Below are 71938 nucleotides of genomic sequence, written 5' to 3' on the forward strand. Positions count from 1 at the left end.
GGCATGTCTTTTATAAATTGGTCAGTGACCCTAATATTAAAAAGGGAGGGTTTTTTTTTTGCATATTGATGTTCATGGAACCCCAATGTAAATTTAGACAGCTATACAAGTGTCTTTGCTTTCTTTCTCGTCATTATTTTAATACCAGTATTGATTAGTTCTACATGGGGAAATGTCTGTTTAGGATGACACAACCCCAAAAGTAGATTGTTTGATGCAAGGAGCAATGACGCACACGTACAAAGCCCCATCCAGTCGGACAACGCGAAGGCTTGTCTCCACAGACTGACTGACTCTTTACTGGAGAAGTCATATTTATTACAAATATTTTTAGTAGAGAGGGGAAGAAATAGAATATTTAACATATTTTTTTCCGTATTCCTTTTAAGCCCTAAATTATGCAGGTAAAAACAATTTGAATATGCAATAACCTAAATGGTTCTTTAAGGGGCAGTATTGATTTACCTTCTACCACACCAACGTCCTCGTATGGCAGACGATCATGTGTTGAGCGTGAGGTTGGAGTCACTGTGCAGGTTGGTTGTCTTTTGGTCACAAATATTAAGAACACCTACAAACACCTTAAGACTTCTCCAATCGACTGAAGGCTGCACAGAGTCGCTTCTTTATCTGGTTATTATTCCCTGCAGACATACTGCTGCTGTCTTCGTTGCCCCCCCCACCACCCCCCACCCCACCAAGCAACACAAAATATTTGCAAATGATACAAACTTCAGAAGTGGCGAAATTCAAAATCTGAAATTGACTTTTCAATAAGCTAATTCTTCTGAATAAAATGTATAAGCGTTAATCTTAAAAGAAAAGTGAAGTAAAAGTGAAGTGACATTAATTCTTACCACTGCAGTCTTTTTCTCTCAGGCTGTTTGGTGCAACTTTCCTCAAATTTGCTGCAATCGAATAATCTTTTGTTCCTTTGGTTTGGTTGCAGTGTTTCTTACTGAATGGCCTGTGCTTCAATAACTACAGTATGTTGTTAGGATTATGTCCTGCTGTGAAAATGCATGGCTTGTTGCTGCAGCTGGATCTCTGTTTCTAGAGCCACAGCTTTTCTTTGTAGGGTTTACCGAGTGATTCCGATCCTCCACAAACAGACCATCACATTAATGTTGTGTGTGTGTGCTTGTGTGTGTCTGTGTGTGTGATTCCCACTGCCCATCAGTCATGTCTGTAGTGTTGTTATTATTAGTGCCTTAGTAGCCCATATAGTGTCTGGTCTGCTTGAGAGACAGCTTCACCTCAATTGTTACTAGAAGGTACTGCACAATGTGAGACAGAATGTTCCTGTCGGCGTCCTCTAAAGTGCTTAATCAACTGAATCCCTCTATTTGTCTTTGATGCTCACATGTAAGGCCTTTTGGGGTTGACAGGCGAACTGTCTGCCAGTCCAAAAAATGTGTTAGTTTAAAATCTATCATCAGTATATATAAGTATGTATGTTATATATGAACACATTTTTGTACTGCATTCCATGGGCATGCACCACAGTGCTTCTAATCTATAGCAGACTGGAGGTTGAGGTTGGTCAACTGCTTTATTGTATGCTATGAAGTCACAGAACATTTTATGGATGTACTTTTTTTTTTTCTTGTGCTTTAAAAAACTCTACGAAACCTAAATGTGATGACATTTCATAACATTTCTATATAACTGTCACCATTAAGATGTCGTGATGCATTTCAATGTGGAGTAAATTGAAGTTTTCCTTTTTCTTTTTCTCCCTTAACAGAAATGAAATTCAGAAGTTAGAACAATAAAGACATGTGACAACATATGACAGAAAAGATATTTATCTGGCCTCAAAAGTATTTTTTGTATTCACTGAAAATAAAGCATTTCATTGTAAATTTGTGTGAGTTTTGCTTTTGTTATTTGTGAAGCAAAGACAATATGTGTACAATGATTTTAAATCTGCCTTCATCTCCTCACTTTATGGTATCATGATCTATATTTGGCAAAAGGTTTGGTTGAAACCTTAAATTAAGGACTACTGATACTTAACTGTTGTTAGCTCTCAAAGCCCCCCCCCAAAAAAAACCCCGTAGTACAAAACTGCTTCTGACATATGTTCATACAACTTTCATTAGGGTAGTGAAATTCACAGAAAGTCATATTCGGGCAAGTGAATAAATGAGGTTAAACCATCTTTCTCTTTGTGTGTTACATTCTCACATTGTTTGAGTAGCAGCTCTGACAGGATACAGAACTACTCGGGTTGTATAGTTCCAATGAATAAAAGGCAAGCAAACACCTGTTTAAACATCTGTGCCAGTTTGGTGTTCGGACACAATGGTATTCCTGAGTCAGCACTGAACCTGACGCTGTACTGAGTCCATGCTACGAACTGCAACCTATGCTAAATTTGTCCGGCACTAAAATTTGAGGCGTCAAGGTCAGAGTTAGAGTCACGGGTGCGCCGAGCACTTTTTTCTTCCACATTCCCCTGAGGTTCATTCTTTAAACTACAGAAAAGTACACCTTTCATGATTGCTTGTTATTTATTGTCTTTTGGACACTTTCCAGTGTATACTGAATCTGACCTGCAATAAGTGGTTTTCTTATACAAGCCTGGCTGCGGGTGGAGAAGACCAGCACCATGGTAAAAGGCAGATGACATTGAATTTAATGTGGACAAGCAGCTGACGAATGTAGGTGAGCAATAATAGCTCGAGTGAGAGAGGGAGGTAAATCTTTTCTCAGTAGCAACACCAGTTTGAACATTAAAAATGAAATCACTCTCATACTTACATTCTTGTGTGGGAGCTGCTCACCCAACAGCTTTAATGCATCTGTGATGAACCTTTCAACACTTCCCATTACAGTTTGTATTAAATGAGTTTTTACTACCAATTAAAACAGCCAGTTAAATATAGAAGATACCACTACGCTGAGCTTCAGGAACAAATCAGTAATGCACACATAACCATAAACAGTTATTTTGTCATCTTTATCTTTTTGAAATAAAAAAATATATATCAAAGGAAATTTGGTTTAACGATTTATCCATCTGAGAAATAAAACACATTTCCCCAACATTTACTAAAGCCTGGAAATAATCAGTTAAAATCCTTGTTTACCATATTCTTGTTTAATCATAGGACGATATTATAACAATCACATTTTAGCCGCAAGTGGAAGTATCACAAATAACTGACTAGTGTTGATGAAAATGTTTCGACCTCTGACTCAAAACTCTAATGCTTAATCTGACTAAATCCTTAACCGTGGCCACGTCTCTCGGGCCACCAAGGTGTGAGGGTGACATGGGTTGCGGCATGAGCCGCTCTGATCTTTGGATATGACCGGCATGACTGACGGGCTACTTGAGAGTGCACTCAGCACATGGTGGATGACAACATAGTGACAGCTGACTGCCTTAAAAAAAGCTCCACCGGGAGGATATTGTGCGAGGCGACCAAAGGGGTAGAAAAAAATAGGAGTCAAATTCACAGAATAGTGATTCATTGTTTTCTGTCTTCTACGGTTCAAACCAAGAAGCAAATACACATTTGCTACTGGTAGATGTTAGTCCAGCTCTGTGTATGATCAATGCTGTGATTATTTGAAATAAATAAATAATGAGGAGGTTTTGGAGTTACTTTTCATTCACACAGTTTGTTGTTTCTGCCTCCTTCCCATGATGGGAAATGAATCTAAAAGCCCTTTTCTAAAAGACTCAGTGAGTGGCTCTGGAGGCCTTGGACAGAATCAAGCAGGTGTTCCCAAAAATATGCCCTCAACAAAACAGAAATAGGGGGGGGGGGGGGGGGGACGACGACACACGACACTAAAGACTAAATGCTCCTGATAATGCCAAAATAGTGCCAGTATGGGCTGAGATGCTTTATGGACAACAAGAGACTTAATCCATTGTAATTTCACTCAACTTGCATTTTGCAAAATCTCATCGAGTGTCGTGGCCAGAAAGGTGGGATCACTCAACCAGTCCTGAGCACAGGTGATGCGTGCCGGGGGGGGGGGGGGGGGCTTTTAATTTGCCACCACTTTTGAATCTTCCACTACACACATCACAACTGTCAGGCATTTATTAACTGAGAACAATTGGATGGGCTGCATGATATAACGCTACGCTCAGGCAGCAAAGGCTGTCTGACAGCCGCTCGAATGTTGAAACAGGTTGAGTGAGAGATGAACCCTGAAAGGCAAACAAGTCATACTGGCTAATATGACACCCGACAGATGGAGGAACCCTGACAGGGGAGATCCAGTCAGATGGAATTGCTTTTACATTTACATTTAACACCAGTTGTTTAGTTGTTTTAAGTGCATGAAGAGCATCTTACATCATTTATTTTGACACAAACAGATAAGAAAAGCATCAAATGGCTGGTGGTTAAATTATTACCATTGGATTATCTTCTAATAATTACCGGAAGATCAATATTATCATTGCGTTCTGCCAAATACCCCCCCCCCTCGGAAGAACTGCTACTTCTTGACACTTCCTGCATGTCACTCTGAGGCCGTTTGAAACTGGAGAAGACCTCTTATGAAGAGTGTTGCCCCCCCCCAAGGTTTCCGTCCCCCATGCATAGTAAAAGAAGTGGTCAAATGTCACGGAACAGCGATTGGCCCTGTGCTGGCAAAGCAGCTGCATTTGTTTTTCCGTTAACTGCCCTGCCAAAGCACAGCTTTGACTCTGCAGCTTGACGCTCAGTGTGGTTTGGACGCTCCGGGCCTTTCATTCTTCAGCTTCGTTTGTTTTTGCTTTTCGCGGACACCCAGACACGAAGCAACCATGGATGCCATCAAGAAGAAGATGCAGATGCTCAAGCTCGACAAGGAGAATGGCATGGACAGAGCTGAGCAGGCCGAGTCAGACAAGAAAGCAGCTGAGGACAGAAGCAAACAGGTCGGCGTCCATGGAGCGCGCGCGCTCGCTTACGCCAGGCGCACGGTGCCATTGTGCGCATCGTGCGCCTGGAGCACAATAAGTGTGATTCTCGACTAACATATCTAGAATTAAACTGACTAAAAACTACTACTACTCGTATTATTTAATTTCTTTTAATTGAGGGCTGCATGAAGTTTCCAATCAAGTTTTACATTCATTATTATTTAAATGCAATGACTGTAAATAAACATTTTCTAATAGCCTAGAATAATTCCGTTTTTAGATGGCTGATATATGGTATATGATATATTTATTTATCATGCTTATAGCTTTGTTATCACACACTAAAGATGTGAATCTGATGTACGTTAGCAAATTTCTGCTCATTTCTTTGTGTCTAAGCTTGAGGATGACCTGGCAGCACTCCAGAAGAAGTTGAAATCAACTGAGGATGAGTTGGAGAAATACTCTGAAGCCCTGAAGGATGCCCAGGAGAAACTGGAGCTTGCTGAGAAGAAAGCCACAGATGTGAGTCCCGGCTGACATCGCCATAGGCTGGTGGAGAAGCCCCAGCATGGCTCCCATGATTTAATGGTGAAACCAGTAAACCCCTATAAACCGTCACACCCTCAGGGAACTAAATGAAATCAACTCCACAGATTTACTATAATATTATGCAATAAGAAAGTATGAAGGTCTATGGAATGTACAAGATGAAATATGGATAGGTATATTTAGCGCATGTGCTGTATGATGACAGCTTCCTGGCTTACCAGCACATTCCATAGCCATTTGAACAAATCTGAGAGCCGTGTAGAGTTTCATTTTATTTTACGAGCATATTTATCCTTGACAGATTTGTGGTTGTTCTTTTTTTTTCTTGCATGTTAAAATTACCAGTTTGTTACACCTTTATTACCTAAAATTAATTTCATCACAATTTGAAAAACACTACATACTCCGGCAACAACACCACGGTATTATTAATATAACATTAAATAACTGAAAATAAACTTAACTTGTTCTTCAAAATATCATTATTGATTGTCTATTGATTGTGATTTGTTAATTAATTGAAAAGAAAACTGAAATATAGCTACAAAGACATTTGCTCACAGCAGATAAGTTACATTAAAACTACAACTACATACACTGTATGTGTTGCAAAAAAATACAATATAGCGCTATAGGCTATAACTGACACACTATACACAAACAGTAAACACACAAATGTCTTGTTGAATCTCAAATGTTGAATAAAATTATTGCACTTGAAGCAAGAACATAAATGCGCAAGGGCTACTCAGGACAAACTAGGATAGTACAAGGCTCAACATCCAACTATCGGGTGGTACATGATTAATCTGAGGATTACCAAATTGGTCAATGATACTATCCCCCTCAATGTTAAAATAAATAAATAGATAAAAAATATTACATAAAACACAGACAAATTCATTTTAAATATAACTCATGACAGAGGTAATAATAATAAATAATAATAAATAATAATAAAAATAACAACAATAATCATCATAATAATAATAATAACAACAATAATCGCTCATTGGTCAGATTGTGTACACACGTGACTTGTGAATGAGCGTCGATGACGTTCCGTGCCTGGAGCTGTGATTCTGATTGGGTGAGCTCAATGTACCAGCAGGGGATGCACTCAAATCAGCCCCTTAAATTAAATAGTTGTGTAGCTGATAATAGGTACAAAAGAAAATCACCTGAAATAATTTATATATCAATCAAAACGCCCAAAATTCACATGTTGTTCATTTATTTTAAAGCGTTCGTTATTATTTGCGTACAGACTCGGTACTTCCGGGATTGATGGCACGTCCCAATCCCCATCAGCAGTTGATTAAGGGCGGTGTGGGCAGGGATCAAACGCGACGCATCTTCAGCTGCGTGGAGGAGGCCCCGCACAGCGCAGAGGAAACATAGCTTAGCTGACAAACAAAAAGAAATAGATTTAAAAAAAAATGGCCGTTAGCTCCCTGGAAGCTGTGAAGAAGAAAATCAAGTCGCTGCAGGAGCAGGCCGACACGGCGGAGAACCAGGCGGCGCTACTACAGCAGGATCTGAAACGGGAGCGACGGGCGAAGGAAACAGTAAGCCGCTAATAATCTAATGCAATTAGTCCTCGGTCCGTAAATCTGGTCAAAAAAGCTTGGCTTCGAGGCCCAGATAGGGACGCGGTTTACCCGCCAATGCGGGCAAGGTAGCAGACAACGACCAGGCATCTCCGAGGAGAGGGAGGTCGGCGTGGCCGGAGAGGAGTCAGACCCCGCCCGAACAAAAGTGACTAACCCAAAATGTTACTAGTTAGCTTGGGATGGGTTTGGGTAGTTTAGCATCTCAAGGTGTACAAACACACCTGCTTCGATGACACGGCTGCGGTGTTGTGCTCCCCCAGGCTGAGGGGGATGTCGCGTCCCTGAACAGGCGCATCCAGCTGGTTGAGGAAGAGTTGGACCGGGCTCAGGAGCGTCTGGCCACGGCTCTGACCAAGCTGGAGGAGGCTGAGAAGGCTGCGGATGAGAGTGAGAGGTGGGTGCATCTGAGCAAAGCAATCCATCTATAACCACCCTTACCTTTCTTAATGAGAAAAGCCACGGTTGCACTTCCTTAATGTACGGACCTCACATTTTGTGACATTTTTTTAATTGTTCATGATATTTGTTTCTCTAAGAATGATGGAATTCCAACAGCATATTGAGATCTGAGAGAATCTATTCCTCAATTGTTCCGCATGCCGTCACTTTGAGTCGCGCGTGTTTGACAGAAAGTCAAAGACCACACCTGATGGCTGCCGGTGCCGCTTCTGCCAATGATGGCTGGACGTCATATTGATCAAAATACTTTTCTCAAGTGATTTGTTGCTTAATAGTATGATTGAAATAGTTATTGTAGTTGGGCTCATTTCTCACATGCAAGTTTCTTTACGAGCGCAGTGTAGCTCCGGATCAATATTGAAACTGGACGCCATAAATGTTCGCTAATGTAGTTCAGCGTTCGCATTATGACATGCGAGGACATTCGCTCTGTGTCTGTCCATACGTGGCTGGCCATCCACAGTGTATCCAGACATGCTGTTTAGACAGTAATCTAATGAATGTGAACGTTTATAGTTTTGCTCCATGAGAATGGGGGAATCTACTGGTCTAATCTCCATCCATCCATCTTCATCCGCTTATCTGGGGCCGGGTCGCGGGGGCAGCAGCCTATCTCTGAGGGAGAGCCCAGCCACCCCGCTTGTACCCGCGGCTGAATCTCAATCTGTCTAAAGGGAATTGCAGGGGGGGCATTTAACATTGCATTTGGGCCTGTAGTGCTGATGACTGTCCTGTCATACTCCCCCCCCCCCCAGGGGCATGAAGGTCATTGAGAACAGGGCGATGAAGGATGAGGAGAAGATGGAGCTGCAGGAGGTCCAGTTGAAAGAGGCCAAACACATTGCAGAGGAGGCCGATCGCAAATATGAGGAGGCAGGTTTCTGATTCTGTCGTGCCCCTGAGCGAGGTGTAGCGTCTCCTGCGCTGAACCGCTGAGGTCATTGTTGTCCTCGGAGGTCAAGCTTACCTGGTGGCTCAACGTTTGCGTGTCGCGTCTCCAGGTGGCTCGTAAGCTGGTGATCATTGAGAGTGACTTGGAACGTACAGAAGAGCGTGCGGAGCTTTCTGAAGGGTAAAAACTCATCTCCCTTTCTCTATTCGAGTCACTTCAGATGGATTTTTATTATGTATTTTTTATTTTTTTTGGCTCTTGGGCATCTTTCTACACTTTCAACCAAACTGTTTAATTGTATAGCAAATGCTCCGAGCTTGAAGAGGAGCTGAAAACCGTGCAGAACAACCTGAAGTCTCTGGAGGCCCAAGCAGAGAAGGTAATATCACACCACAAATATTCAAATGTTGATGTTTAGCATTGTTTCAACTGTATTGTACTTTCTTTGTATATTTACTGAACTCTGGCCTTTTGTGTTCAACCACAGTATTCACAGAAGGAGGACAAGTATGAGGAGGAGATCAAGGTTCTCACCGACAGGCTGAAGGAGGTGGGCTCAATAAAAGTTTAGCATAAACCGCTAGCAAGTCGTTTAGTGGCTCGGACATCAACCGACTTGCCACAGAGAGAGCGCGTTCGTGATTGTTCTTCCCACAATTCACTCTGAGACCAGTTTTCCCAGTTGATTGATGTTATCTGGCTTCTTTAACGGTTTGACCTTGAATTTTGATTCATACTTTACGTATGACCAGTTAGCAACGTAAGCTTTTTAACATGACTCTAATGCTTCACTGTGCGCCTCCGCTCAGGCTGAGACCCGTGCCGAGTTTGCTGAGAGATCTGTCGCCAAGCTGGAGAAGAGCATCGATGACCTGGAGGGTATGGATCTTTCCCACCTGACTTTTTTTTTTAGACACTTGTAAATGTTTAGAGTAAGTACACACTCTCCGGTACAAGGCACTTGATATTCTGCAAAACGGCACAAAAATAGGTTCTATGTAATCTGCCGTCGGAAGGTGAACACTTGGCCGTTTAAAAAAAGAAAACGTTGGCGCGTTGTCGGAGGAAATTAAGTAGATTCCAGTGGCGTAATCTGTATCATCATTTGTCTATTGGCGGGGGTGGAAACCATGCGGTGATCCTCAGAGCCCGGTGTGACATTTCTGGCCACGGTGTTGTTCAAGGGCAGCTCGGTACCGAGCCCTCCTCCCACTGTCGTGGAACATCTGAGACGGTCTCTCTGTGACTCCTCGGGAATGTGACACATCAGCTGCCGCTCCTCGTGCACTCCCTATTCTTGTCCTGCCTTTTATTTCAGTTTCTCTATTTGCATTTTCTTTTAGACTTCTGTTCTCTGACTATTTTTCTGTTGTCCTCTTTATTTTATTCCAAATCCTTCATCTACCGCCTCATTTTAATTACCACACGATAGACGAGCTGTATGCCCAGAAACTGAAGTACAAGGCCATCAGCGAGGAGCTGGACCACGCCCTCAACGACATGACTTCCATGTAATTCGCCATTTGCTTGTTTCTGCTCTGTGCCTTAGATCTCAATGCCCCTAAGGCTGTTAACATGCACTGGGTGGTTCTCCACTGTCTGTCTGACAAGTGAGTGCGTGTGTGTGTGTGTGTGTGTGTGTGTGTGTGTGCATGTGTGCGCACTAAACGGATTAATTTTTGGCTAGTTTCTCTTGCTAAATTTCTTCAACCTTTTCACATGGATAGCTACTAACTGTATTTAGCAGCAGTATTAGGCCTTCAGCCATATTTCTTAAGTTTCCTTCTCACTTTTGGGCTCGGTGCAGGATCCTCCTACTTTTGGTTTTGCATGTTATCATTTATTCGTCCATTTTCATTCTTTTCTCTCTTTCTCACAGCTAAATCTTTACATCCCTCCGCTCAGAAGCTGGTTGAGCGTCGTCATCCCTCTCCTGTGCAGCGCAGCCTAACTTTCAGCCTCCTCTGTCTTGTTTCTTTTACCTCTGCACATTGGGCTGTTGCTGCCACCATCCATTTGTTCATCATTCATACAGACTTAATGCTTTCTGTAAAATAAACACTCTTCCATCTATGCAAGCTCCTTTCCGTCTCCTTCCACATTTCTTCATTTTCATTTGTCACCTCTTTTTGATTTGTCTTCTATGTGTTCCATCTTTTTTTTTATTTTTATTAGTAGCTTTTGAATAAACTGAAGCTCCTCACGTTCACCGTTCCCTTTTCTATGCGAGAAGCCTGTCCCTTGGTATAATGGCCATATTAAGATGTTGATTCTATTATAAAATATTAGTTTGTTGACTAACACATTTTGGTTGAATTAGAATAATGGGGTAACGATTTGATAAAATGAGCCTCCAGCCACCAATAGCTGCTGAATCTGAAAGTCATTTTGTCCTCCATCACGCGCATAAAACAAAAACACTGTTCTGATGCGAACAAATGTGCCAAATAAGCAACTAGAAAAAACTGAGTTCTGGGGAGCACCAATCAACACTTTCGATGCAACCTCCTTCTGGTGATTACCTTTACAGCACTAACTGTCTGTCTTACTAACCAGCCTTCTTTTTCTCCCTATTCTCTTGCCTGCCTTCTGACTGTCCAGACCATCTATACAAGCAGCTTGAGAAAAACCGTCTTCTGACCAATGAACTGAGAGTAGCTTTAAACGATGCTTAAACTGGAACAACCTCACACACGTTCGTTCTCCTATGTCCAGAGATATTGCCTAATGCTATGATAGAGTATAGACTGTTTCTGCGACACAAACGCAATCCAAGTAATGCTTTAAACAGTTTTTATTATTATTATTTATTTACATTATGCATGCTTAATCTGCAGTTTCACGTAGCTCAGGTTACAGAATCTTGTGGAATTAATTTAATGCATTGTCCTCAGTTATCGACAGGGCTGTATAAAATTGAAAGCGGCATGGTGCTGTTCATGGAATAAAGGCTGGTAGTGGTGCTAAAACCTGGGGAAGGTTCATAAGGTGTGAGGGAATCAGTCCCAAAGTCGCCCTCCTGTATGACAGCAAACATTAGTCAAGTTTAAATTGAAAGTCGCAGCATTCCGGGTGTTTAAACTGTACCAACGACAAAGTTGTGCATTATTTCTCTTTTACTATATATCCTCCTGAGACCCAGCCAGTTAGCATGTCCTCTGTAGTGGACATTTGTCCATTGCAGATGATGTGCTAACCCAAAGCTGGCTCCCAGGAGGATATAGACATTTTGCAGTCAGAGCTGGTTATCTGCAGCAACTCTGTATTTGACCTTTTTGTGGCATTGCGTTGGCTATGCTATTCCCTGTGATCCTGGGAGCTGCATTGTGGAAATGACCACCAATGCAAATTGATCTCAGGGGAGGGTACCAGAATAACTTTCTACCTCGGTTATCCTCTGACTTTGACCACAAAGAAAGTGTAGCCCAGAATGGGGGGAATTGGGGCTCCTTTCTGGAGCCACATGAGGCAGTAGAGCTCACCAGTAAGCGTTGATTGCTGGGCCTTGACCCATCGTGCTTGTAAAGAACTAAGTAGAACTGCCACCCTATGAGGCCCACCAGCTGCGGTGATGGACACTAGGTTTGCACACATGATGCTCTTGAATAGTGGAGGGTACCCAGATATGCCGACTCCTGGTCGAAGGGTTGGAGAAATGCCATTTTTGGAGGTGAGATTTTACCGATTAGGTGTAGTATGGCTCGCCTCTGCCTAGAACGCTGGTTCTGAAACCAAACTCCCAACGAAGGATTTAATTTAGTCTGTGGTCTTGTTCGCAAACGACACGGACAGGCACTTTGAAGAGTTCATGAATGTTCACAGGAAGCTCAGAATGGAGCCACTGTTCTGTTTGTCCAAAAGGGTCATTTGAGATTGTTCAGCCATCTGATTAGATCACCTCTTGAGGGGCCTCCAAAGGGGTTTCCCTGTCATGTCCAACTGGGAAACAGTTAGAAACACCACTGAATCCCTCCAGGAGGTTCAGGAAACTCTTGTTGGTGAGAGGAATGTCTTAGAAATATCACAGCCAAGACAAACAAAAATTATTAGATTTCCGTAAAATATATTTTAATTTTAGTTTAATGGGATGTTTAGCGGTGAATTCTGCCGGAGGCAGATTGTTCCTGGTGAATTGTAGTTATAAAGGTGGAGATATTTCCACAGAAGTCCCTCGGTTTGTCTTCAATCAGTGCTCATTTGTTTTGAGGTAACCATTACCAAATCAATGCATGGCAAAGAGCAATTTATTGTCCTCAACTCACTCTAGAATACAGCCTTGTCTATAGCATGAGGATAATATTTAAAGGATATTTCTCACAGCATTGTAATTGACTAAATGTAAGAAATGCTTGTCACACGTGTAAGGTTCAGAACAATAGCCACCATATGTACAGCACTGCTATGGGTGAGTTCTGTCCATATAATCCCCCCTCCCCGTTTTGACTAATCCAATGCTGTATTAACAGATAAACTCTCACTTTCTAAAGAAGAATCCCGTGGTGCACACCTGAAGCTGGAGCAGACGCTAATGGAGATGTGTAATATCTGAGCCAGCTGTCTGGCACTCGCATTGTCATGCTGAAAGGATGAGCTCTATGAAAGTAACACAAAATGGCTTTGGTGAGCTACGGTTAAACTGTTTCTGTTCCACACTGTAATCAAAGGTCAGTTAAGATTCACTATATTGTCAATAAGTTTACATGCATATGTTGGGACCATTTGCACTTTGGTAGGGAAGAAGACCGCACACAATCGTCATGATCAAAGCCATAAATTAAGCCAAGGCTGTACGAAAGGGGCTTTTATTATGTGCACTTATGTAAAGGACGGAATTCTTAACCCAGTTGCTTGAAAGCATAGTCTTCTGCTAAATGAAAGAAATGTTTGCACACCGTCTCACTTTTCTGTTCATTGTGTCTCTCCCATTTTATTGTGGAAATGTAATGATCATTAATAAATGGCTGGATAAATTAAAATATACTTCTGGTGTTATTGGATGTTTTTCTGGTTGATTGTGTGACGAGACCACATCACTTATAACTGAATTTAAGCCGTGTAAAATATCTGTTTACATTGGAAAGGCAATATGTATTTAAAAGCACAACAGGATATGCTGATGAGATGAACATTAGCTATGTAATATCAACTTTCCCTTAAATATATGTACTGTTGTGAAATGTGAATTTAGTGCGCAAGAACCTCTAGAAGACTGTTTAAATGTATCAAGCAGAGATTAAAGACTTGTATTTTTTTCGTTTGTTATGATGTACTATGTACTTCTGTCATGTATTGTCTGAGGGGGCATTCACTTCTAGGGACCAGGGTATGATTTTTCAAGAGCATTTTGTTAACAAAATGAGAGAAAATTGGCAGTAATGTGACTGGAAAAATTAAATTGTATCTTTACTGGTCCAAACATTCCTGATTCAATATACTGTATAACTATAATGGCTCTCAGAGCACACATCCAGGCCCAACTTTCTTCAATCTTCGTCTGGTCACAAGGGAGCAGCAAGTCCTCCTCGCCGCACGGGGGCAGCGCGGTTTCTTCGTGTGACGCAACAGAAGCAGTGCCGAGGTGAAAGTTCGTAGCTGGGGCTGTGCAGGGAAACCCACGACTGGAGAGGGAAATATGTGTGAAAATCAAGATTTTAACCTTGCATTAGTAGATAGTAAGGCTGAATATGTACTCAGCAATGTCGCCGAGGTGGTTGAGCGGATGTTGATGTTCGTGCCAACGAAGTCGCTTCTCCGTATCTCAAGGTAACGGGATGTGGGCTTTTTTTTTTTGCGTGAGCAATAAGTTTAGCTAGCGTTAAAGGCTGCCGAATGAACGTGAGATATATATATGAAAATATTAACTTAAGTGCTGCAGCTGGATTTGTATTAAAAAGTCACTGCTCCGGTTGTACAACTAATTGTTTTCGTTACACAGACATTTTAAAGCTAGCTAACTTCCCTGCCAAGTTTCTGCCAAGCTAGCACAGCTGGAATGTATTTGTGGTTCTTTCCCCCCCCCCAGTGTGTGCAGGCTATGGAGAAACTGTGCGCGTAGAGTGCTGAGAACGCAGCAGCAGCTGGCGTTTGTGTCCGCCTCTGGACCGTCCAACAGAGAAGTCCATGCGCTCTACAGCAGCCTGCCCGAAGAGGTCGAGGTAAATCATCCCATCCACGCGCAGCGAACAGTAACAGCAAGGTGTCGTCACAACGAGTACAAATGGGTCATTCCGATAATTTGGTACCTTCTCAGAATTGTGACTTTATTTTTTTTAAAAAAGGTTCAACTTTGCAATAATGTTTTCAGAAAGTCACTGGTTGCTTGATGATGTGTTTTGAAGTGGCTTTCAACGTATGGAATATTGTTACATCATGTTCTGTTTCCAGAAAGCACTTGAAAGAAAGCATCAAACAAATGTTTAAATTGTATTTTAACACCTGTACTTTGATTCTGATCATTTTCAGAAAGTGTTTCTCCTGCCCAAAACGGTTCTGGCCATGGTTGACTTTGAATCTTTCAATGGACATACTTATTGGTGCAGACAGAGTAAAGGTTTGTATTGAGTAATAGAGTATAATGCTGTATTATATTGTGTTAGGTTGACAGAAATACCCAATAAGTGTACATCTATGAACAGAAACGTTTCAAAATGTGCGTTTCACTCATGGTTTATATCAAACGTGTGATTGAATCCGTATAAGGGAAGAATGATCAGTTAATTCTTATCTGTGAATGCAGAAATATACCAACAATACAAATACTATTAGGTGGACCAACAGAATATATTTACTTTTAATACATTACATATATTTAAAATCCATTTGGTAGTGAGCAAGTCGTGACATTATTACACGCGCATGTATACATAAAAAAACAAAACCATACACTGCAAATGTAAGATGCTATCAGTTTTTAACTCTTTCAGTGCCAGCCATTTTCAGATCAGCTATATGCTGAGTGCCCCAGTTTTCGCCCATGTTGCCCGATTTTCCAATCCGCACAGAATATTCCGTACTATGACCAAGCAGACGCCAAACATATCACACGAAAGATCAAAGTCCTACCACCTAGTGTGTTCCTACCATTTTCTGCTCCGGAGTTATTGGCTGTTGAAGAGATGCAGATTTCAATGTCAGGGTTGGCAGTGAATGTCTGTGTTATAAAAAAAACCCGTCTTTAGACGTTATTGACACTGAAAGAGTTAACAGGCATTTTTCATAGATTAAATACAAAGTGACTGAGTGTGAAGTTTATTTCACCAATCATAGATGAATTTAAATATTCGTTTGCTGAGAAAGATGTGTTTTTTAAATTCCACTAATATATGCTTAATCTTCTAATAAATTAATGATAAATGAAATGTGACCTTTGATTTTGACACTTTGTTTCTGAAGCAAAAAAGAGTCGCCACAGTCTGGACACAGTTGACGAACTGAAACTGCTCTTCCCTAAAGGCTGCAGCATCGTGGGCATCGCCACACCAGGCATAGTCTGTAAGTGTTCCTCTGAAAAATCAGGTCGCAAACGAGTTTTAACAGAAGAATGCAGACGAGGCTTAATGAGCTTTGTCACATACAAATGACAATCACCCGGTTCTCTGTATAATATCATACTGGTGACGTTAGGGAGCTCGTGATGGACTACTGAGGTTGTACGCTATAAAACAAATGTGTTCGGGTTAGGCCAATTTGATTCTGATTAAACGAGAACAAGTCACGAATTTCAAAGTATCATCTTAAACCGCAGCACAGATGAGCTATAGATTCTACGCAATCAGTGGATGTCGCAGTGAAGCTAAATGTTAACGTTTGGATGTTCTCATTGTTTTATTCTGTTTGCATTAGGAAATTCTGCCTTTCAAGCGTAGTAATTATTGAGGTATGGCCAAAGATGTGTTGTATTACGGTCACAGTAACCTTTTACCCGCAGCTTCTCATGAGTTCATCCTCGAGCTTGAGCAGACATTTGTGCGGGATGTAATGAAATTCTCGCCAGCCGTTCCTGAGCTACAGTGTTCCCGCCGCGACTGTCATCGACGGATGGGCCAAAAGAAAAAGAAAAAGAATACTAACCAGGTGTCTGGGGTGTATCTGAGAGGAATAATTCACCTTTCAGCAGCGGGGGCTATGTATTAATCCTCCCTGCTGCTGCTTGGCTGCTGGCACCTTTTCGCCGCTCCCTCTGATGGATGGCCTCGTCCGCCTGGCGCCGCGCTCCCCGTTCCTCCGTATAATCACAACCCTGCTGAGAAGCGACTCTCAATCAGCCGTGTTCCCTCTGCAACATGACGGCTTATCAGGCTTCCGTCGTTCGTCAGGTTTATTGGCAGCCTCGGCTGTTTGCGATAACGCTCATTTTGTGATATTGCCGTGGAGGGTCACCCAGGGGTCGCCTTGGATCCTCTAATTCAAATGAATGAAATATTTGATTGGATTAGTTCAGATCGCTAGATCTGCCACGCAGTGTAGATTACAACAAATCATTTACGCATGTCGACAATGGGTCTGCGCAGTATTAAAAAGATGAGCTGTGATACCGGTAGATGTAATATTTCTGTTTAACGCGCTGTGAATGCATTAGATAATGTTTTTCTGTAACGCACATGTTCAGGGCTTAGCTTGGGAACAGCATCTGATTTAAATGAGCAGGTGGAGTCATGTTGGTCTATTTTATGGGGCTGCAAAAGGAAACGGGCAGTGAAATCAAGTGTGGCGTCTCTGACGTTCATTCGGTATCCTGGTTTCTCTGAGGATGTAGTTCTTGTTGTTGGGAAACTGCTGGTGTTTAATGTTAAAACATTCTGTTTTCTTATTGTTAAATTAATCCCTACCCAGTGAGAACCTCTCAGGGTGATCGGTGAGGCCTTTAATAAGTGCCTTCAGCTGCAGTTTATTTAATGGCCACTAGATGCTGACTCCAGGAAACTGCTTGTAGCAAATTAAAAAGAAGAATGTAATTATTATCACCCGATCTTCTACTTGTATAGAGAAGTCTATCGCCTGTGCTAGAGGTTCTGCTCCTCTGTGCAGTGACTCCCAGCGGCTCCTGCTCCGGCTGTCCTCAGGAGTACCAGGAAGGGGAGGCGGGCTTCGCAATCATGTTCCCCAATATTGAAGGAGTTCACATCAAGCCCTTTCATTTTTGCAAGAAGTCCATCTCTCCAACAGCCCTGAAAGAAGCAGGTGAGTGTCGGATCACGTGTTCAGCAGGTGCAGAACTTGGTCGCGTATTTATTTGTTGTCCTTTTTTCTCCAGGACTAGTTGACAACCCCGAGCTGCGCGTCGTCCTCCTGTTTGTTTATGAGGCATATAAATCTGGAGGAGCGCGCTTCCTCAGACAGATACTGGAGCCTCTGGCCGAAAGCAAAGCTCTCATCGCTGGAGGGATTGTAGAAAGTGTCTTCTCTCCTACCAGACACTGGTGAGTTAACCTCCTTCGCCGAAAGAATGATATTTTATTCAAAAAGGGATTTCCAGCAGATTCCTTAAGACTGAATATGATGAGGATTTTTCATTTCACTGCACAACAACTACTAAAGTCATTCTCCCATGATGTCTCATACTGTAGCTGTAGCCAGGGTGCATACGGTGTGGTGGGTCTGGCCCTCAGCGGTTCCAAGGTACAGGGGGCGTCGGTGCTCTTGGGCCAAGACATCAGCAACCCAAAGGCGGCCGAAGCCACCATTAGGCGGCTAAAAGCAGCCAAAATTCCAGAGAGGAACACCCTCGGGTTCATGTTTGCCTGCGTTGGGAGAGGCCAGAACTTCTACAACAACGTGCTGAATGTAGAGGCGGACGCCTTTCACAAGGTGTTCCCCAACACGCCGCTCTTCGGCCTGTTCGGGAACGGCGAGATCGGCTGCGACAGGATCATCAAAGACGACTACACCCTGCGTGGCACTGTCACAGACAGTCTGCAGCACGAGTACACCACAGTCATGACTCTGGTCCATCTCGGCTGATCGGCCGACCCACCGGGGCAGACAGGAAGTGGTGACGCAACCTCGTTGCTCCTGTTCGCTACAGTGTGTAAACCCACATTACAACTCAGATTGTTGCTGTAAACATCTCCGCTCCTAAAGCGGGAAAGGGATCCCTTTAATCATCAAGGTAATGGCGTCTTTCGGGGATTTTTATCTCTTGCCGGCTGTGTGTTTAAACACATTTAAACAGTAGTGCGATGCACAAGGTTTCAGAACGTACAGGACGGACGATCATCTCTTGCGGCGTTCAAATGAGATGGAACGGGTTTGTAAAACGTGCTTCTATTTCCATCGTATTTCACACATTTAAGGCATATCTTTCCTTCTGACACTGATTCCAACGTAGGTTTGCTTTGCAGGTGAGTAAATTATGTCTAGGTGTGAGTTCCACAGACTTGTGGTTGCTGACTCCGTGCAGGCGCCTTTTTATTCATGTGACAGGAGTGTTGTCCCGTTCTACATAACAAGGCCTCTACCTTGTTACATGGTTTACGTTAATCCTTTTATTATTTTGTTAATATTCTAATGTGATTAAATTTGCTAACAAATTAATAGCGTTTTGCAAGATATCTGTGAACCATTGTTTGATTACTCACCGGGAAAGAAATGTTACGGTCCCTCTTTTCCCAGCTGACAGACGGCTTTAACATTTACTTCACTCCTCTGCAGTTTAACGGGTATCAAACAGAGGCTGCTCCGTTTGGCTTCGTTGGTGACGGTACTAAGAAATCCCCATTTAACTTCACTTTGTTGTCATTTCTCTTTGGGAATGATCTAATTTAGGAACTAGTGACTGGAAATCTGGAAAATTGGATTTGGAGGTATAGTGATGATGGTGACCTTTGCAAAAATGAGCAATTAAGAAAGAAGTACTGTGTTGCGCATTTGTAAAACCGGCCTAATGTAGTTTATAGTAGACTATAACCTGTCAGAAGATGTTAATGCTTCCAGACCGCCTTGTCGTTGAATGAAGTCGTGCCGTTTCCTTCTGAGGAAAATTACCCAAATGACACGAAGGTGCAACTTGCAGTATATTCCTATTTGTTGTTGTTCAGTCTTTATTTACACGCTGCACTGATGATTGGTGCAAGAATGGATGTGTTCAAGAATAATAGTTTTACTTTACACGCACAAGTCCCTCTGTAGTGTTTGTTTGGAGAGAAAACTTTAAATGTATTTTAAGTTTTTCTGTTTGTGCGGCTCATTGTATAAAAGCTTGCTTGATGCACTTTTTCTGTCTGTGCCAAATCATATCTGTTCTCTTTTCCCTCAATAAATCGCAAGCATTCGGGAGGCGGAGAAGGTGCGTCCGTCGCTTTACTGCCACTTTTAAACCCGCGTCCTGTAGCTCCGGAACCCGGTGGGCGTTGCGCATCCTCCGACAGGCCCGCCACCGTTACCATTCAGCCTATAAGAGCTCCAGCAGCTCAGGCGCGTTTAAATAAAGCAGAGACGCCTGAAATTGATTGATGCGCGCTTTAACCATCGACGGGGCCAATTCCGATAAATGACAAACGGTTAAGCCAATCGCTGCAAAGACGCTTCACGTTCCCGCATAGTGTTCTTATTTCGGGTAACGCCACAGAGATGGACGTTACAACTATCAGCATCTGAGGCGAGAATCAAATTGGCCTCGATGGAGAACTGACAGAATCCCGGGCTCTCGCGCACGCGCTCGCACGCGCGGACAACATTTTTTTTTTTTTTTTAGACCTTCTATGTCGTGACCGGGGCGACGCAAATGTCACACGATTCATTGGCTGTCGGCTCCCGGCACCAACGCGTCGACGTTTTGATGGCGTTTGGGTGAAGCGCGGTGGATAGAGAGGGTCCGTCCGGCTCGCATCAGCACCTGGACAGCTCCTCTTCATCAGGGACCCCCGCTGAGGATCTGGAGCTGGATCTGGAGCAGCGCGCGCACAACGCTCGACGAGGAGGAGGCGGAGGAGGAAGAGGAAGAGGAAGATAGCTATATGAGTGATATTCAGCGCAGATATCGACCACTAAAAGTGCGAATATGATCTTTCCTCTCGACGATGTTCGTAACGTTTGATCTTCAGCACCTCTTCGGCTTTGCTCTGATCAAACGGGAGCGTCGGTGCTCGTCCAACGCCAAAGCGCTCAGGATAGCTGCAGCCGACACGCACGGCGCGCCTGCTGCTGCTTGACTGGCTGTCATTACGCAGAGGAAGACACTGCGATCAGCGGGAGGAACGAGTTACCCGTCAGCGCTAACCATCACCCGCAGGTAGGTGCGAATCAAGGATCTATGGCGCGAAGGGCTCCGGTCTGATGGGAATGCAACTCACTCACTTTCCTCTCTGGAATCCGATACCAGCCAATAAATCGCTTTGATCATATGATCAGTGGCGGAAAGTGAAACGGTAGATTTCTGCAGATGGTGCTGAATGTTTGAGCAAAACCTGCAGGGTTGGGTCTAAAAGTTTATATTTAGCTGCACATGTTATTTTGTGTTTGAAGTTATATCAGGGGCGGCGCTAGATGTAAAGCTCCACTGGGGCACCGCCCCCCCCCCCATCGTCCATCATGTCTTTTTTGCTATGCTTCCCTGTGCACGTATGAAATGCACAATAGCGACTATCTTTAGTCCAGCATGAGTAATTTAAATTAAATTTCATGATCTTCGTAATAGGGAGTCTTTGACTCTCACCCTTTCAGCTGTAGTTTGATCTTCACTGTAAGCATGTTGATTTATCCAGTATCGTCCAGTGGCAGATTGTCCTTGAGCCCTAAACATTTTAATGTGTGGATCCAGATCAGACTTTGATGCGTGGTAGATCCTATGGGAATGTCATCGTGTAATTTTTGGCCACAGACTATAAACATTATTCGTGGCTTTTGAAGCATAAATTGTGTAATTACCTTCATTACATAGTAAATCCTTTCAGAAAATTATGAATCACCACCTAAATCTCATGGATTGTTTTTTGGGCTGTGACCTTTCTCTCCAAAAAATTCGCCTCCATTCACAACTGAGTATTCCTGCTAATAAACAGGCAAAAAAAAAAAAGGCGTTGCTTTATTATCTCCTTGCTGGAAGTTCGTGTTTTCCCTGCGATGCACCTGCGAAGCATTAGGTGTGTATCCCACCGCTCGCCCATAAAAAAAAGGAAGTAAATACATGGATGGATGAATGGAAGTAATAAAACCCATTAAAAGTATTGTTTGTTCCTCAAAATAATAATGTACAAGTAAATTCACAAATTAAAAATATGTTATTAATAGAGGCAGACACTAGAGTTGAGACAATCACGTACACTTTGAATCCATATACAGTGGTTGAGGGTTTGTATGTGTGAATGCTCTGTGGTCTCAACCACATACCTCACGACCAAGTCCCATTTCAGATGGAAGCAAGTAATACCAAATAAAAAAAGACTGCTTACCAGGACTGCAATATCACTTTTAGGTCTTTACTCTTCTTTACTCTTCCAAACATGATTATATATATATATATATTATATCAAGATGTTCATTAATGGCCTATTTGTTCCAGGTTCAACATGAAAGCAACACTCACCTGTAGAAAAGGTGGACTTCAGCAGTAGAAAATCCAGAACTGAGTGCAAACTTTACGTCAAACTTCTCTCCATCACCGACCATCATGCCAAACACTGAGTAAGTATTGTTGAATGTCGTCTTTTCCCTCACTCCTCATCGTACCAACCAGTGTAATAAAGACATTAAAGCAAAAATATGTACTCAAATGACAGAAATAAAATTCCTGCAGTACAGTCATTGCTCACATTTCCTTGAATTCCCTCCTTTGCCTTTATTATTACTTTCCACAGCTTCTTTTTTTCTTGCTCCCAACCTTTTCTCTCAACCCTATCTCCCCTCAGCCATTTACTACTTCCCAGAAGTCTGTGCGATCCTTTCTACTATAATGGCCTTTATTCATTCAGACACTGTTAGGGTTGAAGTGTCTTTGCCCCGTGTCACTCTGAATGCTAAACACAGATGCACTCTGGGATGCGGAGAAACACCAGCACAATGCTGATGATAGAGCGTCCTGTCTGCAGGTCTGTCTCTGTGGTGCAGTATACAGTACACTGATTATTAATATGCATATAAATTAACACCCTCTGACTTCACTTATCTTTCCATTTTTAATCGGTGCTTTCCGAGTGTGTGAACAGCTGATGCATTACAGAGGGGTCATGCTGCAGCCTGAGTGTGTGTGTGTGTGTGTGTGTGTGTGTGTGTGTGTGTTTGTGTGTGTGAGGAGAAAGTAAGAGGTAAAAGAAGAACAGTGAAAATCATTATTCTCTGTTAACTTGTGATTCTGCTGGCATAACACGGCTGTCTAATTTGCCTCCTCTCAGCGAGCTGCATTAATTCTCTTTGGCTCGATGCGTAGCGCTAAGTCATCGTTCTGTTTGTGCTCTTTTATAAAAGAAGCGGTTCTACCTGTGGTTCCACTCAGAGCTCAGCCTGTCTCAGTAGCAGTGTTGTTCTGCCTCAACCATGCTGTGGTTTAAGTGGAATGTAATGCAAATCAGACAGCACATGTTTACTATTAACTCTTCAATATTCAACATACATGTAACAAACCGTGTTTGTTATACTATCAGCGTCATATGGGTTCATATTTACATCATAGAAATGTAAAAATACAAGCAGATAAACTTTGACAGATCAATCTTTACTTTAAGTGGTGGGAGAAGTGCTTATATAGCATGTACAATCCATATTATCAAATAATACTAAATACTGAAGGATCATTGGTCTCAGTCTGCACAATTATTATTAGATTGCTGCTGATGTTGCTTAATGTGTGTGAGCGACATTTTGACAAAGCCTTTTGTGAGCCGTCTGATTTTGGTGATTTGGTCACGGACTGCCTCACAGAAGGTACAAAATAAATCTGAGCAACCATAAGCAGATCTAAAAAGGTTTTAAAGCTCTGTAACACAAAAATATTTGCCTCTTTGAAAATACTGGACAATTTTCCTTTAATTTAAAGCTGAGCTGTGACTGTCCGGTTTGGGAACCACAACTTTATATTTGATAAGTTCATATTATGTTTTTTAATTATAATTTCTAAACCTACAAAAGAACTACCAAAGTAAAATTGAGCCCGAGTGCAATATTCCCCACTGAAATGTTGTTGAGTAAATACATGCAAAACTCATTTGTATATAGGTGCAGAACATGAGTAAATGTGTCTACTTCCTTTCTCCGACAGGTTACTCGTATGTGATCAGTCTTAGGTTTAGTCTTCTCATGATAATGAGAATAAATGTGCATCTTTTCTGGAGCTGTCGAGAAAAATCTGTCCACTAATTTATTATCATAACATAAATAGTAAATAGTGTTTAAGGGAGGATTTATGCTTCGGATTCTGAAGGGCCCGCAGTGCTGTGGGGTACCATTCGTCTTTCGCCCCACGTTGCTGTTTAACTGTTGTATATTCAACACAGGTGGAGCGGTCAGACAGCCTTTTTGGTGTGTTTAGAGAATGGGAATTGACAAGCACGCTGTGTTTGTGCATTTTGAGAAAATCTCTGTCTGCCTGGCCCCACATTCTGATGGATGTTCTACTGCCATAAGGAGATTGGTGTCATTTACATAGACACCAACATGTGCATGGTGGGAAAGCTCAGGGCTGCCCTATTATGGAAAAGTTCATTTACATTACAGATTTCAATGAACATTTTGTAGCAAATCCTACTCAGTCTGCAAAAACTGTTGGATTTTCTTTAGCTTTTGTTTTATGCTTTCTGGAGTTGTGGGGAGTTTTCCAAACTACATTTGGGGTATCAGGAATTTACCTTTTAAAAGTGAATACCTGTTATTACAACTTTTTCCAAATATCATGAAAAGCCCCCCTCCACAGAACTATACCTAGAAACGTCATTTCTATCAATTACGTTTACTACTCACTCTTTTCTGACAATAGTATTTGTAATTAAATATTGGAAAGGGAACAGGAAACCTTTTATACACAAATTAAGAGAATATATGATATGCGATAATACATGTAATAGAAATAGTCTCTTATGTTTGTCTTGTATGCAAAAATTCAGAGCAGATGAAGTCTTGCAGTAATGTCTACCGAAAAGTCTTTTCAGTCATCAAGCCTTTCAAGACCCATATTCCCTTAAAAGACTTTAGAAATTAAAATAGTCTATTATTGGAAACTTGTTCAGTATGAAAATGCCCGCAGACTCCTCCATTGAGAAGACTGTACATCTTCTGTCTCTGTCCGGCTCCACGGGGGTTTCTGTGTCTCCTGTGTCTTACAGCTTGTTTCTGTAAAGGTCAGATAAGAGGCCGGTCACACCAGGGCCAGAACCGTCCTTTGTGCAGTCCACCAATTCATCCTACTTTAATCTGTAATATTATTAATGAGCTAATGTGCCAGACAGACTTCATTAGAATCCACTGGCATGAAATTATCAAAGTTTCTATAGAAGTCGAATTTGGTTTTCTATGAAAGTACACAAAGCAATTTGTGTTACGTTAAGAGGTGTCGGTATTTTCTCCTGTGATGCCAACGCCGTGTTAAACTGTGAAGATATAGTTTAATGCATGTTAATCTATAGATGTTGATTGTGTCCTTCTTTTGGCCTCTTTCTTAATCTTTTATGAGTGTAACTTGTCAGGACACACACACACACACATACACTTTTGCACGAATACACAATAATGGCAAGCTTCTTCAAAGTTCTTCAGAGCAGCTGTTGGGATCAGAAAGCATCTGCTTTGTGCTTCCATGTTCTGGCGGAGTTTTTGTTGAGCTGTCGATCCTCTGGGGTTGAACTCAAGCAGCCTAATCTAACTAGTGTGTGTTGGTCTTGTTGTCCGCCAAGGCTGCGGACGGCGTTTGTGTGGTTCAGGATAAACCGTGGCTGAATGGAAGTCAGAAATTACTTTACATACCAGATAGAGATTTTCCAAAGGGAGGCGATGAGCGGCAAGTTTAATTTTCTTGATACGTGCATTTACACTGAAGGTCGAAGTATGATCAGATTCCACATCAGCTGCTATCAATGTTATTGACACTAGTGGGCAGATCTGGGAATTTTGTGAGCTAAATCCCCCCCCCAACGTTTTCTCAGTTGTTGGTCCGGATTTTTGTCACTGACTAACCAGACCCTGAGGGAAGTCATTTCAGCACATATTTTTATGTTTGGGAATTTTAGATTATATTTTAATTTGATTCAAAGGGTTTGTGAGGCAGAGGCAGAGATCCGAGCTCTATTGGACACCTTTCCTATTTATTTATGGATAAGAACATTTTGAGCAAAATTCAAACTAAGGTCACACAACCATATCAAGCTGTATCAGGGTACAGGCCTGCTTTGAGCTAAATACTAACATCAAGGAGCCATCATCCTCACAATGACTGTTGCAACACGAGGACATTCTTATCTCTGGTGTTTTAGGAAGATGACATTTGCTAAGACAAAGCCAAATAATGCATTTCCCTTTGTCTTGCCCTGCTTGCTAATCCGTCTGGTAGCATAGGTGTCACACGGGTCGTGATTCAGACACTTTCAGTCGTCGAAGGAATGGCGTCACCGGCTCCCAGTCACTTATGTGACCTTCTGTTTTGGTTGGTAGAAGTCCCTTGAGCAACGTTTGCCGTCACATAATGACCTTTCCTAACGTGGCGCAACGGTCCACCATGTAATTTCATTTGGCGCCCCCGGGGAGTCCTGCTCCCCTGAATATCACTACTCTCCTCTGAGTGAATCGCCTACAGCTGCAGACGATTCACTCTTTCCATGATGCAATGTTATTCAGAGTTGTCCCTTTCTGTTAGGTAAGAATATTTGAGGTATACAGAAATACTAATGCGACTCTTATTTAAAGCAGCAACAGTTCTGTTGACTTGCTGCTTATTTATTTTGTAGTTGAACAGAAAGAGAAACATTTATATCGAAGGAGCTGTGAAATGCAAATACAGTCGGCCCTCGCTATGTCGCGGTTCACTTTCCACGGATTCACTGTATCGCAGGTTTTCTTACCGAACATATGTATCCAACTATTGCGGGATTCTGCGGTATGTATTCATTTTAAATTTCCTTTATTTTCATTATTTTATTGTTAAAGTAAACATTTTCTAGCCTAAGAAAAATAAATAAATAACAAGATAGTAAAAAAACAACATGATAACACGTATTAGAACACAATATTGCAACATATAAAATACAGTACTGGTACTGTATTTGCATTCGGAAAACACAAAGAGCCGCACCTACGTGAGATTGTGCACGGCATGTTATTGGCCGATGGATGGAATTGTCACCTATCGCGGGGGATCCTGGAACGCGACAAACGAGGGACAACTGCAGTCATTTTCATGATATTCATGCCTACTTTCTTTTAAATTGTCTAACGACGGAAGGAACTGTAAGATTTAGCCCACTTTTCAATGCATTTTCACATTTTTATACAACATTCATCCAACTTTGAAGAAGAAGAAAAAAGTACACTTTTATGGATTATTTTACAATTTTAAACCTTTGACCCAAAATGACAAACTTTATTAGAGACTGAAATATCACAAATATCTCAAGTTGTGTGTGCTAACCGTACGTTACACAACGCTTTCATGATATCTCACGCAGGCAGGCAGGCAGCACAGCACAGCAGGTACAGAAGTGTAAGCGGAGAGCTGGTGGAGGCTGGACAGCTTGTGTCTGTCAAGAGTAGTTATGTGTATGGCCCTGATTATTTGGGAATGGAGCCAAGCTGGCTGCTGTGCCGTAGATGAGAGGTTGTATGGATGAGATGATGTGTGGACAGAAGAACATCCATCAGGCCGACCCACTTAGGAATAACGCTATGTCTCCAGTCGCACAGTGGAGTCTATTTATTGAGTAGATATAATAAATAAATGCAGGCATTCGTCAAAGAGACGCATTTACAGCTTTTACAATCCAAGGCCGTGCAATAGAGTGCAAGAATTTGAAGTTTGTGATTTACTGTACCTTTAAATAATCAGTCCAGTTCTTTTTTGTGTGTGCCAAAAAAGTCTTATCACACGCTGATAAAAAGTGATATGAGTAATCCTCCCATGAGCTCCATTGACAATTCGGCATGTAGTTTTTCTATAATCATGTTAATTGTCAAACAAACACGTGATAAATAAATAAAAATCTGAAATAAAAGTGAATGAAAAGTAATATTATTTTTATGGCTCTGTTTTCTTCACTCAAATCATACATAATGCATTGCACATGACTCAAGCGTGGTCGAGTCTCTGGCAGCTGTCTTCCTGACGTTACAGAGTTTGTATGTTGAATGAAAAGTAAAGCCCTCTCACCGAGGGAAATAATCCCATCAAACCGGGGTGAGGGCAGCAGCTCTTGAGACGAGACTGCAATAACACTTTTTCCTGAATGCAAAGGGGCTCTTTTATTAATAGATGTTCTATACTGTATGGATAGACTGCTCTGTAGAACTGCACTACCTCGAATCTGCCAGCTTTAATTTACATCATCATCATCATCATCATCATCACTTTATCACTCCAAAGAATCAGCAGCCACATATTTTATTTTATGCTTTAATATATATTTGAAACTTTCTGTCATATTGGTTCAATTATAAAAAAAAAAAAGACATTCAAAGAGCACTCACATAATAGCTACTTTTGTAAATCATGCCTACATTACCCACAATGCAACTTAACAGCCTACTTATTTAGTGTTGTGATAGCACAAGCTAATCTAACTGCAAAATTCTGGTCTTAGGCAGCGATAAATTGTGGGCCACCAAAGGCAAGACGATCAGTCCTAAAGTTGTTCATTTCTAACTCCACACACCCAGAACGTTTCATGTTTAAGCTTCAAGTGTTTGGACCCGACCAATACTCAAATGACTGACTCTGAATGACTGCGGTCCCTGAGAACTATAGAACGGTCTCTGAAGGTCTCGCCTCCTCATCTGTTTTCCTACAACTTCCTGGTTAAGGTCACAGAGACATGGGTTTAGATCTGATTAACCTTGGTGGGTTTGTTGATGTCGTTGTGATGTCACACGCACGCACGCACGCACATACACACGCACACACACACACACACACACACACACACACACACACACACACACACTCCAATCAGATAATGGGATGCCCTCCAACAGTTTAGGTCACTCCAGATTGCATCAATGGCCCTTTAAGCATTGGCATTATCGGTGCATATTTGAATAAATCATGCTGCATCGTGGTTTATGTGTGTTGGGGTGTTATCAGCGAAAGTGGATGTCTGAGAAAGTGGAAAAACTTCATCTGTGTTTTGAAAACGCCTACAGAGAATGAGCTTTTTATTCTTTCTGCACGCAGCCATTAATAGACTACCACCCCTGCTCGTGTTGCCGTTTTCTTTGTGTTTCAAGTGATGTTAAATAGAGAATAACCACAAAAAAGAGTTGACATTTACTCTCTGTTTTAAAGTATCAAACAGTTTTCTTGCGACTTATCAATACATTAACTCCTACGTTCTCACTTTGTTCTCTCTGCTAGTCTTCTTCTCTATTTACGTCTGTTTTTCTCCACTCGTCTTTCTATGTATTACCTCAATTTCTTCAAAACTTTGCCTCTCTTCTTTCCCCTCTTTTCCTCATCCCTCTTAGCGGTTTCAGTTCAGTGTCGTCATCATTTTTATTCTTCAAATCTTTTTTTTTCTTGATTTCCCTTCCCTGTCCTTCTTTTATTACAACCCCTGATATCATCCCCCCCCCCCTTTTCTCCCACTTGTCTAGTCCCCCTTTCTGTCCATTCCTTTGCCTGACGTCTTTCATTTGAAGGAGAGTGGGGATCCACTCAGCTGACAAAGAGAGAGATGATGACGTCACAGCAGACGCGATACACCAGCATCTGCTCTGGTCTAAAAATACACACCACAGGGCACACACAGTCAGTCTGCAGCTACTCTCAGCATTTGTTTCCACCTCCACTGAGACGGCCCAGCTTATACAAAACTGGGATTTTGGGGGACACTGGGTTACATGCTACTGCCCCACAACTGAGCATCCTTGCTGATTTGGGATATTAAGATTTAAAGATCGATGTAAAATTGAATGAAATAAAACAAATGTAAAAATAAAGCGTGTCGCCTAAAGGTCACGACACTGAGAGTTCGACTAGTCAAGGTAAACTGTAGCTTCCTTTTTATCATTGCTTAATCAATTCCACATTGGATGTACAAAATGACCAGCTGCTCTGTGTTCTTTTTGACAATCAGAAAAAGTAAAAGTCCTATCCTCTCAAATATCCTCTCTATCCCTCTTGACATCCCTTTATTTATATTTTTAAACTTGCTGATGCTTGTGTTATATATACTCGCTGGGTTGAAATGAGCCAAAGGTCAAGGTTTCATGATAAAGGCGTTCACTTGTCTGACAGAATCATTGAATGATCACATATGGCATATGCTGAGACAGTCAAGAAGATAAAGCAGTAAAAGAAATCACAAAATGTAGTGTATATGTTGTAAATTGCCTGACAGCAGCATGAAACAGCCTGAATGTGTTATATATATATATATTTAAAATATATAGATAACGTTAGATGGGATTCAAATGATTTAAATATTTACTTTAGAAAGGATGCCTTGTTTAAAACATTTGAAATAAGAGGATATCTGAAAGGGACCATCGTTTTCTTTGATTATAGGTATAACATAAATCCTTACCTCCACCGAGGAGGTTATGTTATTGATGGCGTTTGACTGTTTGTTAGCAGGATTACAGAAAAACTGATGGATGGATCTTGATGAAAAATAAATCTGAAGAGGGGTCTTGGATTAACTTAGATCCCGTTAAATTTAGAGATCGATCCAGATACTCGTCTGGATACAAAATATAGTATCTGGATTTTCCCATTTGCTTATAATAGAGGCTTTTTCAAAAAAAATCATATCTTGTAAAATATTCTTTCTATTTACTCACCAAAAAACACAGTCATAACTGGGTCCGATATGCACTATCATGCAAAATGTCTTCTGGATCTGATCCAGAATAAGGTCAGGAAAAAACATAAAATTGAAAACCCCATTTATGCATTCAAAAATCAGTTAAAAATACACATCAACTCCGATTCACTTTTACTTTTCATGGTTGGTGTGTAAAGACACCAATAACAATTTAGATCCATTTGATGATCATCCAGATCCCCATGTGGACGGTTTAAATCCAATCACAAGGGGAATGAGCTGCTTGGAAGAGGTCTGCGCTCTCTGAGTGCCTTTCTAGTTTCATTTGTATAATTGTGTGATTTTACGGGACCTGTAAACATCTGATCAATATTTTATGCTAAAGCGATGCATGCTTGTCTGCATTCTGTTTGTCTGTATTTGTCGGTGTTGGTATGTAACTAGGGAAGTGGAGCAGGCCGGGCTGTCAGACTTGGAGATCATCTCCCAGCCGGTGGATGATGAGAACCAGTGCTTGGCTCCTCCGGTCCAGCTGGTGAGTTTTGGCTACAGAGACTTGCCCCTTGCCGCTCTGGACCTCTCGCTGGCCGGCTCGCAGCTACTCTCCAATGCAGATGAAGATGAAAACAGGGATGGGTGAGTGTCGCAGAATGAACGCTGTGGTAATTTTGACAGACGTGTGATTGTTTTTTTGGGGGGTTTCAAACAGCTTCATAGTGACAACAATTTTCTTTTGTCAACAGGGATATGTGAGTGACACATTTGTGATATTTTTATGCTCTCAAATGACTTTTCTGAAGTAATTTGGAAGGGACAAACACACACCTGCCAACACTTATCAGCATTGTGCCAGCAGATTCTGGCATCTGATTTGTTTGAGAATCTCAACACTCTTATGTCAATCTCCATCAATCATTACTTTGTTCTCGCTTGCTGCTGTGCATTCATCATCTGTACACCCTGACCTTATAGCGTGTCTATATTTGTTAGAAAAACCGGTCTGAGTTCAGTAATTGGCCTTCATCTTCTGGTATGTATCAGTTTTTAGATAAACATATAATATATACATAACTATATATGAATGTATACAGAATGTATACAGAACGCTGAGACAATGTCCAGGACATTGTCTCAGCGTTCTGTCTTGTCTCGTATATTATCAAACTGGAATAAATATTTTCTCATGATGGTGCAGAAAAATAATATTACATTGTTCATTTAGAAAAAACCTGACTGTTCTAGGGAGCACCTTCAATAGTACGAATAAAAGTTGCACTTTTCTTTGGTGAAACCATTTGGACACACACACACACACACACACATACACACACACACACATCCATTATATTAGACTAACTTTCTCCCACTGCCTGCTGACAACTGGATCCGTTATTTTAAGTGACATTTATTTTTGGACGCGTGCCAGAACCCGGTGATATCACACACTCAGTTTCTTCCCTTGTTCTGGTTTGCTATACATTCTGTCTTGTTTGATCATTTTATTGGATGATCAAAACCTTTTTAAGGCAACAAACCTCCTGTTTGATGTTATTTATATACTGTCATACAAAGCCAAAGTGCAGTATGTTCAATTTGAAGAAAAAGTGTACCCATTTAAAAAAATAAAAACAATCACAATCTAACAAAAGAAGGAAGAAAATTGAACTTTTGTCTTCAATATTTATTTATTTATTTTTGCTATACATTTCAGATTCTGTTCTTTTATTTTTTGGCACAGCAACTACTAATATATATCCTAGCAGACAGCTGTAATTTCTTGTTGTCATCGCCATTGATGCATCACATTCTATTTGGCCCGTGTGTTTATGACTAACACCATTTACTCATTTTAGGCTTCATAAATATCAGGGTCAAAATTACCCCAAAACACCAGAATTAAAACTTTTTTTTGGGGGGGGGGGGGGGGGCTGCTGAAATCATCTGCTGATTCTGTCCTTTTTCTCTCCACTTCAACATGACTGGGCGAAATGCACGGCACATGGATATGCGATCACATCACGCCTGTCCTTTTGATTAGTCACAACCTTCACCAGTTTTGTCCCAAAGCAAAACCTGCTCAATCGTCAGTCTTTCCATTCTGTCCTGCAACTGTGACTCAAACCTGGCTCTTTGCGCAAGTACTCACCAGGATGCACATAAACAGCAGAAGCTGTAACATAGCATTCAGCACACGTAAGCACACACACACACGCACACCAAATCCATGTACACGGCTTCATCCAAGGACTCCGTTTGACACCAAATCATGTCTCACTCCATCGCTTCCTTTCAGTCTGCCAGTCACGGCCAGAAACAGATGGATTTCCCAGACGCAGCATCAACAGAAGGGTGGTGTCAACGCTCACACGGCGCTGTTATTACCTGTTATTACCACATGGTGCTGTTATTACCGCCAGCACACCCCGTGCATGTGCTGTTTCATATCAGGGCCATAACATGTATTTCCATCCCAATCCACAACAGATGGGTGTGTGCATGTTTACTGCAATTGTCAACACTGTTGTGGACTGTTTGTGGTGCAGCAGTGAATCATACAGGATGTATTTTGTATTGTAATTCAATCTGTGAAATGCCCAAGAGTTGGACAGAACTTTGGTCACCGACCTGCTGTTGCTGAGTTATCAACAAACAAGACTGCCGGTATGTTAGAGTGAGCTTGGGTTAGATTCTAGGAATCAAGGAAGAACTTCTAACCGTTAGAAGTTCTTTCTTGATTCAAGACTGAAACAAATGTAAGGTCTTACTTACGTTGATTTTACCAGTCACTGTGGTGGAGGTTATTTCACCAGTGAGCTGTGCAGTGCAGTGAGGTCACTATTTCAGATTCAAGTCATTAGTAGGAAACGTCTGCCTGTAGAATTGCTCCCAGCGGGAGTTATAAAAGTCATCGTTCTTTCTTTTACCGCAAAATGAAATTTCCTTTAAATCCGCCAGGCGTGAGTTGCAGTAGTGTGCATGTCACACTTCCAGTACGTCTTATCTCGACACTAATCTCTCACATTAATCAATATTAATGTGAGACACTGGTTTTATGTTTGGACATTTCAACAAGATGCTGAGGAAAGTGGATTTCCCGTCACTGTTACCACCGCCTACCCGCACTCCCCTCTACTCCCAGCGTTTCTGAGAGTGTGTAGGAGCTTCATTAACAGAGGGTGGTGCTTCATCAAAATGGTGAAGGTTGTTATCTATGGCACTTTGGGGATGAATCGCTGTCAGCAAAACCCGTCCTCTTCTTATTGCAGGAAAGGGCCTGAAAATATAGCAGACATCACCTATATTTCCTGTTTTTTGCTCAAGAAACTATCATTTTTAAAGTTAAGAAAACTATTAGTCTTAAGTCCTCCTGATTTATTTTTTGATGGTAGAATTTGTATTTTCCGTCACAACCTGAGAAGTTAGATGATAAATGAATGTCTGTGCTATTATGATTTACCCCATGCCGCGAGGTTGCAGTGCGTTCCATGGCAGGAAGGAAGGAGAGGGGGATTAATCAATTGGAAAATCTCATGTGTCGAGCCGCCGCCGCCTGATGAAGCGCCTACTGCCAGCCTGTAGCATTGTCAAGGTGGAGCTGACCTTACTGCTGTCGTTCATGTAGTGTGCAGCCCTCACTTCATATGACAGCGGAGTGGTCAGCCACACCATCTCATTCCTCGATCTCAAACACACACACACACACACACACACACACACTCACTCACACGTTTGTGCATGCATGAACAGAATCACAGGACTTAGAGTATTTGTACGCTGAGAGAGGGGGAACAAGGCCAGGCTGGAAAGGATTTCTCTCTGAACTAATCTGATCCTCTATAATGATGGTTCACTTCATAGTCCAGTTTATACTATGCTGTCACCTCTCATTAGGAACAATAGCATTCCTTAATTGAAGCTTCTGCACTTTTATATCAGCTCTTGTTTTTCCTCCCATCCTCCACCTTTCTACTTATTTCTGTATCCCTCCTGATTTCTCTCTCGTTGTTCTCGCCTCTCTTTCTGTGCTCCTCGTTTTTTGGTTTTTTTTACTCTATTCTTTTCGCTCTCCCCGTCTCATCTTTTCCCATCTTGTCCTTCCCTCAATTTCACACAAAGTGTAATCCCTTCCTATACCGAATAGGAACCTGCACCGTAACTAAACTAAAAGCCGAGAAGCAATGCACGTTTTCTCATCACCCCAGATCACGCTGTCCACACTCGACGGCGCATCACGCCGACATATAATCAAACAGGGGAATCTTCATAAGCCTTCAGGAGGCTTTGCCTTCACGGCTCAGCGGTGGACGTGTTTCCCAGCGCTCTTTTCCTGCATCGTTTCCTAATACAGGGATCCTATCAGGAGTATCGTGGGCAACATTGTGGGAGGTGGTTCCTCTAGCTAACATCAGCAGTTTTGGTGTCATGGTAAGTGGAGTGTAGTTATTAATAGAGTTGGATCCATCCATCTTTCTGTCTAGGAGAAATGCTGGGAGGACCAAGGTGGCGTGGGCTTGTGCTCAGCTCTTTCATGGCAACCCACTCTCCTCCTAGTCATCAAGCTGCTTTTGTGTGTTTGTTCACTTTATTCCAGGTTGAAGGGTTCTCTTCGTACATTTCAGCTTGTGTTTGTGTAGGCTGCTGCTGGTGGGAGAAAGATTGTTTTTTGGTGCAACAGAGAATAGTAGTGAGGGAGATTTGTAAAGCCCGACTCTTCTCAGCTGCGTCTCGCTGACAAACAAAAAGGCACTGCTGAGAACTTGACCAAACACGACATGGGATTTTTAAAGAAAGAATACTCCTTCTGCTGAGTTTTTTATTTTTTAAACTGTTAAATTCAAACTGGAAATATTGAGACTGCAGACTAAAACAACCAAAGCCTGGTAGGTTGACTGATGTGACTTGACTTCACAATGGTCTTAACTGTGTTCTTGTTGTTGACAAGAATATAGAATACAATGCCGATAGCGAACTGAACATGGACGCGCAATCAACTGCAATATCCGCTCAATGGCAGGACGTATCTTGTATGTCCTCCTATAGACTCATGAGGAACTATGAAAAATGTCTATAGTATAGTCCTGACAGTATGATCAGAGTGAAACTGCAGCGTAGAAACAATTTTAAAGTCAGTAAAAGATCTGCAGGCAGTGACAACAACCAAAGCCATGTTTTGTCTGTCGGTTCTCAGTCATCCAGGTGGAGGTAAATCGCAGAGCAACAACCCAAGAATCAAGTTCGATTGAAGACGTTTCACCTCTCATCCAACAGGCTTCTTCAGTTCTAAATGACTGGGAGAGAGTCCAGATACTTCTGCTCCTGTTGAGCCTTCGTTTTATTTTGCTCTGCGTGACAACAGCCATGTTGTCGTTCTCTGAGTCACAAGACGATCCGTCCCAATACTCAGTCAATAAAACACAGACCTCAAACTAGACTTTCTTTCTGTTGGAAGGAATTATGATCTGCTTTCTGATCATAATTCCTTCCAACAGAAAGACAAATGATAAGCAGACGCAGCTGCAGATCCTTTTCTGGATCCAGAAGTCTTTTTTTTTTTATGTGCCAGATCAGGATCTGGGCTTTAACGCTCGGCCACACAATACACAGTGGCAGCATCATAAGATCAACCACACATTGAATTTTGACCAAGTGATGCAAGGGAATTTAAGGATTTGGTCTTGAACTAAAAACTAATTGTAGCTGAAAGGTTACTGAATTAGATCCTGAAGAAAAACTACCATTAGTGAAATACTATATTACTTGATTACCTGTCAAATTAATCATGGTTTTTAGGGTCAGGTAAAACTATCATGGGGCTATTTCCATTACCTTGTCATGGGTTTGGACCCTTTCTGTCTAGTTATAGCATGAACAAGGCATAACACCTGGATAAAAGCGGGCAGTGTAGAAATCAAGTTGCCAGACTGTTCAACTACCATTACAAATGCATGCCTGAGGAGCAGAATGATGTTATTTTCCATCCGGGTGATGGGTGTGTGGTTGCCAGATGAAGAAACCGAAGCATATGTCGCTGATAAGGCTGCTCCAAATGTGCAAGGAGTCCGGGGTTAGACACCAACACCAGATGGTTCATCTAAATCTGTAGCAAGCAGGCGGGGGGCAAGTGCTCCATCTGCATGCCACCCACCAGCCTCAGGTCAAGGGTCCAAATGGTCTGTTTTGGAAATAACTGCTGGCACATTTGCAATTTCTAAATGTGTTTATAGATGTAAAATAACTACAGGCCTCTGCTTCTGATCACATCTCCCTCTGGACTACATCTAGGAGACTGATCTACATCAATTGTATATTGTGCATTTCTGCATAGCAAGGAAATGTAAAGTCTGCCACATTAATGAGAATCTGAACATTCTGGGGGGGGGGGGGGGGGGGGGGCAATTTAAAGTTAAATGTTGAAGCCTGCTTTTTGAAATAATGCATTCTCAGAAGACTCTCACCTGGATTAGCCAGTTTGGCCTGATTTAATTAGAGAACACAGGAAGTTGTCTGAGACGGGGACCGGAGAGTGATTGGACTCTCTGTTATCTCCCAGGCTTCTTAATTCCTCTGCCACCGGGATGACTGCCGGCCACATCGTGTAGTCGAAGCTGTTCATTGTTTGCAAATGTTTTCTGTCCATATTCTGCACTTGTAAACAAGGAAAATATTGAAACAAGTTCCTCTATAATTGCTTTCATTGTACATTTATGCCATTATTAATGGAATACATACAAATTTCTTCTGAACTGAGCAGTTGCTCCTTTTATTCACAACACAGATGTGTTCGAGATTGCTTTCTTTCTAATAATTTAAAGTGCAATTGTCATTAATTAACCATCTAAGCTCCCATTGTGAGTACTTAGCCTATTGTATCAATTATTTCTGTAAGCATAACCTGGACTCAGATTAGGAGATATTTAACTTTTAAACACAGACATGTGAACATTTTAATAATAACCTTCTTCCCTGTCAATGTTACTGATGTAAGAAGGTAAATACTGTTTAATGTGAAGTCATTTGTCCTTTAAAGCTACTTTGCCTGGAGAAGAAGATTTATACATCAGCTGCAGGGTCAGTCATTTATTCCTGTGGTTCTCTTTGCACTGAACGTGCTGCAGGAATTGTGGGGATTTCTTCTTCCCTGGTGATGCATTGTGATTGATGGTGCACAGGATTTGGTACCGGGGAACCTTTCAAATGTAAAATTAATTACCTGCAATCTGACAGCATCAGGAAAACTCAGCATGTATTTTTTGCTTAGTTGATACTCCTTTTTCCATGCTTGCTTTAGCATAAAGCATTGTGTATGTGTGTGTGCATTGGATGTTAAAAAACTGAAGCTTGCTGAAATTTGTTTCTAGGGGAAGATGCGATATTGCCCGTCAGGTGAGACTGAATTTATCATCAGCAGACTGTGAGTTTGCTGGAAAGGACCATCATAATCCTTCATTCAGACATTCGGGAAAAGGGTCTTCTTGCACTTTTTCATCGTCTTCTTTCCTGTTGGAACAAATTCCATGAGCTCTGGATGTTGTTTGTCTTTATGTACAATGATTTCATATTCACAGCAATAAATTAAACTGAAGGGTGACAGTCTATACCCATATTCATCACCTGCATTGACAAAACTAAATAATGTTAATCTTTGTTTTATTGCAGATAATGGACATGCATATCATTTTAAACAACATTTGTCCTTTCCAGGGCAAAATGAAAGTGCAGTTAATAATATTATCTGCTCGGTTAGTTTGAAGTTGCTGGTAGTATATCTGCAGTAGGGAGTAAAGGGCAACAGCGGTACTTATTCTCTATTGTGATCCACTGGAGTAAGAATGAACTGTGTTGAAACAATAGTAGCCGTTCCACTGTGATGAATACTTTATCAAAGGCAACCATCAGGTGCCCTGAGTCCGACGGTCCCTGCGTCTGGCGGCTCGCTCGACCCGCTCGAATCGATTACCTGCCCTTATTTACTCTCTCTCCTCTGTCTCCCTATCAAGCGCCACTCAATCTCACCGACAGTAGGAAGCAGTGATAGCTGTATCAACTGGCTCAACGGGCACACAAAGATGCTCAGAGGATGCAAAGAGAACAAATGAAAGCTATAGAGAGATATCCATAGGCAAGCAAAGACAAATGACAAAGAACGTGCTTGCGTTGAAAAGGTATTGCAATTTGCAAATGCATTAAGACTCATTTTGCAGATCAATATTAGGCTGTGAAAAATGTTAAATAGAGTATTAATATGAATATTAATGAGAATGAATCCATGATGCCAATCTGAGGTTGACCTTGTCTGCTGTGTACGCTGTTCTTCTGACTTGAGCCAGGTGGTTCTGTCAGGCTGTAAGGTCCGGGTGTGCCGGAGAAACAACATTTGCTCCTGTTCTGTTGCTTTAATAACACTCATTAATATACTGCATGTGTCACCAGCAGCGTCTGACTGTGTTCCCTCTGGGCTGGGCTACTTTTGGCCTGACATGAAGCAAAGACACATTCAAAGTTGAGTCCTTCCACTGCCTGTGCGCTCACATCCCCGGTTCATCTGTGTGTGAATGTGTGTGTGTGGCACATTGCCTAGGGCCGGGCAGTTAGCCTGTTAAAAGCCTGAGCTGATTGTAACTCACGGGTTCTTTGTCTTTTTGACTCACACACACACACCTACACACAGACAGACACACACACACTTCTTGTTAAATTCCACCATGAGCAAACAACTGATTTGAGTCTTTGAAGTGCTCCAGTAATGATGATGATGTCGTCCCGTATTACATTTGTGATATTAAATGTGAAGTGCCCTCACTCTGTCAACGACAATGACAGTTTGATCAATTTCTCATTGTCAGATTTCATTTGGTTGAATTATCCATTATTTACGGCCTCACATCTCATCAGTTGTTTTCCGGGGATAGAAACTTGTATCTGGTTCCGCTTGCTCCGTTCTTCAGCTCCATTTTAGCTCAAGAACAAAACTCATGCAGCATATCATCCATGCATGTTTTGGCATATTTTACTCTTAAGCATCCATTTTAAGTCTATCCCATTTCTATTTTTGCATGCATTAATGTGTGTTTGTATGTATACACGTATGTCCATGCAGTGATCTGATATGACAGGGTGCACAGTTGTCACATACCTGGAATTCAAAGAGTCTCACCAAGTCTCTGGGGGAGCAGATTCTCCACCATCTGGAGCTTACCCATTTGTGCCGCCCTGCCCACAGCCAAGGAGATGATCGCTACCAGTGTGCAGTTTATGCCTTTATTAGATTAGCTGTGCATTGTTTATGGGCTTGTGATTCTGCCCATGCCAGCCTTTGAACAAATACTTTCCTCTGAGAAACTAGTGGGAGGTTGGAGCGATCAGCTCAACAGCTGCTGAGGAAAGTTTCACAGCTGCATCATAAATCAGCAGATTTACCACAGGAAGATTTTTTTTTTAATCTCAATTTGCATTTCATTATTCTGCACCTTTAGACATGGTATTAATCAGAATACAAAAAAAATGTTTCATCCATTTTTACCCAAAAATCCTTTGTCATTATTCTGTTCCTGACAAGAAAATGTGTTTGAATATTTCTTTGTTCGTGACAGGATGTGAAACAAAATTCAAGGGGTGAGCTTGTGGCTCATTTCAAACCTGTATGGAACAGAATTACTTTTTTTTTATATACCTCTGCCAGAGGTTAAGTGATCAGTTTGGTTTTATCTGACTGCTAGCAGGATTCCACACCGCACTACTTGTCAGGTTTTCATGAAACTTGGTGGAAGAGTTGGGAATGTGACATAGAAAATCACTCTGATCACAAAACACACTCTTGTACAACTTAACAGTACAGAGTGCGTTTTGTGATGCTGTTTTGCAGGCCACCGTTAATGCAGGATACTCCGATTTGAAACAAGAGGGAAAATGAAGCCGTTTCTCCACTCGTCCAGCTCATATTAGCACCACGTCATGGAATGAAGACATGATCACAGGAGGGCAATTCGCTGCCATCGTCTGTCTCCTGCATGCCAGTGCATGGGGAGAAGCAAAAATGTAATGGGCAGAGCCAACTTTCCACTCCAGCTGGATGGCTGGTGAGGGGCAATGTTCCTCTCATCTCCTGCTGTAGGTGGTCTCTGAGATGAGATGCTATTTCATAATAGTATGGAGAGACGCTTCCTTTTAACAGTTCTCTAAAATGTTATCTGGAACATATAAATCATAATAAATCATTCATTGCTGCATATTCATTTGTGTCTCAGAACACTGACTTTGCTGAAGTCCCCCCCCTCCTCAGCAACACCGTCTTCTACACTACAGGGACTCCCTTCATCCACCGCCTTTCAGAGAGTCCATCAGTATTCCGGTCACACCCATGTCAGGCGTTCATGTCAGTAGTTCACAGAGCCTCACTGTCCCTTTCTCTGTCAATGCTGTCTCTGACCACGCTTCCTTTCCCTCTGCTCTGGACACCTCCACAAACTTTGCTTGGGTTTAACTGACATGTATTACTGCCCCCTGCTGGCCATGACAGCGAGCTCGTCTCACCAGCAGAGCAAACATTGTTCATTTATTATTGGTTGTTGTCATTTTAAATACTGTACTACACTCAGATACAAATGGAACATTATTTTCTGTTTAAAGTAAATTGAAGCCGTCAAGTTGGTATTTTCTTGCTAGAACTTTGAGATGAATATTTTATTAGATTTAATACACTGAGCCATATTCACACACATCTGCATTATATTATATTTGATTTCTGTATATATTGATGGATGTATTTACCCTTGTCTTCAGGTCTAACTGGCTGAAGCCCTGCTGTGGTCGCCGTGTGGCTCTGTGGCAGGTCTGTCTGCTCAGCGCTGGCTTCAACTGTGTCCTGGTGGCCTGCGTCGTCTTGGTGGTGCTTTTCCTGTCTTTGGAGCTACTCATAGACACCAAACTCTTACAGTGTAAATAGTCATTATTTGTTTTTAATTTGAACCCTATTTTAGCCACTTTTTTGAATAATGTGTTGGCTGAGAATCTACATTATCTATCTACATCGGGACTTTCACATGTCAAGCTCGGCATGGGCGGTCGAGGCTTCAGCTCTCAACATTTACTCAAGCACTAAACGTTAACGATTTGCTTGAATCTCTTAATCTAATCTGCTCTCTACATTTAGCAGCATCAAATCAAACAGTTTCAAGTTTGTTAAAAAAATAAATAAATGTCAGTGAAATTGAGCTAAACTTTATTATTATTATTATTTATATTTATTGATCACTCAGATTTACCTTGTGATCCTTATAGGACATGGTTCCTCTCAGTTAAGAGCCACTAGAATGACTGTATTTTGAAGGAAATAAATCCCCATATAAACCAGATGTCTAAGGGGCCATTTCTTCTGCAGATTAACTTCTACTTTTTTTTAAACTAGAAATTGTAATTGCAATTAGAAAATGCTTTTTTCCCCGCAACATTCAAAGATTTTAAAAGTAAATAATTGTGATAAAGACCAATGTAAAAACACAGCCAACTACTACCGTATATACATTAACAAGCTATGTGAGTGAGACTAGGAATTTCATTCCCCATGTAGGACAATTACAACAAAAAAATCATGGAAAATGCTCCATTACTACTTTAAATATTGAAGAAATTGTTCCATCACAGCTGTATGTGCAGTCTTAGCGGTCAGGAAGGAGATCGTGGTGCTGGATGGTAAATTATTATGAATCACAGGTGAAGAAAGGTGATAATAAAGCAAATATTTGGTCAATGGCAGCAGGTACACATCCCCGCTGGTTACTGGCCAGCATCTCTGGTAATACGGGCATCTCGCTGCAGGGACTCGGGTATCAACACCACAGATCTGTTGTCATTTAGTACTTTGTCTGCTGCTGTTCCCTCTGGGTAAATTGAGGGGTGAGAGAGTGCACAGAGATTAGTGGAGAAGGACATGGATACAGATAGTGATGGGAATTAAATGGTACTTGCTTTTACAAGATGTGTCAAAAATACACAAGTTTTGATTTTGATTTTTGACTCAAAGACTTGTTTGTTTTCTGTATGGCTCATGTGTGAGAAGTTATTGGTAAACGGTTGGTTAACATTTGCCCTTTTTTTTAATTTCAACAGTTTCCAATGCTTTTCAATTTGCGAGTATCATCCACTGGATCAGCCTCATCATCCTGTCACTCTTCTTTTCAGAGGTAAGACATCTATTTTCTGGTACCGCCCTTGATTAAGGAATTTTTCTTTTTATAACTCTCATGCTGTTGTTTTCTTGCCAACCTGAGATTGGTTTCTTGTTCGATGCTTTATGGCCACATTAGAGCTTCATATGCGTAAAAACCTCAATGCATTTTCCTCTAAATTATAACCTGTACGTCAACGCATGCCAGGTTCACGCTGGAGGCTGCCAGAATACGTAGCCGTTGTGTAAATTTCATCATCGTCAGGATTTTTTTTAATCTTCAGAAATGCTACCTTTAGGCTTGAGGGCAGAGGAAATGTCTATTAATTGGACTATAATTGTAATTAATTTTCATAAAATTATAATTGCTGTGGAATGGTGGAAAAACATGTGAGGGTAGGGAAGGGTTTGTCCTCCACTACTGCGCAAACCAATTACCCTAACAGCCCCAACACCATTGCCCTTAACCAAACCTTAATTAGCGGTGAGCCCAGGAGGGGCAGTAATTAAACAGACCTTATTGCAGCGAGGATGGGGTTAGAATGAAATGATCATCCACTGACATCAGAGATGGGTCGTTTGGAGAGGCGTTAGGTAGCACATTACGGGCCGCACCAATCAGAAAACAAGTACTGCAGAATATGGGAGGAGTTTCTGCACCTCTAGTTTGCCACTAGTACATGACGCTCCTTGTTATTTGGTCCGTAAATCAATGCCACATTCAATAAAGGATGTCCATAACATAATGGAAAGCCTGATGGGGACTAACCTATTGGTGTTTGCCTTTACTGCATCACAAAAGATGTCACATATATAATAGCTTTAGATATAAAAATAAAATGGTTATGAATACTTTTGAAGTTCCTGTGAAGTGTAAATGTGCAAATCTGGTCTGGCCTTTCTGTACGGAGTTTATTTATTCATTGCATCATTCCTTCTGTGCCTCGACTTCCTCCCACAGTCCAACAACACACAAGATGTTGACTCTATATTGCTCGTAGGTGTGAATGTGAGCACGGATGGCTGTTTGTCTTTCAGGCCTGTCCACGGCGTTCTCCACCTACCACCTCATGTCAGCTGGGACAGGCTTCTGCAACCCTGCGAGGATAAAAGGGTGTAGATGATGGATGGATGGATGGATGCTATTTTAAGGGGTGTAGCTTCCCAAATTTTAGCATGTTTAGCAGTCTACTTGGAAAACAAGGAGGAAAAAAGGTCCATCTTTGCAAATATTTTTGGATGTGATGACAATTCCAAAGACAGCATATCCCAAGAGCTTTTTAAATGCAACCACATGTTCTTTTTCACATCTATTTTAATGCTTTCATTCATCTCTTCTGTCAGACTGTTTTCAGAATTGTGGTGCTTGGTATCTGGGACTACATAGAGAACAAAGTCGAGGTTAGTGCTGGGGTTGGGTGTGTTGTCAGATATCATTTCCAATTTGAACACCTGCTCAAATATTATACATCTATATTTTATGTCTTATCATTATGTCATTTATTTCCCTGATGTTACACTCAATAGTAAGAAAAAAAGCTTTTAAATACATTTTCTAACATTTTTGATACCTCTCACATATCTAAACTGTTAACACAGATAAATGCAGCTGTTTAAGTGTACCTTATCTTGGAATCTGAAAGAGGAACAACAGTTATCGTGTCTCTTTCAGGCGGTAACAAAGTTCCCCTGCCGCCTTTATTTGTATTGGTATGAGTGGTATTGATCATCTAACTCGCGGGCCACAATTGGTTCTAAAATTTGACAGAGGGGTCGGGCCAGGAACAGATGGATGGATGAACTAATATAAATGACATGTAGAAGCCATTACATGAAATGATTTGGCCTTTTACAGGTAGCATTACGGGGAAAAAGCCAAATGAATGAGGTTTAATTATAATAAAATTTAATTTAATGATATAATTTGGACAAGTTCTGTGGGCCGGATTAAAAAGCCCCCCGGGGCCATAGTTTGCCCATGCCTGATCTAAGTGATGCTATAGATCACGTGAGGTCAGGGCTGCAGGCTGCTGGCAGGGAACTACGATTGACAGCATTTACACAGATCTGAATTTCTTATGTGCTTCTGTGTGTGTGACTCCATCAGGTGTTTGATGGTGCCGTCATCGTGCTGTCGCTGGCCCCCATGGTGGCCTCCACAGTGGCCAATGGGCCCAGCAGCCCCTGGGATGCCATCAGTCTCATCATCACGCTGCGAATATGGAGGGTCAAGAGGATAATTGATGGTGAGACAGGAACAAAAGCTTGTGCCTAACAAAGCTGCCTTGTTACGTAGCCTGCATGTGAAACCGACTGACTTTAATCTCTCAAAAGAGGACGGCACAGACGCTTTAAAATCAGCTTTCCTTGAAAAAGCTAAATGACCCCATTCCTCTCATGATTATACAAATGATTCACCATTCGGAGCAATATAGCTATTGATCATTCCCTCATGGTAAATTGCCGCCCACTCTGCTACTCTAACTTGTATTGATTTCAGGGACCTGGTTAAGTAGATTCACAGTGGCCATAATGAATATAGTGGCTGTTCTCCCCTATGCTAATGCTGAACGGTTCGATATTACGTTCGGAGGTCACCCTCAACACAGGTCTGTGGCTGCATACGCGCCGAGCTGCAGCAGTCAGACAGCTGATGAGGAAAGAGTTGCGTACTCATAAAGGCATAATCTTGAGTTTGCGTTCTGCAGTTAAATATGGATCCAATCAGACGCTCATATAAACAGCTGATTATTCAACCTGGTAGTCGGGTGCAAGGATGTGTTGACTTTTTTCTGTATTGTTTAATCCACAAAAATGATTTAAAACACACACATAAGTGCTATAACTGTTCATTTATATTGTTTATCATCCTAAATTGAAAACTTACCTACTATTCTGCAGCTTGTATTCACCCTCAATGACCAATACATTCACTGAAAAAGATCATTCGTTCAATTAATTAGAAATAGTCTTTGGTTACTATTATTTCCTCTTTTTATACGGTGTTGTTTTATAAAGGGGCAACACACTGGCATTGCAGTTAGCACTATTTTACCTACAATACCACCTTGTTGTCAAGGATTACATATATTGCACCAAGAGCGAAATATCAAAAATGATGTGGTGAATAATTTCAAGAGTCAATACAACAGCGTTCAACATCATTGATTTATGCTGGTGCCATGTGTTCAGCAGGAGCATGTTTCCCACCTCTTAACATGCAGCAGCGGCGTTTCCAGAGAGTGAACTCGTGATTTTCCTGCCAACCAACTCTACCTGTTGGATTTGATATTTGTGAGTGATTGAGTTTTCTTGCCAGGCAAGTGGGAAATACACCCCAGTGGAAAGAAAATCACAGTCAAACAAACAAAAGAAAAGCTGAGGGACTGAACCCAAGTTTGGAGACGGATTGAATTTCTTGCTGAATTACCTTGACGTATAAATGTTGGAGTGTTTGTGTCGGTTTGTTGGAAAGAAAAAAAGAAAAAGAAAATGCTGAAGAATGAATGCAGCAGAGTTTCTCTGGTATGGGAAAACTAAGTGGAATTTGTCAGCATAATAAATAACACCTTGATGAATTCCTTCAGTTCAGTTATAAGGATAGTAATAACCAGTATTTAATAAGGTTTGCATATGTGGCGACAGATATACGTGTATTATGTGTAATTGGAAACAAATGATTCACCAATGCTGACCTTTATTAGAGTGCTTGATGTATTTGACAATAAATACCTTAAGTTTGGTCAAAACAATTCTCTTTCAGCAAAACACTTATTTTTAAACCACTTATAACTTAATCCTTTTGTTTTGTTTAACTTTTTTTGCCGTGCTATGGTAGCTTATGTCCTACAAGTGAAGGTTGAGATGGAGCTGGAGATCCAGCAGTGTGAGAAGACCAAGGCTGTGAGGGAAGAACAGCTGGAGCGTCTCACTCAGATCTGCCAGGAACAGGCTGTGAGTAACAAATCGTTCTGCATTTAACCTTAAGCCCTGACTGCGTGCATCATCCACATGCACAAAATTAGTTTGTGAGATAACAGAAAGCTCAAAACTAGGATATTATCACAAGGACACAGTACGGGGCTTCATGCACTTTGTAGAACAGACTGTCCACAGCCTCTGTTCTGCAGGCGGTCTATACAATTTCTGATCTTTCAGCACCACCCAGGAAATAGGTGAATACAACAGTTGTACAAACTGAGTAGAATATAACTTTAAAGCTAGATTGCATATTAACATAAATACTAAAGCTTCCATTGTGTGCAAATATTAAAAACAATTTAATTGAGGCAAACCAGAAAGAAAAATTCTGTTGATTTGCCTTAAAAATATATTTAACGGTTTGCTTAATGCCTCACAGTTGTGTCCATGAGAGAAACTGTCAGTTCCTCTCCCACCAGTGGAGGGCAGCAGGACCTCACAAACAGGTCCAGACTGCTCCATCATCAGGATGCAATATATACAGTTCAAGGATGAATATTCAAAGTTCAGATCTGTGGCAATACGTATAATAACCTAATTAATAATTCATCATGATGGAAATGATCAGATGGAAATTATGCTATAGGTATTAGCACTGTTTTAAAGTACACTCCAGGAAATACCCTAATCCACCAGATTATACCGCTAATATAAACTCTGTTAAAAATAATGAGATTTCATTGACGGTATATTAAGGATAAATGATTTAGTGAGAACAACTTTTCACCTCATATACACAATTTTGTAAAAGTCGTTGCTAAAATGTGACTTATTTTACTTTTTTTTACTGTAGAAATCCTAAAAACCAAAAATCCTGTTCATCAGTACTGAGCGGCATCTCAACTGTCCATCAGAGGAACAGCTTCAACACAGATGCTGTTTATCTGAGAAGACGTCTTTCCATTCCCTTTCCTCATTTTCTCCTCCATTATTTAATTTCCTTCATTTCTTCTCCTTTTTTCTTTTTATATTGCTCTCCTTTCTCAGTTTTCATCTTCTCAAACATGATGCTCTTCTCTCTTTTTCTATGCATGCTCACCAACCGCCTCCAGTTTGAGATCAGGCAGCTGAGGGCACATCTGGCCCAGCAGGACCTGGACCTCGCAGCCGAACGTGAAGCAGCCATGCAGATCCACCATGTGTGGGGCAAACAGGGAAGGAGTTTCCAAGTTGTAGAGGGCCTGACTCCAGGAGAGTCTGATGACGAGGGTGTCCAGAGAATCCCCAGGGATCCTCACACCACTACAGGTACAGTAGATTTCTAAAATTACATTTTGGGCTGCAACAGTAAATTATTTCTAAGTCTTTTCTGTGAAACTTCTGCTACCATGAACATAGGTTTAAAGTTTGAACCAGAAATAAAACATGATAAAAAGCAACATTATATTCTAGAAAATACAGCTGTAAATAAAAGAATAACATGTAGAATAGAACATTTTAATTCATGTAGAATTTATCTGGTAAAAACTTTGGTTGCCAAATTGAATACACACCATGCCAGGTGGCGTTTTGTTTGAGTAAGTGGAATGAAAAACCAGTAGCAAGGGGCAGCATAAAGTATGTACATTCTTATGTGGAGCAAAGTCTTTAATGCTGTAACATCAGGCGAATGGGATGCCAGAGCAGTGTACAGTTAATCTGGAGCAATAGCCCTGGAGCATCTCCGAGGCGAGCCTCTTAGCCCTCCATGCTCACACACAACGCCCATCTGACCGCAGGCGGATCGGGATCAATACGAGGGCAAAGAAGCTTTTAGGATCTGGTGAATCCTTGACAAAACAAGCATGTTCTCTGACACTGCGTCACCTCGCATGGGCTTCTTTCATGCCCCAGCGATCTTTCTTACTGCCCCCATTGTGTTGAGGCTGGCCTTGCCAGCCTGGGACACTTGGGCTGTTTGAGGTACAGAGTGCTCTGTGCTTTGGGCCTTGTTAGGAGAAAGTGGGCTCCTGTCAACATCTGTTCCCCTTCACCTGCAAACCACAATAGGGCACCAGGAGACGCAATGGCTGCCGCAGTATCACCCCAAGGGCATAGTGGGAAATCTGGCCCACAAAACAAATGTGGCTTTTTACAGAAACATGGGACGCACGCTTTTAGGCCACAGACCCCAAGTCAAGGACAACTGAAATCGTTTAAAATGTATTTGCTTTGCTGAATGTCACATCTGCAGTCTGAAGGGCAGAGCTTCTTTCCTCCTCACCTGCAGTACGCAATCAAACTTAAGAAGTCTGGGCCCTTGCAGGAATGAGGACAGAGAACATGTACATTTTAGGAACATGTGACCTCAGCATCGGTCGGTGAGCCAGTGGATTGTCCCCTTTGAGTCAAAATGGGGGGACATTAATTGTAGTGACAGGGAATACAATGCTGTAGGCAAGAGGACAAAGGTATTAGAGTGACAGATAGACTGTATGGGTGGATGAAATGTTTCAGCTGACCCCTGTGCATCGACTAAATGGTTTGAACGAAAAGCTTTGCACCATGTTGTGCGATTTTAAAAGTCAGCAGCTCCATTATTCAGTCTGTGGAGCAACAAAAGAGCTCTCAGATAAATACCATCTCCAGAATGCTGATAAGATAATGGCAGGCTGGGGTAACGTTCACAGTGCTGTTAATTTGGTTTGCTAACATGCTCGTGTTTACTAATTAAAAACCAAATTCAGTACAGCCATGGCTGTTAAGAGAATGCCATTCATTTTCAAATTCTCAACACAAATTAACGAACTAACGTTGGTGCGAGATGAAAATGAAGATCAGTAAAGTTATTATAATTCATTGAACAGGTAACTCAGACACCATTCCTCTCGAATATAAAAAGTAATTCCCGTATGCTTCAGTTTATTTGGTGGATGCTAGTCATCCTGGGATTTATGCTCACATCACTTCACTTGTGGTTTGAGAGCTTCAGCCACAAACACTGTCGTGCAGCTTTGAATTAGAAGGCCGTCTCTCGTCCTCTACAGACAGATGACAGCCTGCTAACTTGACTGTCACAGACAGAACCGGAGAGTCTAATGTATGCTGGACATGCCGTTCTTCTTTCTTAGGACTCATGTCTTATTAATCGCGGAGCGATTGTCTCGGTCTTGTTTTAGCGAGTGCAATGCTTCCTCTTCGAGGCTGGCTTAGGGATTAATATTTTAGACGGAAAAAGAAATGAAATTACCCATCAGAGTCTGCGGCACGTCCCGGGGGACGGGGGCTAGCACTCAGGGTACTCAATGCTCGCACTCAGCCAGTGGACAGTGAGCTTAAGGCCAATCAAGCGGAAAGAAGAGCGAAGCAGATCACGGCCACTCACCATCCACATTCAGGCCTGCTCGACTGAAGGGATCTGTGCCTGAACAAAGAGATCGCCCTCGCTCCCTCTCATTTCCCTCCTTTTCTCTCATCCCTGAAACCAACCCCACCCTGCCCCTGCCCCAGTTTATTTCTGGTGCACCAGGGTGTAGCTAATGCCCGGCGTAGCAGTGTGTGATCTGGACCACTTGCCATTAAAGCACCTGTGGCCTGGGGCAGAAATCATCTCTGTCAATAGTATGTTGTAAACACAAGACGTATCTTCCATTCAGGCGGGTTTGCAATATTAAAACTGAAATGGACCGGAGTACAGAAAGAAAATCAGATTACATTCAATGCCACACATCATAATGGTCTCAGGAGCCAGTAACATTATAATATACTCTATTATGTCACTTCCTGCCGTCTATTTTCAATTCATGGTTCAGCCATTCATAGTCACAACAATTTTTTGTGGCTAACCAACTTGTTATTTTAATAAATAAAAAGACATTGTTGTTGAGCTTTTCACGATTAACACGAGTGAAGCGCCATCTCGTGCTCCACACTACAGCTGATGTCCCCAAAAACTGGGTCACACACACCAGAACAGTCTGGAGAGGTGTGAGGAAAAATATGAATTTCTGTTTTGGGCCTAAACCACCTCATGTAGCAAGACATTATATTTGTATTTGCTTGTTTTGTTGAAAAAAAGATCTATTCCTGTATTTATATGCTACTTCCTGTTTTTATTTATCTTTTTTTTCTCAAATTCAGATCAAGTTGCACGGGATGACATGAATAACTACATCAGCCAGTACTACAGCGAATCAAGTCGTGGTAAAATTGGTTTTATTATGTGTTTATCTGACAGTTAGAGAAAAGTAGTTTCACAAAGAATACAAAGAAAAATAAGTAGACAGCTAAAACGAAGCTTACAATAGACGTCGGTCCGGATGAAGCAGCTAAATCATAAATGTGCTGCTGCTGACCAAGGCAGCAGGAAAACACGTTTTAACCTAATCAATATCAGTGTGTGATACATCACTCTCTTTCCACTCAATTTGGTAGTCCTTATGTCACCCCCGTGTTAAAAACAACTTCTGTGCGGCCGCTGTTATGTTAACGTAACTCATCTTCTGATTGTAAAATGTGGTTGTTTTATAATTTCTGTAATTTCCACTGAATTAATTTATCGACAAAATTCTTTCAAGTTGTAAACCAAACATTTCAGTAAGGGTAACTGACATTTATAAGGATGATATCATGTTAAGAGACTTTGTATAATTTGTAATTTCTGTTTCACTGAATGAGGGCGTCTTGGGTGAAGGCCATGACGCAAACAGCAGCGCAGTTTATTTGGGTTTTAAAGTTTTGGTCTGATTTCCTCTATCATGTTTCAAGATGCTGGATCCGCTGGTATAGGAACACGGATCACTACGGCAGCTATCGACGTTCATCCTCCCATCAATCCAAATCCCATCCAGTCAAACCCCATTCTTGTTATGGAGCGGGTGGGCAATGCCATAAGCGATGCTCTGACCAGCATATCACAGTCCAGCAGCAGCGTGACGGCCCGCCCCCACAGCCTCAGCAGCCACGCCCCGGTGTCTTCTCAGGGCCTCAGTCTGAGCTACAGCACCCGTCGCTGTTGCCCCCCTTCCCTCTCAGGCCAGGACCCCTGCAGGGACCCTAGCGCTGTGGTGCAGGAGCTACTCTCCTCCCTCTCTGAGGACTCCTGCCTTGCTCAAAAGGGCCTGATAGTTGATCCTGTCAACCTCAAGCTTCCCAGCCCGACTGGCTCAGAAAAGGCCAGCCCTGAGCTGGACAAAAGAATCAACATCTTCAACCGCAGGAACCAAGAGGAGAGGCGAGCCCGGGCGAGGGGTTGCGTGCTGCTGCAAACCAAGCCGCTGATCCACCTGCAGGGTAGCGCCACTGAGCCGTCCCTGGAGGAGAAGTACCGGCTCCTGGGGCCAACTGACACGTCTTTGGGACATGTGTCCGATACATAAGACACAAAAAACAAAAGTTTTTTTTTTTTTTACTGCCAACTTTTTCTGAACTTATGTCAGATCATACTTTGTGAAACGGACCTTGTAAGATTTTAAAAAGGGATATTTATTTTTCAATCTGACCTTGTCCTATCATGAGCAAGCTTTAGCTGCCAGCTAACACTCATGCTCCTTGTTGGATGTTTGGAATCACCAATGCCCTGATACAGTAGAGCACAACAAAGATCCCAGGAAGTGGGACTCTAATGTGTTCTCACACACATTCTTCATCAGGAACTCTCACTTTGACTCGGTCCTAAATGAACTTTCCAAGAATTAAAACCAGCAAGGGGACATTTAAGCCTGTATTGAACAAAAACCTTGTGAGCAGAGTCTCCCACCACAAAGTTATCTGCTCTTGAAATTTCAAGCAGCCAAAAAAAAAGTTTTATAATGCATTTTCTTGCTCTTTTCTTTTTTTTTTTATTGTATGAATAACAGTCAAATGTGCTATTCGTTGTTCAACCACAGGGTAAAGTCTTGACTATACAAACAGCCAGTTTTTGAACTTTGCCTTTCTGTTACCAATTAATACTAGTACAAAAATTATTTTATATATCCAGAAGTGAAGTCTCATGGACGTGAGGAAAAATCTATTTGCCCTGGCCCAGACAGGCAGCAGCATCTTAACACCATTTTCATACATGAAACATACTAAGAACACTTTCAAATTAAAACAAGGAACAAATGACAAAATCGTGAAAACCTCAGAAGAAATATTTATCCACATTTAAAACAGCTACATCCAGATACAGTTGCTTCTGCATACGGTAATTTTGAATCCGGAGTAACCAGCTCCTCAAGATTCACGTCATTTGTAACTGATTCCACGCAGATGAAGCAACATTTTTCCAGATAAGTATTTTGGGGACAGGTCATAGGAATGAATCCTGACGACAACTTGCCATTGTGCGACATCCAAATATATTGAGTTCCATTTTTATTTAGATGTTGAAAATAAAAAATCATCAGTTGGAAATATCTGTGTGGGTGACATGTAAAGGTAAGTCTGAAGTCTTCACGTGAGCTGGATTGGAGTGCTCATAGCATGAACCTTTAAAAGATATGTGTCCCTAAATGGAAAGAAAAATCTTTGCACTTTAAAGTTTACAGACACTTTTGTAAACCTGATATGGAGGAAGTAATTGCCAAATGCAGGTGTTGTTATTTGAATGAAAATGGCAGAAATAAAAGATTGTATTTCCTTAACTACTTTCAGTTTACTGACTCCATGTATATATTTATATGTAAATCTACTACCACAGGATAAAGCATTTTTAAGGGGCAAACGCTGACATGTGGTTATGAATCCTGAGCCAATGTGGTTCTCTGACGTGCCCCTTGTTGCAGGCTGTGTGGCATAGTCCTGCATAGGATTCTGAAAATGTAAATTATTTAAAGTTATTAACATTGGAAGAGCTGTCATAACAACTGTTAATTAGCCCAGTCATTGTAAGTGTCAGGAGAGAACAAGCACCTGCCTAATTACCCTCTCATAATTCAGGGCTAAACTGCTGTACCATTTTGTTGCTTGTCAAATGTTTACAAGATAATGTTTTAATTGTTAATAACTAATATAACACGTTTTGGTGAACAGCGCAGTTCATTTTGGGTGATTGTTCTTAATTAATTTGTAAATGACACAATATGTGTCATTTAAAAATCTGCGAATTGTTACGACAGCCATCTTGCAATAAATTATTATTGCACAAATGTAGGATGATTGAATTAGTAATGATCTGAGCCCAAATGATTTCTATGAACCCAAATTGTAAATACATGCATGAGATGGCCTTAGCGGAGTCTTCAGTTTTACAGGAAGGGACATCGAGCAGATCTATAGGCGATATCCTACCTAAGGAGTAAATTGCTTTTGGGGCCCCCTCAAAAGGGACAGGCCCTGTCACACTGAGGGGAAGCTTAGTGAATTTACAGTGACCATTAGAGACTCAATTATTAAAATGTTCTAATAATGGCACCGAGGGAGTCACTTTAGCTACATTAACATTACATGATCATTGTTTTTGTTCTCATTAACACAGGGAACATGGGTCACTGATATATTAAAGTTCTTTTGTGGCTTAAAAACAGCAGTTGGCACATGTCATTCTCAAGATATGAGACAACATGCGTATGTGGGTGACACAAAGGCCCCTGATCTGACAGGAACATCTACAGACTGTGGGATAATAATTTCCTTCCTTCTGTTGATCATCGCATAAATTCCTCACTTCATTTCTTAATGTCAAAATGACATTGATGTTTCAATTAAAAATGGTCTCAAATAAAAGAAGCAAACAAATGTTTTAATAAAAAGCACAGACAATTCATGAACAAATTCTAAAAATGCAATGCTATATGACTTGTTAGCCTGTGTAATGTTTCAAATGCATCATGGCATCCCTTCAGCACATTCCACAGCAATTGAACATTTCCAGGAGTCATGCACAGGTGAGAAACTTCTCAGCCACCATTCTTGATTCACTTTTAGAGCTTCTCTGGTCTATTTCCGTTCACTCTCAGAGCTTCCATCCTGTTAGCAGCAGGTATTCAGGCGGAACCATCACTTTTACTCTATTCTTGGACCCTATAAGGCTTGATTAAATCTCTTGTTCATGGAGGGCAGGTTGCGTTACCATTGCATCATGGTTCAGTTCTGAGGAAGAGCTTTTCAAGAGGGGAAACTGGACACATGCACATCTTGTACTAATTCATTTACACAATTGTATTAGAAATTTTATTTGATACGTAAGGTCATATAAATTAAAAAGTGTGTCCATTAATATATAGTTAATGCTAGTTATTAATTTATTTATTTCTAAAATGCTGCCTACTGTATGATAAAGGTCCTGATTGACATCATAGAAACTGCTTATGTTGGTAGAGACCAGAAACCAAAGTGACTTATCTTTATCAGGTGGCTTGAAGCCTCTAATGCTAATGCTGTTCACATGAGTGGATTTATCTCTACGTCTTTTCAAGTGCATGAAAGAGATTTCACACACTGCCCTATGGCACTGAACAGCTGGTGACATGCTAGAGAGGTCAACCTCATTGAGAACAAATGCTTGTGGGGAGTACGACTGCGTTACTGCTGCAGTCTGACAGATTCAGTGCACGTCTCACACACGAGCGTCTTTCCACAGCCTCTGAAGCAGGAGAAAAATACAAATTAATTATACATAATTGTTTAAAAAGCTTCTCAGGTTCTTTTTTCAAAACATATTTCTTAAGTGCTCAGGATCAAGAGGTTTGCTTGGTGGAAGAAATCTACTCAGGAGACTGTTGTCATGGCTACAGGAATTATTCTTTTTTTCATATCCATAAAGACAGTTTTCTTCTAGTGCCTTGCCCTCAAATGCTGATTATAATCGGGATAAAATTGGGTCAATACTAAAAAAAAAACAACTGGAAGCAAGACCCACAGAGTCATCAACTCAAGCGCTTCAATCCTCATGAGATAGAATATCAATTATTAAAAATTATTTTACTGCATATAAATCATATTTTTGTTAATGAAGGGAACACAGGCAAACTGCAGAGAAATAAAATCAGTAACAAGCGCTTCAGCTGAATATTATTTCACATTTTCCAAGGACAAATAAAAAGATAATTTCTCACGCTGATCCTGCACATGTGACAAGCAACCAGAAGAAGACCAGTTATTCATGTGGTAAACATGAGGCCTCTGGGACACTACATCACTCCAGCTCCAAATAACTGAATGAAATAATCTACAGAACATCAAAATTAATTCAGCAATCTGAAGTATATCTATGTAGTTATGCATGACTTCCTACATGGAGGAGAAACAAGCAAGGATTTCTGGGTAAGAAGACAGACTCTTCAGGGAAATGGTTTGCAGCCACAGATTCAACTCCCTGAAGCATATATTCATGTGCAAAGTCTGAAAAGCAAAAACATGACCAAATATTTTAAGTGACTCACATATATTGTTTTAAATGATGGATGTGTAACGGAATGATTTACACACCTACAGGATTGTTTTATCCAGTATTTACTGTTTACTGTCTGACTGACATTGATTGCTTATCTTAACTTTTTCAGGAATTCTAATCTGGATCTTGCGACAAGTTTAAACTGTAAAGAATAAAGCCATGAATATGTATGACTGAAAACACACAATACAAACTGTGATGTATTGCAGAGACAGCTGTATAAATATTAAAACATGTGAATTAATTCAATGGTAATAACAACTTCATTAGCCTTTTCATTTCACTGTTAAAGATCTGTTACTCATGAAACTCTAACCCTGAATAAATGACATCCATATCTGTGACAAATTCAATCAATATTCAGATTTTTTTTTTTTTTTTTTGCTATGATTCAGTGTATTTGCTGAATCAGATTATTTTTCTTATTTATGTTAAATTCTTTGATGACGGCGGCTGAGCCTGAACACACTGGTCTTCTGGCCGCCGGCGCGCGGACAAGTCGTCCTGAATCTGGGGGCTCAGTAGCCTAGCCTAAATCACGATCACTGTTCTGGCCGGAGCTCATGGTGTCTGCCAGCTCATGCCGGGGACCTGCAAACATTTCCATTTGGTGCCTGGGGAGTCGCACATCAATTGCTCTCAGCTAAATGCACTCACATATGAATATTTCAGTACAATTTAATGTTTCAGCTGCAGCCCCAAAGGAGCAGAGCATCAATTTGTGAGCACAGTTCTCCTGGAGTTAAAAGCCAGGCCGGATAATACAGTATGAAAGGTGCTGTCAATCTTAAGCGCCTTTTTTTGTTACTTTGGAGACAGAAAAATAGCCCAGCATGCCTCTTTTGCCTTCAGTATCCAGCTGCATACAAACAGCTTTTCCAAAGTTTCCTCTGGTCACCAGAGTCAGCAGTCTATCTGGCAACCTCTGTCAGTTTTCCCAGAGCTCTGGTTGCTGGTTGTCTGCCATTTGGTCTCCACACACACACACACACACACACACACACACACACACACACAGCTGGTGAAGGTAGCAGGTCAGAGAGTCGTGCACCTGGTGTTCTGTTAATAAAATACCCCAAAGTGATGCTGAAACCGCTTCCTTCGCACACAAAAGCTTCTTCAGGTGTGAGAACACATGTGTTTACAGGACATGCAGCTTGTAGCATGACTGAACTAATCAGCTGATCAGGAAGCAGGAAACAATACAGCACATGGCAAACAATGAATGGCCGGACTGTTGAAGGCAATAAAGTGAATTACCAGCAGCAGCAATGGTTGTGATGCACAGAATTCTTTTATTTAAGGCTTTGTTTTAGGATACAGCCGCAAATACACATTATTCAATAACAAATATACGGAATATTTCCCAATTACTGTAATCAGACATTGTTGCACACATAAAATGTTATAAATAATGAAGAAAAAGCAAAAGAAAATCTTTGAATTTAAGCAGATGGAACCTGATAATGGTTAATATTTCTTCTTGAGAAAAAAAAACTGTTACACAGAAAGAGAATATTGTTGCAAAATGTATGAATTGCCTAAATGTTTAATTCCTAATTAAAAGCCAGATTAATTAAGCTTTAAATAAATTTCTAAATAAAGATAAGTATTGCTAATGAAAATGGAATATGTGTGAAAAGGAAATAATTAATATATTTTGAAGTAAGCAGATGCTGTATGAAATCAGATATGTGATAAGGTGCTTCTGTTGCGTTGACGTGCCCTAAAGAGTGCATAAATTTGAATCTGTTTATAGTGAGTTTTCTCTGATCAGCTGTTTGCGTGTGTTCACAGGCGTCACACCGTCAGGGTTCGTGCTGTTGTGACTGCTCCAAACAGAGTTGCTTCTTTCCTCATTTAAGTGACACGTCCTCCTGTTAAAGCTGCTAATAAGCAACACTCTTGTTGCTCCGTGCTGATGAGAGCAACTGATAAGAAAATACAAGACGTGCATTTGTAAAATAAAGCAGTCGGCTGACAGTTACACTAATAAGGTAATAATGGCACAAGTTCTCCAGCCCAACAATGCAGAACAGCCTGAGGCACCAATCAAAAATTAATACTAATTATCGTGTGAATACTGCATTAACTCTGGAGAATTATGAATTATGAATCTGCAACATGCTTCCCCTCTCAGAATGGCCTCGCTTCCAGGATGATGTGATTTTTTCTCTCTCTTTCGCTAAGGCCTTTGTCAAAAAAAATAAATAAATAGCTGTGCATGAAGACATACCACCACTATTAGGACATATTAAAAAAGATCTACTCCAAAATATGCTTGAATTATTTTTTTGCACTTTGATGAGATTTCTCTTTTCACACTTTTAATACATTGCAACCCTTTAAACCAGCTACACATTTTGCTTATGCCTCTGAGAGATGTGTGGATAAAAGTAATTCAACAACTTTATATTGCACATTGCATTATCAGTAAGCAATTAAAAAACTTATTTTCAACTGTTCTGCTGTGCTGTCATTAACTATTTTTTTAAAAAGTTTAATAGACAAACATTTTAATAAAGTATACATTATATCTAATTGTTGTTCATTATAATGATTTTTCAATTTTGAATTATATTGGAAAATGGCTCAAAGTGTTCATGTAAATTATAAAGATTATCTGTAATTGATGAGAAATAATCTAAAGAGCCCAATAAATAATTCATGGTTCAATGCCTTTATCTGAAAGCAGATCTAAAGGCTTCTTCCAAATGGCCATCTTTTTACCAATCTGTTGGTAGTTTACGTGGAACAAACACAAATGTTGACAAAAACAGAGCCTAACTTCCGCTGAGACCAAAACTAATTTTGCACATTAAACACCAAAATACCCTACAAAACTATAAATGATAAAATACTCCCATACTTCTGCCAAAAAATACCCTTGAAGACACTAGTCACTGATTGCAATAAAGAGACAGTCCATTAAAAATATAGCCGGTGCTACAACTTGTCTGTTTTTTTATGTGAAAAAAGTGAAGATGCTCCAACAGTCATGAAAAAGTTGGCACAACTTCAGCCAAATCAAGCCGAGTGAGGTGTAAGGAATTGTCTTGGTAAATTACGATAGGCCTGACAAAAAAAGGCAAAGTGCCACAGAACCCTGAGACATGCAAGAGACATCGAGTTACCGTGAAAAGTTCTGTAACCCCCCTCCCAGCACACACACACACCCTGAATACAAAACAGGAACATCTCTCCGTTGCCAAAGTTTAAGTGGATGATTTCAGTCAGACATATATATTTCATGAGGATAATGGGCTCCATCAAATCGTGATTAGAGAATCTTCTGGGAGGCTTTTATGCTGGAGTGACAGCCAGAATGGCCGACAGTCATTAACAGGTCGCAAACAATAATGCTGCTTGTAATATCTCTTGTCACAATACACTGTTTATGTAAGGATGAAACAGCCGTAAACGTAACCCTTGACCCCGACTCAAATAATGGGTGCACATAAAAATACAGTCTAAATTCAATATATCATTCTTCCATGCAGGTAACACTTTTTTTCATTTGAAAAAGAAGTGAAGGACCTGCAACTTGTACACACAAGGTAAGAAAGTAGAACAGTAGTAGTTAAAAAAAATAGTAGTTTAAAAAAAGTATTTAAAAAAAGTAGAATCAAACTTAATTCAGAAACAAAGATGAACATGACTGGAAATAAAATACTTCATACATAATGTAATGAATCCTAATTGAATTGAAATACCATTAGCTCTACCGGCTGACTGTTCTATTGAACAATCACAGAATGGAAAGTCAGGTCACTTTATAAAAACAACAACAACAACAACAAAACTTTTAAATGCATAATAACATTGTGAAGTCAAGTTCAATATGAATAATCAAGCAGTTGAATTTGTCATTTTTATTAATGCCCAAATATGTCTGTATAAATTAGAGGGAGTAAATCTGAATAACAAATTAGATAAAAATCAGTGGATGAACTTCTGTAGTGAACATATTTAACAGGTTTACTTCATCAAGTCATGCTCTGCCGATTATGATTGAAATATTCCGTTGTTCAGGCCACTGAATGATGTATTTGCACAAAATGTCTGAAATTCATTTTTCATTTCTCTGTTTATGACTTTTCAATGTTTATATTTTAACAATGTCTTGCTTTTGAATCTAATTATAGAACCTCAGTTTTTATATTATATATTTATAGACACGTTTATGTATATAACAATGCCTATTTTGTCTGCGTAATGGGGAATGCGCCTTCTGATGTTGTAATTCTACTTTTCCGCCAATAGATGGACTCGTTTGCGAGTAGATCGCCTTCCCAGGCAGTCCGATGAGACTTGACAGCGTTCCTGTGGAATGTCCAAAAAGCAAATAACTGCATGAATTTCATTTACTGGGTTGCATTTTTTCACATGTCGTTTAGGCCAGTAACCTGTTCTTGCCCCAGAGCCCAAAAAAAAAGACATCATGACGATTATGAAGTTTCACAAAAAGTGAAAAGCTAAAATGAAAAATAGACATTTTATTATTTGAAAGAAAATACTGCAAATCTCTTTAAATCTGTGTGAATCTGTTTTGCGCATTTTAACAATATGTGAATCTTTTCATTGATGATGATGAATACATTTATTAGACAGAATGTTAGAGCAGTACAAGTTCAGTCAAACAATAGTATGTATTACAGTACAAGTACAGTCAAACACCCTGTCTGAGCATTTCAAAAAAGCCCTTGCGGTCTATCACTTGTAATATGGATCGATAATGCCATTAAACGTAAGCATTGACGGAATAAATGCAGTATTAAGTATTTTAAATACTGAAGCTTTACAATTTTATTTAGTATCTTGATGAAGATAATGATGACCCCCCCCCCCCCCCCCCCATAATCTTTTTTGAACTCTCCTTGAATCTCAGTTTAAAAAAGGAAAATAAGCGCATCTGTGTTCGTATTCTTTATTCATGCATCAAAATACACTTGATTTATTTAGTTTTGGGTTTTTTTACGGCTTGAAAGTGCGCGCTGGCGCGATTGGAGGCGTCCAATGTTGACGTCATGACGTCAGACCAGCAGCTCGTGGGACCCTGCAGCCTCCTCGCCCGCCCCCCTATAGGTCCGGAGAGACACGCGTTATCAGCGAGACGAGCGAAGGGCCGGTCACCTCCTCACATCTTTTCTGCATCGAGCACAATCCCTCCATCCGTCCTGTATGGTGGATATTATCTTCAGCTCGTCTTTCTTGGATGATATGGGGGATCATTCCAAAAGTAAGTCAGCTGAACTCTCGGTCCAGTTAAAGGACCAGATTTTGCTTTCGACGCAGCACCATTACGCGTTACGTGCTATATTCAGCAGCAATTGCAAAATGCATTTTCTTAATAATTCAGTATCTTCTAGCATTATTTCTCGCAGCTGTGCATTATGGAGACGCTTTTGGAAAGTTAATGATTTAGTGTTCTTTTCACTATTATTGATTAAAAAAAACAACCTCTTCATCTGTTGTTATATAACGTCAAGAATTAGCAGTCTGCAAAAAAGTGGCATTCACTGCAAAGCCTTCAGCAGAACCAAAACAGCTTTTAAAATCGAGTATTATAGTTTTTTGTGCGGTTGTCCCGATTAGCAGTCATTTACACCGCTGTGCGATCATTGCAGAGAAGCCAGGATTCGCAATGTGTGTCGGATGTGGAAGTCAGATCCATGACCAATACATATTGAGAGTGTCCCCCGACTTGGAGTGGCATGCAGCCTGCCTGAAGTGCGCGGAGTGCAGCCAGTACCTGGATGAGAGCTGCACTTGTTTCGTCCGGGAAGGCAAAACATATTGCAAAAGAGATTATGTAAGGTAGGCGTTTGAAAGTATTTGTCTTTTAGGCTGAATCTTACGGAATCGGTACATTTTAAATCATATTTGGAAAATGTGTGTTTGGAATAGAAAAAAAAAGTTGTGTTATAAAGACGCCAGGACTATCAGAAAAAGAGGAATTTGGACGTAAAACAGATGAGATCTATTTAGATCTGGATTCTTTGGATAGAATTAAATAAAGTATGTACAACTCTGTTTTGTTGTCCATTGAAATTGTAGCGTAAAACATTCAGGAGAAACCTCAGTTTCATTCATTGGTTGTTATTATAATTTTTTTTAACATGTATTAAATCTTCTCTAATATCACAGGCTGTTTGGAATAAAATGCGCAAAATGCAACCTGGGATTCAGCAGCAGCGACTTGGTGATGAGAGCTCGGGATAACGTCTACCACATCGAGTGCTTTCGATGCTCGGTGTGCAGCAGGCAGCTGCTGCCGGGAGACGAGTTCTCTCTACGGGAAGACGAGCTGCTCTGTCGGGCCGACCACAGTCTGCTGCTGGAGAGGAGCTCCGCAGGAAGTCCCATCAGCCCCGGGCACATACACTCCAACAGACCCCTGCACCTGACAGGTACTATTATTATTACCATTATCATCGTTATTATCAGTGTTGTTTAGATTTCTTTTTAAGTTCAAGTTTTCCCACTTTTCGTAAATTTTAGTGCCACAGAAAAGGAGGTTTATCTCATATATTTTTGTTTAAAAAGAATTGTGTGCAATTTTATTTGCAGCTAAATGAAAATATATATCCGTATATTCTGAAAAGCTGGAAGACACTGAATATATTTATTACTGCTAATTCAGACATTACTGTCTTTTTTTTTTTTTTTTTACTGAAACATATCAAATAAATTAAACAAATGCAAACAAGGTTTGGGTAAAAAAAAAAAAAGTGCAAAAGGAAAGGACAATCTTAAATCTCTCCTATCCTGCGCCAGGATTTGTGTTCTTCTTTTGTGCGTTAACGCTGATCGTTGTCGGGCTTTGTGTGTTCATGTGTGTAAACTTTGTGTCGAGGCCTGTCTTTAGGCTCGTTTCATAATTGATCTCATCAGCGCGAACCTGCTTTGTTACCATTATCTGAATAATCTGGCATTTAAATCGGGACGGTGTGTGTGTGTGCGCGCGCGCGCGTGTGTGTGTGTGTGTGTGGGCCGTCATCCCGAGGGCGGCTGAAAGCAGAGAGAGAGAGAGAGAGAGAACAAAACAAATGTGTGAACAAGGCTAACAGGAGAAGTTAGTAGCACCGATAAGTGATTATAGATTTCAGATGCGCTTTTCAGATTTGATTGGGCTCAGATGGAGACGATACGCGTAGTGAAAAATGCGCTCATGTTTAACGCTGATTAGTCTGCGTCAACATCCATCCATCCGTGCTAACAGTACAAAAAAATAAAAAAATACAACTCAGGTCAAATCAGAAATAAATCTAAACTCGTCCTAAATAGACTTTTAATCGAAGACTGTAAATCGAGTGTCATGTCGGTGGATGGAATTTTGTAACGTATCATTCTTATTTAGTTTAATAGAAGCTGTTGGACTAAATCTAATAGATATATCTAATAAATATAAGAAAAAAGATTCTTCCTCATTCGCCGCATGATTTAAGCTTCTGCAGCTCGTAATAATTCATATCAGACCGATATGAAAAGACAACGCAGATGGAGACGAATGCGCTGCAGCGGCGCGCTATTTGCGCCCTTTATGACGCGGCCCTTCTGCTTCCATCGGACTCTGCAGACCCGGTGACGGTGCGGCAGGCCCCGCACAGGAACCACGCGCACAAGCAGTCGGAGAAGACGACGCGGATCAGGACGGTGCTGAACGAGAAGCAGCTCCACACGTTGCGGACCTGCTACAACGCCAACCCGAGGCCCGACGCGCTGATGAAGGAGCAGCTGGTGGAGATGACGGGCCTGAGCCCCAGAGTGATCCGGGTCTGGTTCCAGAACAAGCGCTGCAAAGACAAGAAGAGGTCCATCCTCATGAAGCAGCTCCAGCAGCAGCACAGTGATAAGACTGTAAGCATCTTCGTAAGTTGGACGACTTGATTACTATCAACGATTGCGTATTTGTCTTTGTCTTTATTGTTTGTATCTTTTACTAGAAATCACGACAACCCTGAACTCGAATTCTGCTGCTTTATTTACAATTAAGTCTGCAAAATTACAGTTTATTAAAAATCAGCCAACAAACGCAAACCATATGAGTTACAATGCAACATCTTTACGATGTTTTCAAAGAAATCATTTTATGGTTTTATGCATTTGCAAACTGGTGTTGTGAGCCAACTCGTTTTTTGCTATATAAAACCATAGAGAACCACTTCCAGCCCATTAATTGTAACTTTTTTTAAAGTTAACTTTTTTACTTAAGAAGCTGTGCAAAGGTTCCAGTTGGCTTCAGAATTATTCTGTATTCAAACTTTAGGCCAATAAATAATGAAACAAGTACTTTGACTGCTTGACTTGAAAGACTAAAAATATCTGCTGCCGGCAGACCCAATCTACATCCCTTCCTGTCTGGCACCGTAAAGTTCAGTTTTGTCCTACAAAATGTGATTTTTTTTTATTCTTCTTTTTAAAAAAAAAACCAAAACATGCTTTTATGATCAATATCTTATTTTCACAGAGTAACATATATTCTGGGGCTGACTCGTTGTGCTGATTATTTATATACTGCATATATTAGAACCTGCAGGGCCTCACAGGGACGCCTCTCGTGGCGGGCAGTCCTATCCGACATGAGAGCACCGTGCAGGGAAACCCCGTGGAGGTTCAGACCTACCAGCCTCCGTGGAAAGCCCTGAGTGAGTTCGCGCTGCAGAGCGACCTGGACCAACCGGCCTTCCAACAACTGGTGTGTGCGTGTGCGTGTGTGTGTGTGCGTGTTCGGGACCGACCTGAAACGTGACATCCATCCATCAAACCTTCAAAATAAAAGCCTGATGATTTGCCACTGTCTTTCCCTTCAGGTGTCTTTCTCTGAGTCGGGGTCTCTCGGGAACTCATCGGGCAGCGACGTGACTTCTTTGTCCTCTCAGTTACCGGACACCCCCAACAGTATGGTACCCAGCCCGGTGGAGACGTGAAACGGGGCCACTCAGACCCCCCCCCCCCCCCCACGCCCCTGCAAGGACAATTGCAGCATGATATTGATCCCCTGCATGTGACCAGCTCATCTCATCGCCCAAACCACGAAGAGGAGAGTGTTTTTTTTAATTTTTTTTTATGACATGAAGGAGTTGGGACGAAGAGAGCACCGACTAAACTCTAACTTTATTTCGTTTTTGTGGAGCTTTCAAAGACAAAAAAAAAAAAGAAAGAAAAAAAAGCAGAACAATTGTTGCATGACTGATGAAGAGAAAGAAGATGTACAGAATACCTCCCGGTGGATTTACTAAACGTTCCCTGGAAAACCATTTGGAACCGATGTCGAAACAGATTGTGGACATTCATTGTGATATTATTGTGTCTTGTTTCTTCAACATGAGATTTTGTTTTTTATACATTTACTGCGTTGTCGAGTCCGGTTGGCTCTTTTGTCTTAAAGTCAGAGCATGATAATCTGCAAATTATTGGTGTTGTAAAATACTTTATCTTAAGGGCAGGATAAGTTGTTTGAGCCTCGCGAACAAAAAGTAAATTATTGCTATATTATTTATTGGTACGAAAGCAATTCGTAAAGGGATTATTAACTGATTAAGAAAAAAAAATAAAAGATGAGAACGTAACGTGTCTTACGACCAATCTTTGTGCATTGTTTTAAATATATGGCCACCACTGTGCAGTAACGTTTGCATTCGCCAATTAATTTCATTTCATTTAAGTTCATTCCAAAAGTGAGGCGAGAAACTAAATGATGATGTGGATCTAATTGAATAAGAAGTTTTGGGGACGCCGGATTGCTCCTTCTCAGATCACAGAATCGTAATTTGCAGAGCGTCTGCCGACTCGTCGAATATACTCAAAGCGTTTAGAGAGTAACACAAATATTCACTACGGCTGCTCTTATATGTTGTCTGTCCTGTTTGACCTAAATCAAGTTAACCAGCTAGAATGGAAAGCTCGAAGGCGCTGCGTCTTATCGCCGGCCTCCATCTGCAGTGTTTTTCCTCTCGGTTATTTAGCAGGAATCGGCCAGTGGTCATTCAGTTTCTGTCTTGGGGGCAAAAATCTGCTGTAAATTGTGCTCAGTCCAGTTAGTCTGGTTGAATCACGCCCTGGTCTAGACAGCGCGGGGGGATCGGCGACCTCTTATCTTGTCCTGGCATCATCTGCAAGCGATACACTGACTGAAGCCGCAACAAACCAACCAAACACCCCCTCGACTGACACACACACACACACACACACACACACACACACACACACACAACTCTTTGCAAAGCTCCTTGCATCAAGAAAGGCCAGAGAAGATCGCAAAGAGTCACTTTCCACCTCGATTGCTGAATGCGTGAATCACGGTTTTTACGCATGCACGGGGCAGCCGAGCATGCAGCTCAGGTTAAATGAAATCCATCAATTGAGTTCCTTTCCTCTGACGCAAGGCTGCCAAGTCAAAGATCTGTCCATCAGGGTTGTTTTTCCAGACACGCAGTTTTTTTAATATTAATCCATAAAATCTGCTCTAAAATGATTTTCTATTTCCCAGAGCTGAAAAACCAGGCGAGGTCATTCGTGCCTGACCAGTTGTATTTTTTAAAAAAAAGATAAACAGCCAATATTTTGCACATAAATACATTTTAACTTCAGATTTAATTATTTATTAAAAACAAAATAAAACAACAATAACAAATCAATAAATGTCGTTTGAATGGTGCACCAGATGCACAGCGACCAAAATTAATATCTGAATGTTTATTGCTGTGAAATAATTTAAGAACGCTCTTTTTCCGCTGGTGAAAAAAGTGACTTAATCGGAAGTTTGAATGACAAAAGGCAGATAATAGATTTGTAATTGAGCTATTTCAAATAAGATAAGTAAACAATGCAAGCAGATTAAGATAACAGAGATAAGAGAAGAATAACAATGGCGTTCACAGACAAGAATGCACGCCTATTAACTCTCCACGAGCAGAACATCTTGGTGAGGTATTTGAAAGAAACTAATTTCCCACACGTATAGCTCAAACTCTACAGGACCCCACGGGGCAGGCCAAGACCCCATTAGACCTAAGAATGAATTAATAAATAAATAAATGTGCAAATAATTCTAGATCTGGGCAACGAAATAAGATTAAAAAAAAGGTAAAAAAATACAAAAGAAGAGGAGATTATATATTGTGGATAAATCAATTCTATTATTTATGGTTGGGGGAAAAAGCTGCGAACAGATAAAATTAAAAGAAAAGAAACGACTAAATGCAAGTTTCAGGTCACTAAAAGGTCTAAAAAAATTAAGCTGAAGTAATTAATCTATTTTTCTGTGACGAGGGATGACGTCTGACACCCGTAAAATGACGCGCACCTAAAGGGCACGTGATCTGATGTCGGCTCGAGTAATGGGCGTTTCCCCTGAGTGAGTTAAATAAGAAACGAAATACAATCACACACACACACACCTACACACACACCTATACACCTACACACCTACACACACACGCACGCAGAGAAAATATTAAATTCTCGGAATCAATTTAGAATTTTTTGAACCCAAACATCTGAGAATTTACGTCACATTATTGGGGATTAACTCCCAATTGTATCAGGTAACTAGACGCTGTCCGACGGAATGACACCGTATTAGTTATTTAAAGGTGTGATGTAATTCTCTAATTGGTGGACGGGTAATATAAGATCACCTGCGTGTCGGGAGAATTCCTGCACCGCCCACGAGTCACTAAACGATCACTGATAGACATTTGGACCTTTAACATATTCTTTCAAACAATTTAGACACTTTTCCTTTGTCAATATGTCTGAAAAAAATAAAAGCAGATGAACAGAAACTGAACTTTCATTTTCCTTTCTTCTCAATAAAACACTCCTACAATCAGTTAAACGTGAGATTTAATCAGATATCCATGGATTTTAATTAAATATTAAATGAAAATATTCCAACCACCTCACACTGTAAGGAGGTGGATTGCGAACGTTTTTTAGTCTCCTGAGGTTTGACAGGAATCTGACAGTTTATGATATTAATATTAATTTTTCAGTAATTAATTGATCATTTAATATTGCTGAGTCAATTACAACAATTTATTATAACATTAATCATGACCATCAAAATCATGAATCAAAATAAACCATATAGGATGATCTCTCTGTGTCTCCATGGGGTGACAGATTTTAAGAATTAATAGTAAATGTATGATGCAGATGCATGGATGTCATGTTACACTATCATACTGATAGATTTACATGTTTTGTTTTGTGGTTACATTTAAGTTAGAGAGTCATGGATAAACAAACAAAGTAGTCAAATATTATCTTATCTTCATGTACAATTACATTTTTTTTTATCACTTATGGTATACATAATAATACTACTAATAATAATGATAATTAATTGGGCACATATTTGATGCCTTTTATTCACAGCAAATAAAAAATAAAAATAAAATAAAATAATATCTATATTTTTACATATGTTTCATGTCTTACTGACATTTTGGAAGACATACAGTTATGAAACCTTCTTGCCAGATTTAAATACATGCTTTCAAAATATTTAATTATCATTACTCACAAAACATTATTATGTAGAAAACAACTGCAGGGGCTCTGTGAAAGTTTCAACACTCAGGTCCACTGTGACCTTGCTCCTCCAGTGGGGGCCACCAGCAGAGGAACCGCCGGGACGAACTTCAAGTCCAGAACTCTCCAGGGAAGCATTCTGACAGGCTGACTTAATGCAGGCTTTGAGCAGGGAGTTTTTTTTTCTGGACTTTTTTTCTTTTTCTATGCAAGAGAAGGAGACTAAAGGGAGTGGGTGTGTGAGAGAAAGTGTTTCACTTGAGTGGAGACACAACAATAACTGGGCTGAGGGGGCTCAATAACTGATGTAAAATGAAATCATTGAACATGAGATGATTTTAGCCCCCCGTTCCATCCCGCAATTATGAAGAGAAGGGTGAAATTAAAAAAAAGAATGACTTACAAGACAGGATAGAGCAAAATAAGATGAGAATCAACTCTTTATTCCTCTTCGTCTGATAAAATGTGTATTACAGGCCGAGCGCGTGTCAACATCATTATGTCTTTCCCCTCTCTTGTCAGGTGTTTTAATGGGATTTTTAAGGACCAATTTATCTTAGCTGGGCAATCATCAATTAACATTTGGTGACAAGAATTTAATCTTCTCTACTCTTAGGTTACACTGATAATGAAAGGGCAGTGTCAACATCTATGCACTGTCCCAGACTACTTGTGTACTATCGATCCCTGGGAATGAATGCTGCTTTTAGGGAAACTGACCCAATGAGTAAATATCCACATATTATCTTTTAAACCTTTAAGAGCACCAGGCGGACAGGGGAGAAGGTATTTTAAAACAGGCATTAGAGAAACAAATATTGATTTAAAAAAAGGATCTTTAAGTGTTGCTGTTGCCTGTTTTATTTATCTTTTTACCATCATCTCTTATACTTTTAATGGTGTAGGTTCATTTAAAATTCAAACAGACAATTGCAACAAGCAGCTGGTTGCTCATGCCATTATTTGACAAAAGGTTTGTATGTATGTGTATTAAATTATTTGTGTGATCCAATTTTGAACATAAAGCATGTGCTTGTGTGTGTGTGTGTGTGTGTGTGTGTGTGGACCTTAGGCTCACCTGGAACACACAGAGAGCCTCAATCAGCCTCTCTGGTGCTGCTGCTGTGCTAAGATGGTGTCAGAGCTCAGTAAATCACAGCGCCCCACCCACACATAAATCTACAGCAAAAACAACACACTGATGTCCATTAGGAGGAGAGAAGAAGGTTGGAGCCGCCCCACTCGACAATGACTTGCTATAAAACACAACGTGGGTTCACCTGTATTCTACTCTGACAAGCCCAAATTATCATTCACCCAACAAGGAAGACAAACATGTCTCACTGGAAGCAAACAATGAAGCCGAGTGTGAGTCACTTCAGATGAGAAAGAGCATCAAAAGGTTTCAGGGAGACACTCTGGCGTTCATCAGGGTCATATCAGTGTCAGTTCAGGAGTTCAAGAATGTTTTCAGGAAGTCTTTTTGTTTTAGATTTAGTGCTAAAGTTCAATTAACCTTCTGACTTCTGATTTAGGATTGGACAGAGACAAACTTTAACTTTAGAGCACGGCAAACAGAGCAGAACCTGAAAAGTCGGTGTCACAGAAAACACTGGGAGTCAACGGGTCATCGCGTGAGCACAGATCCACATTTTCACTTAATAAAAGACAATTCTTCAACACGCCCTGTGATTTAAATTACCTGTCAGTGTTATGAGTGAGTGAGCGAGTGAGCGTGTTATGGACATTCAGTTATAAGGATGAGAATATGAGTGGGTTTCTTTTTTTTTACATGCTTTTAGTTTGTTAGATGTGAAAAGTTTAATGTTCAGGTAAGCTTTGAAATTAGGTTGAAAAACAAGGCAAGTCCTTTCCAGCCAGATAATAATTCTAAGTCCTTCTTGCAAAGTGCCAGAGGGCCTGGACCCACAAACATACTGGTGTCAGTTTAAGAAGGGGTCCAACAAAACTGAGGTGTTGGTGAGAGAAACAGTCCGGAGAGGGTGAGAAATAAAAATAGCCACAAAAAAAGAGGGTAAAATGGGGGGTGGGGGCTCTGCCTGCCAACTGCACATCCCTGTGTCCCAAGGCGTTGCTGGCACTTTAAGAAATGAAGCAATATCATTAATGGAGGCCTCTGAGGGCTGACATCTTGCTCCAATTCACCATTCCCCGTCCATCACACCATTACTGTGGGCCCAGCAGAATTAAAATCCAATCACTCCTCTGGCTAGTTTGATTAAGGAGGGCAACCACACAAAGATGGGGGCTCTGACCCATTGTTGCCTCTGCCAGGGAGTCTCCGGAGGCTGAAGCAGGTTTCTGGTCCCAGGCAGCACCCAGACAAGGCCTGGCCACTGTTAAAGCTTCACAGTAATCTAGTGTGACGCCTCAATGTTGAATGTTTTTCAAATGATTTCTGTTTTATTTGCAATAATTGTCAGTAGGTGAAGTAAGTGTTCACACATTTAAAGAGAGTTTTTAACTTTCTAAACAAGTTTTATCATTGCAACACTTGCAAGCTGCGCGTATACAAAAATGACAGCCAAAGCTGGAAGTAATAAGTCATTTAACACAAAATCTGACCCCGTTAACTCATTGAGTGCCAGCCATTTTCAACTCAGCTATAGCTTTTGCTCATTTTGCCTGATATTCCAAGCCCCACACAATATTCTGTGCTATGATGATGCAAACACCAAACACAGCTCATGAAAGGGTAAAGTCTCATCTTTCCTAAGAAAGAGAAAGTGTGTTCCTACCATTTTCCTTTCCAGAGTTATTGACCGTCGAAGAGAGGCAGATTTCAATATCAGGGTTGGCAGTGAATGCTTGGGTTAGAAAAGACGTCTTTAGACGTCAATGGCACTCAAAGAGTTAAAATAGGCAATGTAAAAACTACACTGCGTATAATATCTTGCATATTCAGTAGTTCAGACTGAAATATCCCTGAAGCAACAATTAGTAGAACATTTTGTACAGACATTCATGGTTCAACCGTTGCTCATTCTCCATTCACCGACCTCAACTAGGGTGGCTCCAACACGAGGTCAACGCCCGACACATCGGCTGGACGGACTGCAACGCAAATTGACATGTACGTACAGTATGTTCATTGCGTAGACTTACAGATTGCATTCAGTGTTAATCGTGATAATCTTAGTCTTTCCTGCTTCTAAGAATCTCATCAGTTAAGGGATGGTTTGGGGAAAAAAAATTATGTTTGTGACCACCTCTTCCTCTTTTTTGTTGCTGTTTTGTGCCGAGCTGGGATTTGTTGTGCACAATGTCATGGAGGTGCACTTAAATACTACATTTTAAAATTAGACAAGAAAAGGAAGTATTAAAAATGTTAGCACAAACAAACAAACAAATAAAAACAATTATTTTATCATTTTAGAACCTTGCTCAAAGGCACATAACCCTCGGCGGTTGCAGGAAGACGCTATGGCTTTTCTCTACCGCATTAATATAGCTGTGTTAATTTGATTTTTGACTTGTCTGAATTTAACGCTGCTCCACTCGGGGGTCACACCGGTCAGATTGTGTCTGGGTAGGAACAGCAGCATCACAGGTACAGACCCCAGAGAGCAGGGGCTAAACCAAATTAAAACCAGAAGGACTGGGTGAGCCTCTTCGAACACAGTGACATAAATTACGTGGATTTACAAGATTTTTAA

At 40.9% G+C, this 71938-nt stretch overlaps 4 protein-coding genes across 9 annotated transcripts; all 4 read left to right on the forward strand.

Annotated features, from left to right (window-relative positions):
- Positions 1 to 4695: 4695 nt before the first annotated feature.
- On the forward strand, positions 4696 to 12941 carry tpma (alpha-tropomyosin). 6 transcript variants are annotated; one of them, XM_068739153.1, is made up of 10 exons: positions 4703 to 4891; positions 5276 to 5401; positions 7302 to 7435; positions 8256 to 8373; positions 8502 to 8572; positions 8696 to 8771; positions 8880 to 8942; positions 9202 to 9271; positions 9825 to 9903; positions 10272 to 10470. In XM_068739153.1, the coding sequence occupies exons 1-10, from the start codon at positions 4778 to 4780 to the stop codon at positions 10273 to 10275; spliced, it is 855 nt and encodes a 284-aa protein (XP_068595254.1). In that variant the 5' UTR covers positions 4703 to 4777; the 3' UTR covers positions 10276 to 10470. The 6 variants fall into 6 exon arrangements, with proteins under 6 accessions (XP_068595269.1, XP_068595262.1, XP_068595254.1 ...); XM_068739168.1 differs by lacking the exons at positions 9825 to 9903; positions 10272 to 10470 and adding an exon at positions 12859 to 12941 and having other exon boundaries at positions 4696 to 4891; XM_068739161.1 differs by lacking the exon at positions 10272 to 10470 and having other exon boundaries at positions 4696 to 4891; positions 9825 to 9907.
- A 1083-nt stretch (positions 12942 to 14024) lies between these two features.
- On the forward strand, positions 14025 to 18616 carry fbxo22 (F-box protein 22). The gene is made up of 7 exons (XM_068741901.1): positions 14025 to 14155; positions 14415 to 14547; positions 14855 to 14942; positions 15785 to 15883; positions 17420 to 17572; positions 17646 to 17811; positions 17959 to 18616. Exons 1-7 carry the CDS (start codon positions 14025 to 14027, stop codon positions 18350 to 18352), a joined length of 1164 nt encoding a protein of 387 aa, XP_068598002.1. The 3' UTR covers positions 18353 to 18616.
- Positions 18617 to 24553: 5937 nt separating this feature from the next.
- On the forward strand, positions 24554 to 51795 carry LOC137895719 (transmembrane protein 266-like). The gene is made up of 10 exons (XM_068741224.1): positions 24554 to 24651; positions 30727 to 30918; positions 41062 to 41216; positions 42388 to 42461; positions 43790 to 43846; positions 44553 to 44691; positions 46284 to 46399; positions 47479 to 47674; positions 50486 to 50548; positions 51113 to 51795. The coding sequence occupies exons 1-10, from the start codon at positions 24554 to 24556 to the stop codon at positions 51721 to 51723; spliced, it is 1701 nt and encodes a 566-aa protein (XP_068597325.1). The 3' UTR covers positions 51724 to 51795.
- Positions 51796 to 60748: 8953 nt separating this feature from the next.
- isl2b (ISL LIM homeobox 2b) lies at positions 60749 to 64651 on the forward strand. Its single transcript, XM_068739455.1, is given in 7 exon segments — positions 60749 to 60853; positions 60855 to 60960; positions 61349 to 61538; positions 61869 to 62131; positions 63301 to 63593; positions 64252 to 64419; positions 64535 to 64651. Coding segments are annotated over 7 exon segments (1242 nt in total).
- The last annotated feature ends 7287 nt before the right edge of the window (positions 64652 to 71938 follow it).

The sequence above is a fragment of the Brachionichthys hirsutus genome, chromosome 1 (genome assembly GCF_040956055.1).
Source record: "Brachionichthys hirsutus isolate HB-005 chromosome 1, CSIRO-AGI_Bhir_v1, whole genome shotgun sequence".
Taxonomy (NCBI): Eukaryota; Metazoa; Chordata; class Actinopteri; order Lophiiformes; family Brachionichthyidae; genus Brachionichthys; species Brachionichthys hirsutus.

What these genes read in the sequence shown, in the direction of transcription:
- fbxo22 (XM_068741901.1), top strand. Translation starts at nt 14,025, where the DNA reads ATGTGTGAAAATCAAGATTTTAACCTTGCATTAGTAGATAGTAAGGCT. An exon ending in TTGGTGCAGACAGAGTAAAG is followed by an intron (nt 14,943 to 15,784) that starts GTTTGTATTGAG and finishes TTGTTTCTGAAG; the next exon opens with CAAAAAAGAGTCGCCACAGT. An exon ending in TTCTCTCCTACCAGACACTG is followed by an intron (nt 17,812 to 17,958) that starts GTGAGTTAACCT and finishes CTCATACTGTAG; the next exon opens with CTGTAGCCAGGGTGCATACG.
- LOC137895719 (XM_068741224.1), top strand. Translation starts at nt 24,554, where the DNA reads ATGCCCGCAGACTCCTCCATTGAGAAGACTGTACATCTTCTGTCTCTG. An exon ending in ACATAGAGAACAAAGTCGAG is followed by an intron (nt 43,847 to 44,552) that starts GTTAGTGCTGGG and finishes TGACTCCATCAG; the next exon opens with GTGTTTGATGGTGCCGTCAT. An exon ending in CTACAGCGAATCAAGTCGTG is followed by an intron (nt 50,549 to 51,112) that starts GTAAAATTGGTT and finishes TCATGTTTCAAG; the next exon opens with ATGCTGGATCCGCTGGTATA.
- tpma (XM_068739168.1), top strand. Translation starts at nt 4,778, where the DNA reads ATGGATGCCATCAAGAAGAAGATGCAGATGCTCAAGCTCGACAAGGAG. An exon ending in GCTGCGGATGAGAGTGAGAG is followed by an intron (nt 7,436 to 8,255) that starts GTGGGTGCATCT and finishes CCCCCCCCCCAG; the next exon opens with GGGCATGAAGGTCATTGAGA. An exon ending in TGGAGGCCCAAGCAGAGAAG is followed by an intron (nt 8,772 to 8,879) that starts GTAATATCACAC and finishes GTTCAACCACAG; the next exon opens with TATTCACAGAAGGAGGACAA.